We start from the raw sequence: 72,089 nt of genomic DNA on the forward strand, positions 1-72,089 counted from the left end.
GGGGTTGTTGTTTGTCAGAATAAGGGAATGTTGTCTTGATTCAAGGGAATTGTGTGCATATGATTGGTTGTCATCACATAGACATGTTTGACACTCACCTCACATACTCACGTCATGAATATTGTTGCATCAAGCAAAGTATGTCTTATGTATTCTGGATGGTCCACGTTGTGTCACTAAATGTCCGTGTGATATCACAGTCAAGTCCTATCAATGTATGCATATGTTTCACTGATCTCACACTTAGACATTTTGCCAAGCAACCTAGCCTCATCCAGCTTCCTGGTGTAGGTTTTAACCCTGCAAAAATTACCTGCATACGAATTCTTAAACAAAGAAAATAAACAATGCGAGAGCATAACCCATAAAACACATATGCACAAAGATTTTTCCCTGGATCCCAAAACTGGGACTACCAGCTTGATTTTTCATTATTTTCCTTTCAATGTTACAATACATATTTATACATGCCGAAGCATCCAATACCATGGACCGAAAACCATCGCGTCCAATACCATGGACCGAAAACCATCGCGTCCAAAAAACATGTGCGAAAATCATGCACAAAACCATAGGTGGGTCTGCCCAACCTAACATATGGTCCAAAACCAAAATTTTCCCCTTCAAACCCCCTATTAACTACGTGGAATGAATATAACACAACCCAACAATCTCCCACTTGTTGTTTTCTTTCCACGGGGGGCCACAAGAGAGCTTAGTCATTTTTTCAGCCCTAAGATTCCCATTGCTTCTCTACACCAAGAGAACTTCTCAGAGCTCACAGATTTTGTCAATGCATCTGCAGTATTCTTCAAAGTGTCCACCTTTACCAGCAACTCCTTTCTGTCTTCTATCATATCCCTCACAAAGTGATACTGAACATCAATGTGCTTTGTCTTTGAATGATAAGCAGGGTTCTTTGCCAAGAAAATTGCACTTTGGCTGTCACAGTCTATTCTTATAGCTCCCTGTACTAACCCCATACTTGAACACAATCTCTGCAACCAAACTGCTTCCTTGCTTGCATGAGTGGCTGCCATGTATTCTGCCTCTGTAGTTGATAGTGCCACTACAGATTGTTTCTTACTCATCCAACTAACTGCACCTCCAAATAGGTTAAACACATACCCACTTGTAGATCTTCTCTGATCCAGATCTCCAGCCCAGTCTACATCAACAAAGCCATGAATATCCAACACTTTGTCCAATCCTGGTCTTCCTTGGTAGCACAAACCATAATCACTAGTGCCACGCAAATACCTGAAAACCTGCTTCACTGCTGTCCAGTGCTCCTTCCCAGGTTTTGACATAAACCTGCTCAATACTCCCACTGCATGTGCAATGTCTGGTCTAGTACAGACCATTGCATACATCAGGCTACCCACTGCACTTGCATATGGAACACGGGACATGTCCTCTTCCTCTTCTTGTGTCTTGGGACACTGTTCAGCAGATAACCTCACACCTACAGGAATAGGAACCTTCACCGGTTTACTATCCTGCATATTAAACCTCTGGAGTATTGTCTCGACATACTTCCTCTGGTTTAACCAGAGCTTCCTCTTTGACCGATCTCTTTTAATTTCCATGCCCAAAATATAGTTTGCAGCACCAAGATCTTTCATGTCGAATTTTGAGGACAATTGGGTCTTCAAATCCTGGATAATTTCTTTGTCATTTCCAACCAGCAACATATCATCCACATACAAGACCAGATAAATAATACGGTCACCAATTAATTTAAAATACACACAATGATCTGCTTTGCTTCTGGTGAAGCCAAGTCCCCGTATAAATGTATCAAATTTCTGATACCACATCCTTGGTGACTGTTTTAACCCATACAGAGACTTCTTTAACTTGCATACCAGTTCTTTCTTACCCTTCACCGCAAAGCCTTCAGGTTGCTTCATGTAGATTTCCTCTTCCAAATCCCCGTGAAGAAATGTTGTCTTCACATCCATCTGTTCTACCTCAAAATCAAAAGCAGCAGCAATAGATAAAAGTAATCTAATAGAAGTTACCTTGGCAACAGGAGAAAAAATATCACCAAAATCAATTCCCAACACTTGGGAATAACCTTTTGCTACCAACCAAGCTTTGTATTTCTCCACCTTTCCTTCTGCATTTGTCTTCTTCTTGAACACCCATTTGTTGCCAATGGGTTTCCTTCCAGTCGGCAACTCCACCAGATCCCAAGCCTCATTTTTGTGCAAAGATGCCATTTCATCGACCATGGCCTCTTTCCAGAGTTTTCCATCCTCTGAATCCACTACTTCCTTCACAGTTCTAGGATCATTATCAGTAACAGACAAAGAAAAATTTGAACTGAAAGCAGATGGACTATACCTTTCTGGCTGCCTTCTTTCTCGAACTGATCTTCTCACAGCTGGAGTTTGTGGCTCTTCATCTTCTGATTCCTCCTCTGCTGCAGAGTCTGATTCTTCCTCCTTTGGCTCAAACTCTATCTTCTCAGGTTCCTTTGGTTGGACTTCATGTTGAATAACATCTTTTACCTCTCTGAACAACACATCTCGGCTGTACACAACCTTCCGTGTGACTGGGTTCCAAAGCTTATAACCCTTTAAACCATCCTTATACCCAATAAAGATGCACTTTTCAGATTTACTATCCAACTTGGTTCGTTTCTCCTTTGGAACATGTACATATGCATCACATCCAAATACCCTTAGATGTGAAAGAGAGGGTTTCTTACCAGTCCATACTTCTTGTGGAGTCTTATCCTCCAACGCTGATGAAGGTGATCTGTTGATTAGGTAACATGCAGTATCCACCGCCTCTGCCCATAATTCCTGTCCTAACCCGGCACCACTGAGCATGCTTCTTGCCCTTTCCATCAACGTTTTGTTCATTCTTTCTACGACTCCATTTTGCTGAGGTGTATATGGAGTAGTCTTCTGTCGTGCTATACCACACTTCTTACAAAATTCTTCAAATTCCTTGCTGCAAAATTCTCCACCATTATTTGTCCTCAGCACCTTTATCTTCTTCTCTGTCTGATTTTCCACCAGAGCCTTAAATTCTTTAAACCTGTCAAAGACTTCAGATTTCTTCTTAAGAAAATATATCCATGTATTCCTTGAGAAGTCATCTATGAATGATACATAGTACATAGACTTACCCAGTGATGGAACCTTCACAGGTCCAAACACATCACTGTGCACAAGCTCTAATATCTGTTTCGTCCTCTTACCACCAGAGGGGAAACTCACCTGATTCTGCTTCCCATATATACAATTTTCACAGAAATCAAAATCCAGAGAGCTATTATTCATACCTTCTACCATACCTTTACCATGAAGTATTCGAAGGCCCTTCTCTCCAATATGTCCAAGACTTTGATGCCACAACATGGTCTTCTCTCCAGAGACCACTAGATTCTCTACTCCATTTTCAGGAACCATAGAACTATTGCACCCATCAACAACAGTGCTACCTTGCAGCTTGTACAGAGTTCCAATCCGAACTCCCCGCATTAATATCAGTGCTCCTCGAACCGTCTTGCAGGTATCTTTCTCGAACACCGTCTTTACACCTGCATCATCCAACTTGCTTACAGAAATCAGATTTCTGGCCAATGCGGGAATATGTAGAACACCCGGAAGTGTTCTAACCCTTCCACCTTGCAACTTCAACTTTACTTTTCCTCGACCAATGATTCTAGCCTTCCTATCATCTCCTAAGAAGACATCACCACCATCGTATTTCTCATACTCGCAGAACCACTCTCTATGGGGAGTGAAGTGAAAGGATGCACCTGAGTCAATCAACCATGCCTCATGATCTACATGTGTACTTGAAGAAGCCAAGTACACATCCCCACCTTCATCTGAGGTGGTTTTCGCCTCTGCAGAAGGAGCATCATCAGATCCCTTTCCTTTATCAGGAGCTTTAGATTTACAATCCCTTCTGAAGTGCCCTTCCTTTCCGCATTTCCAGCACACCACCTTTGTAGGTTTTCTTGGAGATTTAGATCTCCCTCTAGATTTAGATCTCCCACTCAATGACTTATTTTTGTTTCTGTTCTGGGACCGTCCTCGTACAGACAAGGCATCACCATTTTGGTTGTCCATATTTTTCTGTCTCATCTCCTCCGTCAGCAATGCTGAGACTATTTCATCAAACTGCAAAGCAGTTGCATTGCTACCTATTGCAATAACCAGACTATCCCACGAATCTGGTAGAGAACACAACAGACTGATGCACTTATCTTTATCTGAAATTTTAATATCAACAAATAATAACTGACTTACCACAGTATTAAACGCATTCAGATGCTCTGTCATTGAGTCTCCATCTTTCATCCTCAGGTTATACAGCTTTTTCCGCAGGAATAGTTTATTCACCAGAGACTTAGATTGGTACAAAGTCCCTAACTTGACCCACAAAGCGTTTGTCGTAGCTTCCCCTGATACATTTAGCAATACTGAATCCGAGACACACAATCATATTGTGCTCTTTGCCTTCTGATCCAACTTCTTCCATTCTTCATCGGTCACTCCCGATGGTTTGAGACCCGGATCTACCGCGATCCATTGATCTTTATCCACCAACAGATCCTCCATCTTGAGTTTCCACAACTCAAAATTCTGACCATTGAACTTCTCAATCTCTATCTTTCCACTGCTCGCCATCTTCTTTCACCACCAAAATCGATCTCGCAGATCTCCCACTGAACAGGGTCTACCACAGGCCCGAGCGAAACCCCTTAGCAACAAAGGTGTTCCCTTGAAGCCAAAACAGCTCTGATACCAAATGTAGGTTTTAACCCTGTACAGAAATTACCTGCATACGGATTCTTAAACAAAGAAAATAAACAATGCGAGAGCATAACCCATAAAACACATATGCACAGAGATTTTTCCCTGGATCCCAAAACCGGGTCTACCAGCTTGATTTTTCATTATTTTCCTTTCAATGTTACAATACATATTTATACATGCCGAAGCATCCAATACCATGGATTGAAAACCATCGCGTCCAATACCATGGACCGAAAACCATCGCGTCCAAAAAACATGTGCAAAAATCATGCACAAAACCATAGGTGGGTCTGCCCAACCTAACATATGGTCCAAAACCAAAATTTTCCGGGGCGCTACCTCGGACCCCATAAAGTGGGGTTACGGGTGCCCTTCAAACCCTCTATTAACTACGTGGAAAGAATATAACACAACCCAACACCTGGGCTATGCGTTTTGCTTTTGCAGCCACTAGCTTCCCTTTCCTAATGAAACCTCACAGTGCACAGAGACACCAATTTTCCTTACCTATTGAAACCCCACAGCCCGCAGAGGACCCAGCCAACACTGCTCCCCAAAATTGTGTAGATAAGTCAGGAATCCAGCACTCCTCTCCAAAAATTCGCAGAGTAGTCCAATTGCATTACACTTGGAAATTGCGCAGATGGGCCTCATTCCGGCAGCAGTCACTGTTCGCTGAAATTGTGCAGATCTACCTCTTAGTGGCTATAGGAAAAGGTGACAGGCTGAAATCACTTCCAAGGGGTTGAGGAGAAGGACCAAGGAACTGAGTAATGGAAAATATCAGGACCGCATGCAAACTCCTTCAGATGCGTGATCATCTTGAGGGTAAGAATGGTAAGTATGGAACATATTTCAAAGTACACCTCTTAGTTGAGTTTGCAGGACTTCCTAACATTGTGACATCACCTTGTCCTCAATTACATGCATGTGTGCAAATGCAAAAAGTCACTTTATGTGTTTCTTCTACATGTCATGATTCTTTTTCACTTGTTTGACCAACTGTCATCTTCTACATTTTTATTGCTATGTCATGCTTGCGACCATGTTCTGGTCATGCATAAGGTCTTTGCTTCATGTGTACATGTTGTGTTCGCTATGTCAACATTCGTCGTGCTCACACACGAAGTGTATGCTCTGTCGTGCAAGCGTCGTCACGGCCGTTCAATGATCTATCACAAGCATCACACTTGTTGCTCACACCTTCGATCAGTCATGTTGAGCATGTGTGTCTTGATGGTTTGAGGCGTCTTGTCATCAGATTATGTGAGTGTGTGCTTGTAAGGTTGCGTATGCACAATTTCTCTCGCTCACACACTTAGTCATTTTTTGTTGAAGTTCTAACTACTAGATCACCCTCTAATAGCCAGACCTTCACCCCGTGATTGACTGTCATCCAGAACACCGCAGGAGCATCCAGCAAGCCATTCCAAGCTACGTTGCTCGCAAGATAATCAATCAACCCTCTTGCTGGTTAACTGGAGAGTTTGACCAGGCAGTCACCTCGAGAGTGAATCCCCTCAAAAATTACATAGAGTCTACAGACCTTGCCCTCTCCACGAATTGAGAAAATTGTGTATACATGTCAGAAAGTAAACCAGTTCCCATCCCTGTCTCCCTAATAAAACTAGGTAGTTTTCCCATCCAGTCACCCAGCCAGCTGGTCGGCTGCTCACCCAGAAAATTGTGCAGATTTCCTGAGCAAGCCTCCTACACGCCAGCAGTCCGCTCAGTTCAGAAACTGCGCAGAGATGATCAGTAGGTCAACCTCCCAACAACTACGTAGGTTTTCCCACTAGTAGCTCTGAGCAGTCCATTTCCAGTTACCCCCAAAAACTGCATAGTTTTTGCTACCAAGCTCCTGCAGCCCGTTGTCTGCTCCCTCCAGAAACTATGTAGATTTTTCTACCAAGGCTTCCTATAGCCCGCACTAATTCCATCTAGGAATTGCGTAGACCTATCCTCCAACCAAGCTAGACCCTGTGGACGACAATCACTGCTAATCCAGATTGCTCGTCTCCATCTCCTTGTGACTTTTGTGCATTTTTTTCCAGTAGTGCCCAGAGCCTGCATCCTAGCTCGAAACGTGTCTCGTGTAGTTTTGCAACCTTGTCCGCTCTTTCGGTCACTTGCATCCAAAAAGATCATGCATCATGGTAGGTTAGGAGATTTTTGGATTTGATGTCGTTTCATCATGAGTGACTATAGATACAGGTACATGAAGAAACATTATGTGACAATGGATGGGATGAATAAGGGGAGTACATGCAAAAGGACGTGTCTCCGTAGTGACGAAAAAATGATGCATGCGAAGAAATGTGTTTGCAAAAAGACGACATGCGAAAATGTGTTCATAGATGGAAGGACGGATTAACATGTGTTCGCGGATGGACGAACGGAAGAACATGCAATTTTCGCAAACAGACGAACATGTCAAGCATGCCAAAACACAAGAAAGGAGCAACACTCACATCAACATCAAGCGAATCCAATGACCATCGAGGACTCCGCACACATGGCCATGCAAAGGTGAAGTTGTGATACACCAAGAGGACATCCATCACTCAATAACACTACAGCTCGACATGCACACCAGCAACAACATGAACATACCAGCGTTGTGATGTTGAGTCGTGTCAAGAGTCATGTAAGGCCACATCACTACTGTGGGCCATACTATGTAAATCAATGTAGTGTAATGTGGAAGTCCAAGAGACCCACTTGTAATCTGAAGAGTCATGAAAGTCAAATAGTCATGAGGGAAGTCGAATAGTCACGGGGTTAGTGATCTAATGGTGTACCGATGTGTCTTGGAACTTTTGCTTAATTCAAAAGCTTGTTAATAGGCCATCATGTTTTCACACATGTATTGTAACTATTTGTAAGACTAATCTTTAACACTTGTAATGCATGTTGCTTTAACTTGTGTTAAAACAATTGAACTCTTTCGATTGCTCTAATACATCTATTTATGAAAATGTGTTGTATGAGTTGTTAATGTTGTCTTGCCCACGTGGGTTGCCTCACCGGACATCAGAAAAAACCTTCCCCATAAACTTGCTATAACGACCATTGCACTCTCATGGACTACTCCACTAGGTGTTGTGTGTGCTACCTTCTCTTGTGTGTTGCAACTGCCACATCTATGTGGGGTACTCATTCGGAAGTTGTGCATGTCCTATTGAGTTTTCCATCTCTAACAGAGTTGGGATTCTTCCCTTTCGACTGGAGACTCACTTTTGCCCTCTCTCTCTGCTGTGAAAGAGCCTTGACACAAGTAACACTAGCACTCACCAGGCACACGAACCTCGCTATTCTAAGGTAAAGCAAAACACTCTCACATGCTAACAAGTAAGATCTAAGGCATATCTTTAAGATAATGGCAACCACGCCATCGTATGGGATGGGACTCCCACACCAAACGATGTGAGGTCTAGTTGGGACTTCATACCGGGGAGATCCCCTGATGTTGGCAGGTCCAACACCGTCAACAGATTCTAAAGAGGAAAAGTATTAAGGCTATGTTCCATATTCTTAGCATTATTAGAACACTTCTTGAATCAACGAAAGATGTCGTTAATTTTATAAAATGAAAATATATCTGCAAAATCCCATATTTATTTACTATGTTTCATATTGATTAATTAGAATTTTAATTTTAAATAAGAATAAAAAACAAAAAATGAACATTCAACATAATCACATCTACATTTTAAATTTTATTTAACATTCTCATATTATTAAACATCTCATCTTCCTAAAAGACAATTAATTATAAGGAAAAATTGAGAAATCTAAAAATGAATATATAGGAAATAGTAAAGAATATTATTTCTTTCACTTTAAATTTATATTTAAAAGTCTTTATAATTTTATTTTATATATATTTTTAAAGGATATAATTCCACCAATGCATTTCAGAGACCCTAGGTTTGTTTTGGTAATTGACCTTCTTATGTCGAGAAATAATTTTGGATTCCATGAATGCATTTCAGAGACCTTAGGTTTGTTTAAGGGTATTTTTGGAACAAATGAATAGGGATTCCTAGGTTTTCGTGATTTAAAATGCATTGTAAAATCAAATGTATTGTAGCTTTATTCTTTCCTTCTTTTTATGCCATGAATGAATTGAATTAAGGGCTATGCCATGAATGAATTGAATTAAGGGTTTGGTCTCATGATTACAACATCCTAAGTATGGTTTATGGACATCTACTTAAAAATTTCTGTTTGTGTATTGAGTAAATGTATCATTAGGTGAATTTTGAGGTCTAAAATGGGTGTCCTAAGGAAATTATAAAATAATAGTGGAAATAATAAACTAATATTAGATTACATCATCAAATTTTAGATGGAAAAAGGAAAAAACTATTGTTTCAACTCTTATTTTCAACTTATCTCCCTATGGGTTTTCTCAAATTTCGAGTGGCAACACTCGTTGGATGCATAATTTGATTCATTGCCTAAGGAGTACCCATGTTGCATACTTTCAATGGAATCTGCTACACGAAAATGAGAAATATATGAAAAACGTGATTGCAATCATGTTTTTTCATGTATTTCTCATTTTTCATGTAGCAGGGTCCATAAAAAATATACAACATGGGTACTCCTTGAATGAGTAATTAAATTTTGCATCAATGAGTACTCCTACTCGAAATTTGAGTAAAACCTTAGGGAGATAAGTTGAAAATGCGAGTTGAAAAAGTAGTTTTATTATTTTATTATTTTTTAATCTTTTTACTTTTTTACTCCAAAAATGGTGAATCATCCCCCATGGTTGACATAATTTCCTTGAATCATGTTGGTTCTTATAAAGTTTATTTTGGTTGTACATTTTTCTTAGGAGGGCCATTTTAGACCTCAAAATTCCCCTAGTGCCCCATATAAATACAAGATTTTACACCTTAATGTTCTAAATAAACATTATATTAGCTTTGTTGTCATGAACATGAATCAAGCAACAAGGTACCTTTATCTCAGGGCTTGCATTGTGTGTTGTCCCAAATGAAGCATTTATAGGTGTTCATCCTCTCCAATGGGGCCTTTATGTATTACAACAAGAAATTTTGTGATAATTTTTCTAAGTTAAATTTCATGCTAGTTAGAGAGCTTGGTTAATAAGCTTGAAGTTCTAACAATTGACGTAACTTTTTTTTTATTTTACAAGGGTTGTTAAGTAGGAAAGAATACTTGGGTAATGCCAATGTAATCATGTTGGGGTAGTAAGAAACCTGTGTATATATCATTTTCTTTGAGATTGGAAGTGGTGTCAGAGGTTGACAAGCAATTTAGAAAACCATTTCTCTTTAAGGAGCTGAGAGTTTAAGTCTCTCCATTTCCTATTAGATTAAGACTCCTTTGATTAACACTATTGGGATTTGAAAGAGAGGCTACCTCATTAATCTTAGATGGCTAACGGTGGCCCTGAAAGTGTCCAGGGTTCAAATTCTAACTTAGAGTGTTGTAAAACAAATGTTCCATGTATATTCATGTTTTTTCTTTATTCCTTTTAATTTGTTTCCCCCATGCAACATGGTACAAGCTCGTAACTTTTCCAAAAAGTGTTGATTGAATAATGTGAAGTAGAAAATTGAAAATTATTTGCTTGAAGCGAGGAAGGTGGTTTGCAGAAAATGGGGGTGATAACCTTCTACATTGCATCTGGGAAGTTGTAAATGAGGTACACTTGTAACTGAAGACTTGTTGTACAAAGGAAAATTGATCTACATTTCACCTATTAAAACTTTCCTCCCTTGTCATGCCATGTCCACTCTGTATTCAAGTCTGAACCTAGTGCAACCATGTACAACATTGGGAGCAACTCAGTCATGTATATAAAGGTTGTAGATGGTGTAGTCAGGCTAGCAACTTTAGAGTTTTTTGTGAATCCTTTGGTTTAATGGGAAGAAGTAGAATGCTAATATTGTTACTTGTCAACTTTTATTGACATGCTAATTAATGGTCAAGTGCCCTTGCATTTGATTTGTTTGAATGGCCTTTTATAAAAAAGACATGAAAATTTCTTTTGAGATTTTAGCAAGATTTGTTCTAATAACGATTTGTGCATTTGGTGAACTTGTGATTGACACACAAATTAATGGATGAAATTGCAAGTTAGTTCAATTTTTTAATGAATGTAAACTGCCTTTATACATAATAAATTATAATCATAACCAAAATAGCTAACTGATTATGACTCCTTGGAATATTTCAAGCATAAAAGCATTCTCTTAAAATTTAATATATATCTCATGGAATTTTATTTTCCATCTTTGTGTTTTGGTGTATGAGCATTGTACTTTCCTAATTGTTTTATAGGAAATCTTGTTGGGGTAGATAGGAAGCTCTCTTGTAGCTTGGAGCAACAAGTTGTTTGTTATTCTTGTTGTGATTTGGTATCAATTCATTATTATGCACTATAGTTTGACTAAATTTTATAAGTTCATGTTATCATGAACCTATTTGTGTTCATTATGATGTCCAATGTTATCCATTATCCTAGGTTACAGACTTATCAAAGCAAGGGTAGCTTTAGCAAGAAATATGATAGGTTATAGACATAGATCTTATTAATATTAGGGATGTTAGACTACTCTTTTGGAGTAATTTTACTTTTATAACACTAGCTTTTAGCCACAATGTTTTACCAAGAAATGTAAATTTTGGTTTGCTAGGTCCTGGAGTACCTTGCACAATATCTTGATGAGCATGCATCCTCTCCAATGGGGCCTTTATGTAGTACAACAAGGTATTTTATGATAATTTTTCTGAGTTAAATTTCATTTTAGTTACAAAATTTGGTTTACAAGGTGGAATTTCTAACAACTAACAGTAGCCAATTTTTCTTCCTTAGTAGGAGGACATTGATTCATCTCATTCTTACTATGAACCACATATATCCTGATTATGACTTTAGGTACTTTGTTTATATTGTCTTTTTAAATGTCTGAATTCTTGCATTTTACAAGGGTTTCTAAGAAACAAAGGATAATTGGGTAATGCCAATGTAAGCCTGTTGGGCTAGCTACCAACCCGTGTATATATCATTTTCTTGGAGATTAGAAGTGTTGTCAAAGTTTGACAGATGGTTTAGAAAATTGTTTCTCTTTAAGGAGATGAGAGTTTGAGTCTCTCCATTTCCTATCAGATTAAGACTCTTTTGATTAACACTATTGGGATTTTGTATTGGAGATTTAAGGATGCCCTCACATCATGTATATTTTAATTGTAATTCCATAAAAAACATGTTTCCATGGAAATTTTTATTATGAAATATGTTAAAATTTGTTATTATTTAAGTAATTGATAAAGTTATTTCTTTTATTTTTTATTCTAACTCACAACATAGAAATCTAGAGCACAATCACACATTTCAAGAAGAAATAGGGAGGAATTGTACTAACAACCTCTGATTTCAAAGGTAGAAAATCACGATCTATTACTTTATTTACAAGGCATTCATGTTGCCATAATTAGACAAGGTATTTAACTTGAAAATAGGTCTCATGATTTGTAAGGCTCAAGGAAGCAGTAGAAAGATTTCATTATAGCATGGTCCTTGCCTTTTGTTGATATTTTCCTATCTTTCAACAGTTGTTAAACAAGCATTAATTAGTGCTATATGCTATTTCCTTACAAAATTTCCTTTGCAACATCTCGTGCAATTTCTGGTTAAACATATATTTGATCACTCTCACAATTTTAGCATATCCAAAACTAAATTAAATGTAAGCTTATATAATAATTATATAGTTTATGATCTCAACCTTCACATGGCTCATTACCAACCCTTAGGGAGTAATTTAGAAAGTTTATAAAGTCCACCCCTTTGTAGGGCCTTGTCTATGGTTGTTGACGGTTAGCCAACAAGTACCTACTCCCATCGAGTATAGGCCATCTATTGACCCACTTTCTTTTGTGTGCATATAGTGTCCCTGACATCTCTCTTTGTCAATCATATTATACATCGAACTCCATGGTCAATAATGGAAAGAGAAATGGAAATTCCTTCTATGTTTCCAACGAATTCATTTGTCTCATGTATAACTCTATTTAAATATTATTAAAATTCAAATTCATCCATGAATGGTAAGGTCGTTTTTTAATAACAAGTTATAAATAATTATATTAAGTTAAAATGAATAAGAGAAACCAACGGTATTACAAAAATCATTAAACAAAATTGTTAATTATTTATTTGCTAAAACATTTAAAATACTCATCACCACAAAAATCTATTCCTATTAGAAATTGTTGACACAATAAAGAGAAAAAAACATTATATGATTAAGTTGGATTAGGGCCTAACTTCTTGTCACCATTGGCTATGACATTGAAAGGTGCTTTTTCATCTTTAGCATTCTTGTCCAAATTCCCTCTATTTTTCGTTAAGTCCTTATTGTTCCTACCTTTCCTGCTTTGTTTCGATCTGGGGCTTCTAAGTTTTCATTTATTTATTTTTCTTTGACCTGATATGCACAACTTCCATTAAGATGATTTACATTTTGAGATTCCACTGATATTTGTTGTTTGAATCTAGTATTTTTTTTCTATAGGAGGGCCTTGTTCAAGTAGATTTCCTTAGAAATATATTTAAGTTATTCCTTGACACCAACCAACCAAGCTTAATTTTATTATTGCTTCTTAGTTATTCTTGGCCCTTTTGGGCAATTTATTGTTAGGTGTCCTATTTAAGAGCATGACCTACAACAAAAAGAAACACGTTCATAATTTAGTTTTTCGGTATGAGTAGTCCTCGCCTTGCAAAAGGAAATAGAGCATGCAACAATATGTTAGGAAAATAATTTAGGAATAGGTACATTGTAGGACATTGGTACCCAATTGTGTCCATTGATTCCCATGAAGCATGCCATGCGTGGTATAAAGTTGTTGAGGTAGGCACTTGGCTTGATTATGAGACTCTTCCAATGAAAGGAAACATTTCCAAGGAATGGACCACTTGAGGAATTGAGAAGTAGAGAAGGGGATGACTGAACTTATAAGGTGTGTGACTGCATGGAAAGGGGTGACCGGATTGCTCGAGATACTGGGTAGTAGAGGAGAGGAAGCCTAAACTTGGAAGGTGTGTCATTACATGGAAGAGGGTGCCTGAATTTGCTGAGGGACTCAAAAGTGGATAAGGGAAGGTTGGGAAATAAATTGGCTTCTAGTCATGAGCATAGATGATTGGAATTGAAAGCACATTGTGGGTGTACCCGAAAACAATGAGTTGGGAGTTATTCACTGAAGGAACAAGAAATGCAAGGATAGAAGCACTATACATTAGATGCAGGAAACATTACAAAGAAAAGGAATGAATCCAAGTTGGATTGAGCGTAATGGAAGCACCGAAGACTACAAAAGGTCCATTGGGAGATGGTTTTATTAATGAATTAATGTCTACCAATTGTCGAGGTAAACCACTATGCATATAATATGTGGTTTAAAAGCTGAAATGAGTTGTGTATATCAAGCTCCATAATCAACAATGCTTGGTTTGCAACATGTTTTGGTTGTATATAGTTATTGAACACTGAGGATGTCCCCTCCCAAAGTGGAGGGCACTATGACATCCCCTTGTTAATATGTCTTCATTGAAAATAATCGTAATTAACTAAAATGGATGAGAGAGGGACACATATTCCATTACTTCAGAAGGGAAATTTCTTGAGGAATTGGTTATTTTAAATATTAGTCATGGGTTTACTGCATGGTTTTAATGGGTTGACGATGTATTAAATTAAGCTGGAAAATGAAGGACAAGCCCATGTGTTTTTTAGACATAACTACAAGAAAGAAAAGGACACAAACTTAAAGGTAGCATGGGTTGCACTCTCCTGGTTGGTTGACTGGTGTGCATCCATGGAGAAAAAAGAACGGTTAGTCTATTGGGAGTAGGGCACATTGATGCGGCTAAAGGTTGTTGAAACAATTTAAACATGTCCATTTGAATGGTAAGAGGCCTCTTGAAAAGCAACACATTCCACTATGGAAATAGTGATTGTAGGAGTTCCTTGAATGAGGAGAGGAGAATGAGGAAAATTCTTCACACTATCATTGAAATGAGCTTTACCCATATTACCAACAGGAGGAAGAGAACCAAATTTGTGATTCTGAGCCATATTATCAACTGAAGAACATGATCTATGTAAATTTCCACCCCTAAAATTCCCAAATTCGCCAATACAGGATTTTGAGAGAGAGTTAGTTGAACTAGAGGAGAGGGCCACTAAGATATACATCAATGCATTGATCTATAATGATTTGGTTTATGAGCTAACTTGGTTTCCCTTGACAATATGAAAAATAAAATCATGAGTTTCATTTCATGGACAAGATGCTAATGAATTGTTTCAAATTTGTTGCAATTCCTTATGATGAGTCTAATGGAAATTTATGTGCTAAGATGTAGGAGAGCATGGAATTGTCTCACTTGGGTGGTTGAAGTTGGCTACAAGATGCATAAAATAAGCAACAAAAGGATTTAGAGAATGCAAAAATATGTTGGTAAAATATTCCAGGAATAAGGTCATTGTGGGACACTGGTACCCAATTGTGTCCATTGATTGCCACGAAGCATGCCATGATCGGTATAAATGTGTTTAGGTAGGGACTTGCTTTGGTTATGAGATTATTCTGATGTGAGGAAACTTTTCTTAGGGATGTATCGCCCTATGGATAGAGAAGTAGAGAAGGGGATGCCTAAACTTGGAAAGTGTGTGACTGTAAGGAAGGGGATGACCAGATTGCTTGAGGGACTGGAAATCAGAGAAGGGAAGGTAGGGGAATAAATTGGTTTTTGGTCATGATCATAGCTTATTGGAATAAAAAACACATTGGGGGTGTGCCCAGAAACAATGAGTCAGGAATTATTTGTCGAAGTAACAAGAAGTGCAAGGATAACAATGCTAAACATTGGAGGAAGTTAACTTACAAAGAAAAAGAACAAATAAAATTTGGATTGAGCACACTTGAAGCACGAAAGACTACAAAAGGGCCATTGGGAGATGGTTGCATTAATGAATTAATGTCTACAGAGTGGTTGGGTAAACCACTCTACATATAAGATTTGTTGTAAAAGCTGAAACGAGTTGTGTATATAAAGCCCCATAATCAACAATGCTTGATTTAAAGTATGTTTTCGTTCTTTATGGTTATTGAACACTGAGGATTGTATTCCATCCGAGGGAGGGGAGATTGTGACATGCCCTAGTTAATATTCCTTCATTACAAATAAATCGTAAGTAATTAAAATGGTTGAGAGAGAGACACAAATTCCATTGCTTCTGGATGGAAATTGATTGAGGAAATGGTTATTTAAATATTAACCATGTGTTGACTAAGTGTCATTAATGGGCTGATAGTGTATTAAATTAATTTGGAAAATGAAATACATGCCCAAGTGTCTTTTGGGCATAACTGCAAGTAAGAAAAGGAAAAAAACTTAAAGGAAACATGGGCTACATTATCCTGGGTGGTTGAATGGCATGCTCCCATGCAGAATGATGGACAATTAGTCTGTTGGGAGTAGGAGACATAGAGGTATAAAGTAGAGGAACTAGCAAGGAAACATTCAAAGCGGCTTGTTGGTTGATCATTATAGAGAGTAGGGGCTTTCATAAAGGATGAAGAACCCATTGGGGAGCTTTTGGATGGATGAAACTATCCAATAAGGAGGAGACACTCTTGTATTTTTGGGGGTTTTTGAAGCACCAAAAGTTTCCTTGGGGCTAAAGATCTGGTGTTTGACTCACTAATGAAATACTTGGAGAGTTGGTCTATGTACCCAAACAATAGCTTATCCAACTGATGAAAATTCCCTTGTAAGTGGACTCTCTTCTCTTGAAAGTGAGTTGAACTTTTTGTACTATAATATCTTGGCATGGATGTTTACATGTATGAAAATTTATTATAGGAATGAGTGGAATTTTTTGTAACTAGTGGATGAAGGTAGGGTGGCCTTATGGAATCTTGTTTCAGTTGTTTATTGGTTGAAGATTCCCCTCAAAATCACTCCACCTCAAGCTTTTGAATCTAGCTCAGGGTGACAACTACAAGTAACTATGGTTGTATCTTGTCTATGGTTGGTTGGAGAGTTGAGGTCTCAATATCAATTGTTGAGAACACTTTCATAAGATAAGTATACTCAAGCTCTTGCATTATGCATGTCATGCCCATGTTTAATGTATTGGGTTTAATGCATGTAATTTTATTGGTTCATTGTGTTGGTTTAATGCATTGATACATTGAGAAAATGCATTCATATGTAATGCTAAGCTTTATGCCACAGATGAGGAATGTTTCATCTCTAGAGGATTGATATTATGGTTTCTTATCTCTTCATGTATTTATTATTATATGTTAGCATTAGGCAGTTAATTTACTCAAGTTAATGACCTAGGAGGTCAATTTGGCATGGAAATGTCTTGTAGATGCCAAGCATATAATCTTAGGAATGGCTTAATTTTGTATTCATCCTAAATTTGTAAATTTGTCTAAATGACCTGCATAGAGACAGATGGTTGGACCTCTATAAGATTAATCATTTGATTGCACTGTTGATAGAATAGTTAAATCTATGTGTATATTTTGAGCTTCAGTTCAGTCTAATTAGTTGAGCACGAGTCATTAGAAAATCCTTACTATTGGAATGCTCTCTTTGTGTTAAAAAAAAATCAATAAGAAAATCATAATTTAATTGTGTCCTTGAATTAAATTAGGAATTAAATTGTAATTATAATTCTCATAGCAATTTGTAATAGTTAACTAAGTTAATTTGACTTAGTTGGCTCATTTAATTCGAGTTCGAGTCTATCTAGAGTCATGTAGAATGATTCCTAAATTTTAGAGGCCCAGGTTGAGTTATATTGAGTTGTAATTATTTAATTTAGTTTAACATAGTTAAATTCAGTTAAACTAGTTCCAGCTGATGGAGGAATTAGTGGGAGATCCAATAGTGGGGTGTAACCTGCAATAGTGGGGTGTAACCTGCAGTTGTAGGGTGTAACTTATAGTGACCAACCAGTAAACTAAATGTTCACTCATAATTAACTCATGCATGTCAGATCATAGAAAGACCCAGTTGAGATTAGAGTCCAGGGACAATGTACTATCAATTGTATAACCATCTAAATTGTATAGGTGGTGCATGTAATCATAGGAAGGCCTATGAGGATTGTTCAATTCATAATTGTGGAATTTCCCAATTAAATATGGGCTAATTCCCAAGGAAACTTTGTAAGGAAATAGGCACTTGGCAGGCAGCAAATTTGGCTAAATATTGGCTGGAGTTTGTTTGTGAAGTAGTGAGATAGATTGAGATTTTGTAGATATTTCTCAAGCTTGAGAAAATAATTGTAATATTCTCATATTTTATGATTAATTAAATATACAGATAGCAAGGTTTTTAGCTATGGATTTCCCCATAAAATTATTATGATATGTGTGATTGAATTCTTTCTTTTTTATGCTTCGTGATTTCATCGATCTATTTTTGTTTTTGTTGATGAGTAGAGTAGATTCAAGTCAATTGTTTTAGCATATTACAATCTAAAGTTTGAATGTAGAAGGAATTTCTACATGGTATCGAAGTTGAAACCACCATAGAAGAGGAGAATATGAGTTTGTCTTTTTCAAGGGAAATCAAATTTGCACTATCATACTTCAAATCTAGCAGGATGTCATTATATGGATTGAGACTTGGATATTCCCTTGAGGGTAGTTCGAACTATATTTCTTGGAAGGATAAGATGGAGGTAGTTTTAGAAGACAACAGGCTTAAGGAATTCATAGACAAAGATGTTCCTAAGCCAGTTGATGCTCATAATCTGAGAGAGTGGAGAAAGTGTGTGGAAAAGGCGAGAATTATTATCCTAGAAGGAGTTCAAGATCATATTATCTCTAACCTCCATGATAAGGAAACTCCACTTTCATTGTGGAAGGCCTTGATGGACCTATTTCAAAACAACAGTTATCATAGGAAGTTGGCACTGAAGGACAAATTCAGAAAGATCAATATGGAGAAGGGAAACTTAATCTCAAATTACTTGACTGAGTTCACCCAATATCGGGATGAGATTGGAAGTGTTAGTGTTATTTTTTTTGAAGACAATATGGTGAGCCTAACACTTCTAGGCCTTCCCAAGAGATGACACAATTACCAAGACTCAGTTAATGGGAAGGAGAAGCTATGAGAGTGGGAGTGGTTGTTGTTTGACTTGGTACAAAAATAGATTTGGCAAAACACCAGGGATGGATCCTCATCCAAGCATGATGACGAGGAGAATTGAGCCTTAGCTAGAAAGGTGAATAAAGGGAAGGGGAATTCATCCCATTCCCAATTAGACTCCAGTTAGGGTGTAAAGAAGAAGGACATGTCGACAATTAAATGTTTTCATTGTAACGAGCTAGGACACTATGCCACAAAGTGTCCGCACAAGAAGGCTGATAAGAAGCCCTTAGGAGGACTGATAGGTGAAGCTCTTGATTCAAAATTAAAATTGGATTTCACCCTCATCGCTTGCATGGTGACATTAGTGATGAGTAGTGTGTGGTACCTGGATAGTGGAGCCTCATTCCATATTAACAGCAACAAAGAGTTCTTCAGTGACTTGGAGGACAAGGACCTCTAGATGCACATCGAGATGGGAGATGATGGGATGCATAGTGCAATTGACAACTATACTATTACCTTTCAGAGGGAGGTTGGTTCTCTACTCACATTAAAAGATGTCATGTATGTTCCGAGTTTGAAGAATAATTTGGTTTCAGTTGCCATGTTGGATGACCGAGATTACGATATGATATTTAGCAAGGGAATGTCTTTCCTTCATCACATTGCCTCAGGACAGGTGAAGCTGATTGGGGTTCAGGGGAAGAAACTCTACAAATTTGATGTAGAATATTGCTCTTCTTTGAGCACTAAAGCAAAGAAGGTGCATAACTGATACATCAGTGAGTTGTGGCATAAAATATTGGGTCACTTGCACCACAAATCTTTGAAGATCATGCAACAAATTTCTACAGGACTTACCAAGGGTGCACTAGAGCAGAGAGATACATGCAAAGGGTGTACATTAGGGAAGTACACCAAAGCTTCCTTTCACGATAAAGACAATTAAGCACAAGTGATCCTTGATCGAGTTCACTGAGATGTGTGTGGACTATTCTCGACAACATCCACGGCCAAGCATAAATATTATGTAATATTTATTGATTATTTTTCTCATAAGTGCTGGATTTTCTTCATGCGGAAGAAAAATCAGACATTCGCTAATTTTTTTTAATCTAATCACTTGTCGAAAAAGATACTAGTAGGAAATTTAAATCTCTTAGAAGTGATAATGGTGGAGAATATGTGTCAAATGAATTCAAGAACTTGTGTGCATCAGAAGACATTCGATGGGAGTTAATAGCACATCATAAGCCATAGAAAAATGGGGTGGCTAAAAGGAAGAAAAAAATTATTGTGGGAGCGGCATGAGAGATCTTACATGATCAAGGCCTATTGTTTCACTTGTGGGTTGAACCATGCAACATAACTGTTTATTTGTAGAACAAAATCCCTCATCGAATTATCAAGATGAGTACACCAGAAGAAGCTTTTTAGGAAAGAAACTAGATATGGCACAATTCAGGATCATTGGTTCATCAGTCTATTGTCATGTTACCAAGGATGCATGGAAAAATAGAGAGCCAACAACCAAATTGGGTATATTTGTGGGGTACACTGATACACCTCACAACTATCGGGTGTACCTTCCATCCAACAGGATGACAGTGGTTTGTAGAGATGTGAAGTTCGTTAAAGAGAAGGCTGTGAGATGTTCCCTTGACAGGGAGCTTCAGTTACATGTAGATGAGGAGATTTTAGCTCCAAAAGAGGAATCTCTGGATGATGTGGAGTGGCCACATGCAAAGGAGAAGAGAGTGGAAGAACCCACTCAAGCATAGACTTCCAGAGATGGAAGTAAGTGAAATAGAGAGGCTGACAGATTGATATATGATGCTAGAAAGAATGTGGGAGCACCCACATCATGACGGAGGCAGAGGAGGTCACTAGATTGGTACACCGGCTACATGGCTCTGATGAGAGAGAGTGTAGAGATTGAGCCATCCTCATTTGAGGAAGCAATGTAGCAACCAGTGTGGGTTGATGTGATGGTTGAGGAATATGACTCCATTATTAGAAACAATGATAGGGAAGTGGTCCCAAGACCAACACACAAGTTAGTGGGGAGCTCTAGATGGATTTACAAGGTAAAGAAAGAAACAAATGGGAGTGTGGAGAAACATAAGGTTAAATTTGTGGCCAGAGTGTTCTCTTAGGTGGAGGGAATTGATTACAATGATACCTTTGCTCCAGTAGCAAGGTACTATTCAATCATATCTATTCTAGCATTATTAGTGGAGACAGGATGGAAGATACATCATATGGATGTGAAGATAACATTCCTCAGCAATATGATTTTGGAAGAGATTTATATTGAGTAGCTAGAAGGATTTGAGACCGTCAACAAAGAGTCACATGTGTGAAGACTCAAGCAAGCGTTGTATGGACTAAAAAAAGCACCTTGTGCTTGGTACACTAAAATTGACAACTATTTCACTCAGTTGGGATTCACCAAAAGTGAAGCAGATGCGAACCTTTACCATACTGTGGTTGAACGTAAATTGTTGCTTATAGTATTATATGTCGATGATTTTATTCTAACAAGTGATGAGAAGATGATAAAGATTACAAAGAGGATCATGCAAGAGAATTTGAGATGAAGGACTTGGGGTTGATGCATTACTTTCTTGGTATGGAAGTATGGCAAGGAGATGAGGAACTGTTTATCTCTTAGGGCAAGTATGCCAATAAGATACTGAAGAAGTTCCACATGGAGAGAAACAAACCCATGGAGACTCCTCTAGAAAGTAATTGGAGGAAGGAAGATGCTACTTTAGGTTAAGTAGTGGAGGCTACTATTTATATACAGCTTGTGGGTTCACTTATGTATTTGGTGAACACACTGTCGGACATGTGTTTTTGTATTTAACTAGCTTATTAAAGCCATGGTTAAGCCAACAAAACTTTATTGGAAGGCAGCTAAACATGTGTTGAGATACCTCAGAGGCACCACTCAGTTTGGTCTTTGGTACCAACAAACAAAGGGAGTAAATCTTCAAGGCTTCATAGATGCATATTGGGTAGGGAGTCCAACCGACAAGAATAGCACATCAAGGGGAATCTTCAGGATTGGGTCAACAACAGTTTCTTGGTATAGCAGGAAGCAGAGATTAGTTGCACTCAGTTCAATAGAACCAAAGTACATGGATGCTAGTCAGGCGACTTTTGAGGTTCTCTACATGAGGAAGATCCCTGTTGGGTCATTTGGTCAACAGATGGATCCTACAATGATTTACTGTGATAAATCATAGTTGTATCAAACTCTCTGAGAAATTGATTTTTCATGATCGGTCCAAGCATATCGACATCCGATATCACCATCTACAAGATTGTGTGCAGAGAAGAATCATGTTGTTGGAGTACAATCCTACTGAGGAGAAAGATGTAGATATTTTGACAAAGGCATTGTCAAAATGCAAATTCAAGTTTCACAGAGGCAAGATTGGGCTAGTATATAATCCCTTTCTTGTTGAGAGGGAGTGCTGAAAAATAATGCATCAAGAAAATCCTAATTTAATTTTATCCTTGAATTAAATTGTAATTTTAATTCTCATAGCAACTTGTGATAACTAGATAAGTTAATTTGACTTAGTAGGCTAATCTAATTCGAGTTGGGAGTCTATCTAGATTCATGTAGAGTGGTTCCTAAATTTTAGGGGCCCATGTTAGGTTATTTTGAGTTGTAATTATTTAATTTAGTTTAATTGAGTTAAATTCAGTTAAACTAGTTCCCACTGATGGAGGAATTAGTGGGAGATCCAGTAGTGGGGTGTAACCTACAATAATGGAGTGTAACATGTAGTGATAAATCAATAAATTGAAGTTTCACTCATAATCAACTCATGCATGTCAGATCAGAGAAAGACCCATTTGAGATTGGAGTTCAGAGACAATGTACTATCAATTGTATAATCATCTGAATTGTACACGTGGTGCATGCAATCAAAGGAAGGCCTATGAGGATTGGTAATTCATAATTTTGGAATTTCCCAATTAAATATGGGCTAATTCCCAAGGAAACTGTGCAAGGAAATAAGAGCTTCGAAGATAATAGATTTGGCTAAGTATGGGATGGAGCTTGTTTGTGAAGCAATGAGATAGATTGAGATTGTGCAGAGATTGCTCCATCTTGAGAAAAGCATTGTACTATTCTCATATTTTCTGATTAATGAAATATACATATAGTAGGGGTTTTTAGTTGTGGCTTTCCCCAAAAAATTATTGTGTTTTGTGTGATTGAATTCTTTCTTTTTTATGCTTCGTGATTTTATCGATCAATTATTGTTTCCGGTGATGAGTAGAGTAGTGATCCAGGTGGGTGTTGGTGGCCACCCACCTATTCCAATTGGACCCCCACCACTATCTCTTTTAGTTTTTTAGTTTCCTTAATTGTAGCATAGTTTACTATGTTTGGCAGTTTTTCAGGTCGTGAACTTCTGGAGTTGTTTTGAGGCCCTAAACGACATTTTTTTGGGAAAACTAGGGACATCAAGTTATCTAATTTGATGTTTTTGACTCGGAAGTTTTATTCCTTCGATAGATATTTCTAACGAGGGATTGTGTGCATCAAATGAAGATCGTATGCCAAAGTTACAACCCCGTGAAGTTGATGTACTAATTTACCCAAACGGGGCCCATAGTTTTTGTGCTTCATCTCATAGGATTAGGTTTTTGGATGTTTAGGGTTTTCCATTGTTTTTCAATAATAAATAGGCCTCCAAGCCTCATTGTAACAGAGTTAAGAGCAATGTACTTGCCACATCTCTTCTCATAGATAAGCTACCATTGCCTGAGCTAGTCTTATTTCCATTCTATTTGTAAGCATATTTCTGTATTTTATATTAATGAAATGAAGGGTTATTTTTGCTTCATCTCTGTATTTATGATTATATTTGTAATTTTTTGTGTTCTTGTTTAAGTTCGTATCAAGTAGATTCAAGTCAATTGTTTTAGCATATTACAATCTGTAGTTTGAATCTACAAGGAATTTCTACATTCTGTGTTCTAATAACTTGCATAACTAACCTATATATATGGTTGGTGTTTATTTATAAGCCCATGAGGATTAGAAATTATATATATATATATGTGTGTGTGTGTGTGTGTGTGTGTGTATATAAAATTGTTGATTGCAGGTCAAGTTGGGTCAATATTTTGCTAAGCTCAGAAGAGACATCATCTTGTTATATGCATATATTTAAACGCATGTGTGCAAAGGTCTAATAACCATGGCTGCATTTCGTTTAAGCATAGGTTTTCGGAAGGAAAATTGGTTAAGTGTGTGAAAATTCAGAATGGTTGGGACCTTTATACATCAGGACCTTTTCAGGTCGGGAAAACTTGTGAAAGTTGGCTAGCTAGGAGACTGAAGTAGTGGTTGGGCCTGACCTTAGTCGGGCCATATCTTCAACCAGAGCGAAGATCATGGGTTGGTACCTAGGTGAGGTTGGGGCCCTAGTAAGAGTTAGGTTTCGTGGATTCACAGATTAGCCCAAACTCTAACTACCTGGAGGAGCACATCCATCCACGTGGAGTTGTCCATGGTGGCAAGGCTGCCACATGAATTGTACCTGGTTTCCATGTGGGAAGCAGTGATAATGTGGTAGGCTTATAATGGACCTAGATTTGGATGGTTATATATTTCGATGTATAAGTTGGATTTAGACATTTTATATCGTTGAAAAGGTCTCAATGATCCATTTTATGTTATGAGGGAGTTGAAAATGATAAAAAATTCAGACCTCACTTCCATAATTGAACCATGGAGATTGGGCCAACATAGTAACTACCTGCTTCTAACCTTAGTTGAGGTTGGGGCTAGTAGGGGGTATGTTACACTTTTTTATTCTTTTTCACTCTCTTCCCTCACTCACCAACTCATTCTTCGCCAACCTTCCCTCGCGCTCTTTATATCTCCCTTAGCCACTCTATCCCTCCCTCTCTCACCCTCCCCACCTCCAAAAACCCACCTCAACCATTTTTGACACGCTCATTCTTCATCACTCCTCACTCTTTGTTTATTTCTCTCCTTATTTCTCTCTCTATCTCCCTTGAAACCTATATCCCTTGCTCTCTCATCCTCCTCACCCTGCCAAACCCATCTCAAAAATTTCCTGTGTTAAAGTCACTAGCAACACAAACGCATCCACGTTCTTAGCGCTAAAAATGTACACACATTTTTGGAACATGTGTCCATTATTGACATTAAAAATTTACATGTGATATTAATACACATGCATTTTTTTGAATTTAAATTTGTCCTGACCTGAATCCTACATGCGCAATAACTTGGTTGCTTCATATATATATTTGGGATTGCAAACTTAGTGGTTTGGGCTAAAAATACATGAAAACATCATTTTTTGAGAAAAACACATATATATCTCTATATTTGACATTATTTTTATACAAACTAAATAAATCCTTTGTTTATGAAATTGCATACCCATATATAGTCAGCTATGTAGATTCTAAAAATATAATTTTAAACAAAAATTAATAATTTTACTTTTTTTGATATATTTTTCTCCTATCACATATGAAATTCTTAAAATAGATCCTTCATCTATTTCCACTGTAAATTTTTGGGGCCTTAACCATTTGGGATTTTTTATATGGTGCACGATAGGACATTAAGATCTACAATCTTACATTCTAAGAAAAAATGAATGTTTGATAATGGTAAGACACTTTTAGGTTGCATTAACAAAAGGCCTCATTATTTCAAGCATACAATGACTTCCAAAATTTCAAAAAAATATAAAATAAAGATTATAAATTTTAGAAAAATATTAGTGCATAAGAGCATTTTGTTCTCTAAAATCCACAAGTTTTTGTAGCAATATTCCATCATTATCATAGTCAAAGGTTACAGTGATGGAAACATATGCACTATATTTTGCATGAAAAATATCATATCAATATTGAAAAGCTTAAAAATCACATAGTTCATCACAATTCCTATAAACAAAAATTATGTATTTGGAAAGCCAAATCATTTTCCTACATTTCATCTTTTTTACACTATCTTCAAATTTATTGATTAAGTACTTCTAAATATCCCTCCAAGTTAACATATTGTTGTTTTTCCAAATTTAAATTGCCACTAATGCTTCATGAGAAATCATCATTAGCTTGCACCCACATGCTTGGTAAACCTGAAGCTCAAATGAATATATACTTGTTCTTAATAATATTATTTATATTTATATAAATTTCAAATCTTCATTTTTTTATAAAAACTTTTGTACTACATGTAATTAAGACAATAAACATTTCTATTTTAGAACTAAACTTTCCCAATTTTAATTTGTTTGTGGAAAAATTAGGCATTAAATTCAATTTCCAAAAGATATTTAAAAAATAAATTTAAACAATAGAACTAAACTTCCACAATGTTAATTTGTAACAATGGAGATTCAACTTCCAAAAAATATTTAAAGAATATATTTATAACCGTAACACACATCAAAAGTCCATATTAATTTCAGAATCAACTCCGAGCTTCCTAAAAAATAATTTTTAATTTTTAATTAAAATAAAATAATTATTATTAACTCTTCCCTTTAGCTAAGGTTCAATGAATCTAATAGGTATTCCATCTTTTATGAATAACACATTCAATAACTTAACTAAAATAGATAATGTATTGATGATTTTGAGTTTGTTTTTTATTCTTTTGTTTATGGCATTTAATGATGAGATCTTTCATTAGAAGACCATGTTCAACACTGGATAAAGATTACCCTTGAATTCTTCTTCAACACATCTAATGCATTGAATCTCGAAATTGCGAAAAAATGCATTGAATCTCGAGATTGCGAAAAACGGCAAAAGCGCGATATGATAGCCTACATACAGGCCTGGAATTTGATGTCCCACAGGACATATTTGGCGTTCCAGAACGTATTTGACGGAGCAGAAAAAAATTCCACGTCAAATCCGACGTGTGGTACACCCCTGCAAACCGTCAAAATGACGTCTGTTTCAATTGTTTAAACGTAAAAATTTAGAGTACCAGTATGGGAGTATGGGAGTCTCGGACCACCGGACCAGCTGGCAGCAGTAGTACTGGTACACAACGCGTTACATAGTTTAAAATAAAAGTCTTTAAATGCATCACCATCCCACTGCGTACTACAGGGTACTTACCATTGATTATCCAGCTACAATCCGCCGCTCATAGCCGCTCAAATTTAATACGAGACTTGCAATTTGCAAATTGCAATCCACTGCAATCTGCTAGTGTGTATTCCTCGAGGCTCCAATGGATCATAAATTGGTTTGCGTCATTAGGGATATAGCTTAAAGAAGCATTTAAATTCATTTTCTATTCATTTATTTCATGCTTGGTATGTGCCTAGGCAAGTCTGGTGAAGCTCAGGTTCCAGAGATTCAGAAATTCTTTTGCTAGTTTATATATATGCGCGACACAGTACAACAATTGCGGGAGATATTTCCTCCTCATTATGAAGAAGTAGATGTGAAGGAAGGAATTTTAGGTTTCGGAGATTCGGAGGGTTCCTTGTTAAGGAGGGTTCCCTGTTAAGGATTGGCAGCGATCTTGGATGCCAATTACAGTGAGGAGTTCAGATGTGGATGTCAAGCTATAAACAAAAAATCAGCAAACAGGATAAGTACATTCTATTTTGTAAAAAGAATGCATGTCTGGACAGTGAATGTGATAAATTTAACAGGCAGAATTGTTCCATCTAAACCTAAATCAGCCATATCATCTGTCCAGAAACAAATATTAGAAAACCATTTTCTGGTAATCTTCTTTTTAAATTCCCTTACATTGTAAAATATAAATTGTATATGAGTACCCAAATGCGAGTGCTCTGTTTCCTGAACTTCATCAATCTTATCCCAAATATTAGTAAAATATAAATTGTATTTGAATACCCAAATATTAGTGCTTTGTTTCTTGAACTTCATCAATCTTATAAATTGTATTTGAGTACCCAAATGCGAGTGCTCTGTTTCCTGAACTTCATCAATCTTATCCCAAATATTAGTAAAATATAAATTGTATTTGAATGCTTTGTTTCTTCAACTTCATCAATCTTATCCCAAATATTATTAGTGTGTTGTTTTTTAGTCTTGGTTATCACATGTTGTTGTTGTCGATGTAAATGACATAAATGGGCTTTGCCCAGTGCCAACCATTTCCAATCTCCAAATAAGCTGCCATTGCGCATTTAACTGACTACAATTCTTCAAACTCTGCTCGGATCTGAATGAATCAGAGCAAATCACTGGTATATATAGATACCAATATATTCTAATGGGTAATATTCATTTTGTTTTGATATAGACCAGACACAAAATTCTGTTATGGGTATCCGCGTATTATAATTGATGACCTTTAAAGTTCCCAACTTCCCACACTCTCGTTCGCTTTAATGTAAAGTGTGGAGCTTGTGACGACACCAAGATTTTGTTATTTTTATGTGTTTTTAGTGGAGCCTACAATCTACAATGTGCTCCATGAGGTTCTTGTAGACATACTTGCAGGGTTTCATACATGGTTTAAATATATAAGAGCCGTTTTCAACAGTATTGATTATATATTTTATGTGGAGGTCTAAGTTGCATGAGTCTGGTTCAATTAATTTTAAACTAATACAATTTCTGGGAAATTCAATCCTTGGGATATTGTTAATGTTTTTGGTCCACTGATGTGTTATACAATGTCATTAATGATCTTAAACATAAATAGAGGTGGATTTATTACTATCACTGCTAGTTTAGGATGCTTTATGTTTACTTCACTTTGAATTTTAATTTTGCATGTCATTCATGGTTGTTGTTACCAACACAATTTTTCTGCAGCAATTAAAACTGGAACAATTCATTAACATGGCAAACAGAAACACGCATACCCTAACCCCTGCATGGATTCATGTGAAGCAATTCACAGTTTTTTTTCTCTGTAATAAATTGCTGGAGTTACATAGAAAATTGGAATTCGGAGAATTGATGTACAGAAGGACAGGTATCGGTGGTGTGATATGACATAATTTACTCATCTTTTTCTTTGTCATAGCCAATCTAGTATAACTTGACAAGCTGTAATAAAAAGCAAAGCCAAACCTCAATTTAGGGGGCAGATAAGGGCAAGTTGCAATTCTCACACAAGCAAACAATTATAGTCTACGATTTATTTATAATCTCACTAGATAATTTATTTATAGTCCATGGATTGTAAGTTTTTTGCAAAGATTTTATTGTTTAAATGGTCTCACCATAAATCTGAGCTACAAATTTGATAAACTACAAATCTGTAATTTCAATCTAACAAGAATCATTATAAATAACAGTCATTATCAACTTCCAATTTGATGACTTATTGTGTGTTGTGGAATAAATTTACAAAAATTGTTAAAATAGAGTTTTCCGTGACACTCACATATTTAATTAAAACGTAAAACGAAAAGTAAAAAAAAAAAAAACGAAGTCAAATTTTAATTTGACAAATTTGATAAACTACAAATCTGTAATTTCATTCTAACAAGAATCATTCTAAGTAACAGTCATTATCAGCCTCCAATTTGATGACTTACTGTGTGTTGTAGAATAAATTTACAAAAATGATTAAAATAGAGTTTTCCGTGACACTCACATATTTAATTAAAACGTAAAACAAAGGGTAAAAAAATACAAAAACATCGTTAAATTTTAATTTGACAGAAAAAAAAATTAAAATTCCAGGCCTGCCTGCATACGTTAAACAGGAGTATGTATTTAAAAATATACCAAAAAAAAATAAAAAAAAATAACTAAATCATCTTGCAGAGAAATCAGTGTACGAATTTTGAGTTATGTACGTGCGGCCAACCCTAGCTGTGATCGTAGATATTTTAGTATAACTATTATCATTTTCCTTGTGAAATTCGTCTGAGAGAATAAATATGTTATACAGAAATAGTAACAGTAATGAGTAGATCATTGTCAACGACGACAACGACGGCGGGAGCTACTATTCCTACTGTAAAAAATTTGTTCTCCTAGTCAATTCTGATAGTGTTTGTTCCCACTAATTTTAATTGATACAAATACATGTAATAAAACGAGCTGGTGTAAAAAACTTGTTCTCCTCAATTCCGATAGTGTTGGTTCCCATTAATTTTAATGGAGAGAAATATATGTAACAAAACCTAGTTTTTGTGAGATTTTTTAGAAGTTTTTTATGGTTTTTTTTAGTTTAATTTTTCTAAAATTTGATAGGAATTTATTGAAATCGCATGTTTGATAGATAACACCTGCACAATCAAAGTTATTTGCGAGTTTTTCAGGGTATTAAATCTATATATACAGTGAAAAAACCAGTTTAAATAACACAAATCAAAATTTCACCTCAATTTTTTCGACCAAATTTCAAACTAGAAAATCTAAAAAATCATACTAAAAATACTACCAAATAAAATAATATTTTATGTGACTTGATTTTTCCACCGCTGTTATAAGTTTCCACAACCATAGAATAATGAGATACATGCGTGGGAATATATTTCCTCTAAGGTTTTGTCCGAATGTTAAATTTTGTTTGTATATGTGGAGGTTTTGTCCGCTTCGAATGTTAAATTCTTTGCGTACTATAAGGTCTTAACATCAAGAGTCATGGCTGGAAGTACTAATGATACGGCCGGTGAATCATATTGGTTGTTATTAGTGTTATGCTTTAATACTCTATGTTATTTGAGTTATGTATTTGTTGGAAACAATGGTAATTCTAACCAGTATCATTAATGGAGTAGCTGGACACCTCTAGAGAATTCAGCAGGTAGCTTCTAGAATTCGGATTGGCAAATAGATAAACTTCCTAGAGAGGCCACCGACCCTCGGAACTCCAAAAGTTTCTTTGTTGTGTATAAATACCTATTCGCCATCCAATGAAGGCAAGGTGTTTTGAGTTTTGTGTGTTCAGTTCTGAGTTCTGTATGCTCTCTCATTTGGTATCAGAGCAAGCGTGAGGTTGATTTGTGAAGCTGTAAGACAGCTCAGTGTGTGCTGGTAAAGAGCCGTGAGTGTGGGCGATAGAGTTTTGTTTTCTGGATCGTCAGGTTTTGAATCACTGGCCTTCAAATTTGATTGGTGTTGAATTTCAGTTCCACTCACTCAGGTATAATGATTAAACTATTCAAAAGGAGAAGCAGAGGGAGGCTGCTGCAAGTGCCAACAAACGAGCCTCAGTAAAGAAGCAAAGTGCTGGTGCGGAGGAGTGGTTCGTTGGAGGGAGCCAAACCGCTGAGAACATCTGTTCAAGTTGGGAAAGGCCACCAATCTGCCGGGTCTGTGCAAGGTCATTGATCTCTGATTTGGTATCAACGTGCTTATCTCTCCTAATGTTGATTGTTCCAAGGTTCACTGATAAAGTTTGCTGACAATAGAATTTGGGCTGGTTATCATAGTTTTATAACATTGGAGCTTTAGTCAGTCTATGAACTAATGCGTTTTGTGACTATGGAATCTGGACTGGTTTCCTTAGTTTTATACTATTAGTTACAGGTGCCGACTGTAGTGAGTGTAATAGTGTGTTTTGTGATTATTGTAGTGGGCGTTGTACTGTTTTCTGTTTATCAGTTACTTGCGTGATCGCCTCAATTCTGTGCTTTTGTAATACATTTCAATAAACAAATGATGATGCCAACTCATTGTAGTCTTTTTTTTTTTTTTTAAAAGGAGAAAGAAAAAAAAAGGAGAGGGAGCCTACATATTATCCAATAAATTCTATGAGTTATGCTTCAGGGTTTATATTTGTAAAAATTAGTAATTTTTGGTGATTGGTAAGGTGAAAATAAGTAACAATGGCTAATATATTGGCATAATCTTATTTATCTGACTAACAAGTTAGATGGTGAAAATTATGCAAATTGGAAATTTAAGTTGCAGACTTTGATGAAAGGCAACAATACATGGGCAATTGTGTCTGGAGCTGAAGTTAAGCTAGTGTCCCCTCAAGCCACAGATGCTGCAATTCAAGATTGGGAGCGACGGGAAAACAAAGCAAAGGTGCTTCTGCGGATGACGGTTAAGGACAACATTATTCCACACATTAGAGAGTGAAAAACATCCAAGGAGACATGGGACACTCTCAAAAATTTGTATGAGACGAAGACTACAAATCGAATATTGTATTTAAAGAGTAAGCTTCTTTCAATTAAGATGGAAGAAAATGAAAGTGTTAGTGATTTTATTTCTCGAATTAAAGATATAAAGGATAATGTAGGTGACATTGGTGAATTAGTATCTAGTACAGACTTGGTTACTGTGACATTAAGTGGAATGCTTGATGAATATCAAATGTTTATAACTGGTCTTTTAGCTAGAGAGAAGGCTCCTACTTTTGATAAGTTGGTAGGTATACTTATGCAGGAAGAAGAGTAGAGAAGAAGCATTAAACATAAATCTCCTAATTCAGATTTGGCATTGATGGCCAAAGGGAAGAAGTCCTCCAAAGGTAAACAGTGGGAGAAAAATAAAGGCAAAAATCCACAGGTAAAATCATTTCAAGGTACCCCTTTACCAAGGACAAATGCCAGATCAATTAGAGATGATGTGTGTTATTACTATGGAAAACCTGGTCATTTTTGCTAAGAATTGCATAAAAAGGAGGTCTGATCAATTTAAACAAAGAAGGCATTCAGGAAATTATGGTTATAGAGATGAAGCAATTAGTCAAGATGTTAGCAATCTTAAATTGTTTGTGTCCAATGCTGCTTTATCAGCAGAAACTGATGATGATAATTCTTGGTTTATAGATTCTGGTGCATCAATCCATATGTCATGTAAAAGAGATTGGTTTGATACTTATCATGAGATTAATAATGGTGGACACATCTATTTAGGAGATAATAGATCACATGAAATTAAAGGATATGGTGATATAAGTGTTATGATGCCTAATGGACAAGAAAAACAAATTCAAAATGTGTTGTATGTTCCCCGATTAAAGAAGAACTTAATTTCAGTCTCTACTATCACAGATAAACATTTAAAAGTTGAATTCTTGAAATCACATTGTTTGGTAAAGGATGTGCAGGACAACTACAAAGTTGTTGCAAAAGGAATAAGAATTGGAGACTTATACAAGTTGGATGTAATGAAGAATGGGCATCAAGCTTTGGCATCAACAAGCATGTCAACTATAGAACTTTGGCATCAAAGGTATGGACACTTAAATCATAATGACCTAATGTTACTACAAAAGAAACTGATGGTAGAAGGTCTTCCAATTATTAAGGGTGAACACTTTGAATGTGAAGGTTATGCACTAGAAAAACAACATAGGGAAGAATTTCTTGTGCATGAAAATAGAAGAAAACGCGAAATACTTGAACTAGTGCATATTGATGTATGTGGTCCAATGCAAACTAAGTCACTTGGTGGAGCATATTGCTTTCTTATATTTATTGATGATAGCACTAGATACACTTGGGTATACTTTATAAGGAACAAAAGTGATGTGTTTGAATACTTTAAAGAATTCAAGAATATGGTTGAAAAGCAAACAGGAAAGAACATCAAAATTCTTCAATCAGATAAAGGTGGTGAATACACTTCAGGAGCTTTTATCAAATATTGCAAAAAAAATGGAATTATGCAACAATTTACAGTACCACATACACCTCAACAAAATGGAGTAGCTGAAAGAAAGAATAGAACATTAGTTGAATGTGCTCGAAGTATGATAAAAAGTAAAGGACTTTCTAATAATTTTTGGGCTGAAGCCATTAATACAACTGTATATCTTAAAAACAGAAGCCATACTAAGTATCTTGAGCACAAAAGACCATTTGAAGCATTTTATGGTTTTAAACCTAAAGGTAGTCATTTAAGGATATTTGGGTGCAAGGCCTTTGCTCATATTCCTAAAGAGGATAGAAAAAAGTTAGATGCCAAAGCCATCAAATGTATTTTTATTGGATATTGCACTGATCAAAAAGCATATAAAATGTATGATACAAGTACTCACAAGATCTTTGCAAGTAGAGATGTTATATTTCATGAGCATGTAGATAAACAAATAAAAGAAGATGAACATAATACATGACAGTCTTCTTATGAAAACTTTAAGGAAGAAGAAGAAGTTGTGGAATCAACCCAAGAAATAGAACACATGGACATTCCAAAAGACACATCAAGGGATCAATGTCCACAAAGAAGTGATAAAGTCACTCCACAGAGAAGAAAAGGAGAAGGTACTCCACAAAGTAATGAACCTCTAAGAATGTCAACATGACAGATTCAAGCCCCCATCAGGTATAAAGATTATGCTTTAATGTCTCAAGTAATGACTATTTTTGAGCCCTTAAATTATGAACAAGCCAAAAATCATAAAGAATGGATGGAAGCTATGAAAGAAGAATATTACTCTATAATGGAAAATGAAACTTGGGAATTAACAGAATTACCTGAAAATAAAGTCCCTATAGGATCAAAATGGTTGTACAAGACAAAATTTAATGCAGATGGTAGCATAGAAAAGTATAAGGCAAGATTGGTTGCAAAAGGTTATTCACAAAAAGAAGGAATAGATTATGAAGATACTTTTGCTCCGGTTGCAAAAATGAATACAATCAGAATAATGATAGCATTGGCAACTAAATATGATTGGAAGCTACATCAATTAGATGAAAAGTCAACTTTTCTAAATGGTGACTTAAAAGAAGAAATTTATCTTGTTCAACTAGAAGGATTTGTAAAGAAGGGTCAAGAACATCTTGAATGCAAGTTAAAGAAGGCCTTATATGGACTAAAACATGCCCCCAGACATTGGTATGAGAAAATCGACACATTCTTCTTTCAGCAAGGATTTAAAAAGAGTAAAAATGATCCTAATTTGTATGTCAAGACATACAGAAATGGGGATATAGCATTACTTTCTATACATGTTCATGATCTAATAATAACAGGGAGTGCTGATAAATTAATCACAAATATAAAAATGAAGTTATCACAAGAATTTGAGATGAAGGATCTTGGTGAAATGCACTATTGTCTAGGTCTTGAAGTATGGAGAAATGATGGAAGAACCTTAATCACACAAAGAAAATATACAAATGAAGTACTAAAGAGATTTCATATGAATGGATGTAAAGCAGTAAGTACTCCATTGGAACAAAATATCAAATTAAGAAGTGATGATGGAAGAAAAGAGGTGAATGGAACACTGTATAGACAATTAGTGGGAAGTCTGAATTATCTCACTACCTCCAGACCAGACATTGCTTATGCAGTAAGCATACTTAGTCAATTCATGGCTAAGCCTCATGAAAGCCATTGGATAGCTGCAAAAAGGGTCCTTCGATACTTAAAGGGAACTATCAATTTTGGTATTGAATATACTAATGCTTGTAATGTTGAATTGACAGGTCATTCTGCTTCTGACTGGGTTGGAAATCCAGATGACAAGAAATCCATCACTGGATAAATCTTCAACATAGGATCGGGAGCTATATCATGGAGCAGTGAGAAACATGCAACAGTTTCCTTATCATCAACTGAAGCAGAATATAAAGCATTATGTAGTGGCACCTGTGAAGCTATATGGCTCAAAAGAATACTTGAAGATGTTGGTGAAGGTCAACAAGAACCTAGAGTTATCAAATGTGACAATCAAATCACCATTAAACTGGGGAAAAATCCTCTATGTCATGCAAGGTCAAAGCATATAGACACACAATATCATTTTGTAAGATAAAACCTCCAATCAAAAGAAATTTCTATAATGTACTGTAATACAAATGAGAATGTAGTTGACATAATCACTAAGCCTCTTGGGAAGGAAAAATTTGAGTTTTGTAGAAGTAAGTTATGTGTTGTAGAAAATCAAGATTATATTGTAAGCCTAGCTGAGACTTAGACCAGCAGGCATGACAATTAAGAGTATGTTTACAGTGTCTTGTATATTGTGATATAGTATATAGTTGGAATTAAGGGGGAGTGGTGGAAAACAATGGTAATTCCAAGCACTGCCACTAATGCAGTAGCTGGACACCTCTAGAGAATTCAACAGGTAGCTTCTAGAATTCGGCAAACACATTGAAAAATAGATAAGCTTCCTGGAGAAGCCACTGCCACCGAACTCCATAAATTTCTTTGTTGTGTATAAATACCTATTTGCCATAATACCACAAGAGTCATGGCTAGAAGTACCAATGATACGGCCAGGGAATCATATTTGTTGTTATTGGTGTTATGCTTTAATACTCTATGTTATTTGAGTTACGTATTAACACTCTATGGAATAATCGACATTATTCTTTTTTAAGTATTCAGTCATGGTTTTGTTTTCCATCTTGAGCTAATTTGTCAATATATCTAACTATACACCAACTCTTCTTATAGAAAGATGACAATATGCAGATTAGGGTATCCTTAATTCAAGTAATTGAAGCAATTAACCCATTAATTCGCGAGATATCTTAAGTTAATGCTTTATAATACTTTTAACAATTATTTAAAATTAAAATATTTATATATAGTAATTTTCCAGGTTTATTTATTTCATTTTTATTATAAATATGATAGGTTGAGTTAATGTTTTATATATATTTAGAAATTGAAATATTTATATTTATTTAATCAATTTTATTATACTTGACATAAATATTTTGTAATGGATTTATTATCAATTTAGTTTAATTAAATGTGTGATTTAGAACTTATTATAATTTTAATTTAAGATGTATTTATTTTGGTTTCAAATCAGATATCTTTTTATTGAACCAATGCCATGGAATCAAATTGTTTTTTCTGAAAGTTATGGTTTCATCATAACTCTTTATATGCATGCACACTCATTGGATATATATCTTTCAATCAAAAAAGAAAGAACACTATTATTAGGGGGATTTTGAAGTCTAAAATAAGCCTCTTCATGAAAATAATAAAATATTAATTAAAATAATAAAATAAGAGATGAAATTTTAAATAAAAATAAAAGAAAGTATTTTTTTATTGTATATTCATCTTATTTCTTTATAGCTTTACTCAAATTTAAGTGTAGAAGCCCATTGGATCCAACGATTACTCACTCTCATACTTATGAGTAGACACACATCGTAAAAAAAAATTGAAAATACACGAAAAAAGTGTCTTAAACATGTTTCTTCATGTATTTTCAACCTTTTTTTGGATGTCCGTCTACACATAAGTATGCATAGTCGGTGTTTTTTAATGTGGTATTTAGTGATGGGGTTATACACTTGAAATTTGAGTAAATATTTAAGCAAATAAGCCAAATATAGAATAAAATAAATAATTAAAAAGAAATTTTTTAGTTTTCCCTCCAAAAATAATTTCCACTTGGAATGATATGATCATCTTAAATTCTATGGATTATTTTGAAGTTAATTTTTTTTTTTAGACTCATTTTTTACCTCAAAATTCTCCTGATATTTTTCATATTTTATATTATATCAAAATAATATATTTATTATTCTTCTAATAATAATAATAGTTTTTTTTCTAATTTTGTTCCCCATTATGGAAGAGATGTTGTAATGTCATATCCTATTATGTAAACACAAATAATAAAATAATAAAAAATAAAATAAAAATAACTATGTGTTAAAATAAAATAACTTATTGAACCATGGTATTCATGTGGAATATAACCTATTTAAATGGGGAAAGATTTTTTAAACGGGGTTATACTAGCCTAGATCCATCTTAACTCCAAGGCACTAAGAGGGATGAAATCTCTTTTTACTCTAAAAGAATTTTGCACCTCAAGAGATTTGATCTCTCTTAGCACTTGGTAGATCCAAAGTTAAGATGGATCTAGGTCGATTTTAACAATGTGAGACATATCGTATTTATCATGAATTGATGCCTTTTAGAGTTTACCAACTATTTAATTATATGGTTGCACTGGTTCATATATTTGTGTTTCACATTTTATTATATGTTTATTGGTTAAATTTAGGTACAAAATTTTGAAATATAATAGTTACAAATATGAATCATTATTGTAATTTATATGATAAAATCAATATAAGTTATTTTATATGTATTTCACATATTCATATATGGTAATACTTTTTATTTCTAATTATTTATTTATTAATTAAATCTATTAAGTTTTTATATATTTATTAATTATATGTTTTGAAATATTGTGGTTATTTTAATGCAATATGCATATTATGAATTTTTGGAAAAAAAAAAATATTTATAATTTTATTAATAACAACAATATTACATATATCTGATTGGATGTAATTGATTATTATAATTTTTATTTTTATTTTTTATTACTTTTTTAATTAAGTCCAAATAATAATAATAATAATAATAATAATTATTATTATTATTAATTTTTAATATTAAAATCATATTTTATTAAATAAATAAATAAAATAATTATTTAAAGTTTTATATAAAAAATTTAAATTATATTTAAATTTTTGTATTGTATAAAAAAAGTATATGAGAAAAAAATTAAAAATTATTATAATAGAATAATTAATAAGTTTGCATCATATATATTTAAGTATTTGATGTATAACAAAACACATATTTTATGATTATTATGATCACAATGTATAATTACAACAATAGGTGAGTTGATTTAGGGAAAAATTTTAATATAACTATCAATAATTATTAGGTGGATCATAAAGATTTAAGGTTCACAAAATATTTTAGGATATTCTTAATAGTATACACAAATTTTAATTAAATTGATTAAGTAAACAAAATGTCATATGAACAAGTGTCATATGAAATGAGTATGGTTTTTGAGCATGTGGTATTGATAAGCCATGGTATTACAACAAATTCTATTTAAGATTAAGAATCCCAATGGTAAAATTAGGGTGAATCTCCATGGTTAACAATATTGTTACATGTTTAGTTTAAATGTATAAATGTTTAATTTGTATATTAATTATTTTTATAATAATAATAATAATAATAATAATTTATCCTGGATGGAGTTTCTTTAATGTAAAAAGGGGCAAAGGGGTGTGGGGTGAGCTACCACATCTTCACTTGGCCAAGTGGCTGAGGGACATGGCAACACACCCACACAATATGTTTTTATGATAGATAGACACTCAAGAGCTTACTTGAGGTGAGATGGGAACAAGCCCCTTGATTTGAAGCCCATGAAATATCATAGCATCAAAATGCCACTGCCTCACTAGGATTGTCACGTCTTTGCTCATGCGTTGGCTGGTTTTAATTCAATTTGACCCATTGACCTCCTCCCAATGGTGATACTTTCTTTTGGAGTGGGTGTGTATTCATTCCCTTTTCCTACAACTTTCCCTTTGACTTTGATAAACACGAACTAGAGGCTCTAGCCGATCCACTTCTGTGAGCTTAAGCCAAGCCTTGTTTCTCCAATTGATGTTTAGTTTGATGGCTTTATGTTATCTAGTCTCCCTTCCTCATCTAGAGTTCCAACGATGCTTTCCAATTAACCTCCTGGATTATTAACATGGTTTAGTTGTTTCCCTTTCGTAGTTAAATTGGTGTGCATGATGTGGCTCACAACACATATTTCTTCCACTTTTCAGTGAATAATTCCTATGGTTATTAGACCACTTCAGCAATAGTTGTCCTAATTGTCTCTAGCCCACAATCTTCTCTTCAAGTGAATTATGTTTATGGATTTGAATTTCTAATTGTTACTCCTTTACCCTACATTTTTTTCAGTCACTCTCCTTGTAGTTCCTAGTCCATTCTTGAATCTTTGCATTCGTCCCTTGATCTATCATCCATAGGCTCTCATTTCCTTTCGCTGGCTTCCTTGGAAAGTTCAACATTTTCCTCCATGCTCTCCCTCACACTTAGATTGGTGTCCTATGGTAGGATAATTGTCTTTCCATCCTCTGACTATTGGTTTCATCCAAATCCCTGTTATAGAGCCCCCTCTCCTCCTTCAATGGAAATCCTCTATGATTTTACTGTTTGTACAGTCGCCTCCCTGACAATTCACTTACGTACCCTTGTTTATCCCTCCCTTATTCCGCTCCAATGAGCAGATGTCCATTCAGGGGAAACTTAATATTAGGAAAGATCATTTCTAGGACACATGCATGCCCACCATCAGATACAAGAACCAACTACCAAGTTTCAAGATCTCACCTTGGGGCTTGTCCAGGAGGAGCTTGCTCATATGGAACATGAAAGGGCATCCCAATGGCAATATCTTTTGGAAACAAAGATTATTATTGAATTATCTAATTGATTTTCATATTTTGGACACATGAAACGATGTTTCAACCACTACATGTACACCTTTGACCTATCTTAACATTTTAATTTTATCCCTGGTTGAATTCCAATAAAATATTTCAAGCACCAGGAAAACATCCCACACTATCTAGAGCACCTACATTGTCATATAAAGGACATGGATCAACACTTGGGCTGCATTGAGTAGTGTATTGGCATTTCTCCCTTGGAAAGAAACACCCTTAGTGAAATTGAAGACCCTATTCAGGCTACCACCACCGATTCTGATACCTTAGCTTATTCGTTTGCTATTCTTTGGTTTATTTTGCTTTATGGCTACAAAGTTTATCTTAATGGCCAATGTGGCCCATGTTTTAGTACATGTATCATTTATTTAAACTTTTTTCCTATTATAATTTCCTATGCCCCTCTGCAAATAGTGCACTTTTGATTATTTTCTAGTCTTCCTAGAGAAATATTGGTCTAGTGTATATAACATATCCATGTATATTCGAGTTTAAAAGGATATATAATATTTACCTCAAAAATAATAATATAATATTTTAAATAAATTTATAATATAATTGATTTTTATGATTTTTATTTTGTAAATGAGTTTCTAGAATTCTAATTTAATTATGAATAGTTATTATGTGGATGGTAGGAATTTAACCTCCATGAAATATTCTAGAATATTCATAACAATATACTCAAATCAAAGGTTGAGATTAATGTCCAAAGTAGTTATGATATTTTTCCCTTTTAATTAAATTGATTAATGTAAAAGATAATGTCATATGAACAAGTGCAATATGAAGTAAGTTATGGGTTTTTTGGGCATGTGGTATTGGCAAGCCATAGTATTGGCTCCTAGTATTGTAAGAAAACTTATTTACATATTAAAAATACCCTTGATAAAGTGGATGTTTGTTCCATGTTTTTTTGACACACACACGTATATATATATTATATTATATTAATTATTATTATCACTAATAAGAATAATAATAAATTAAAATAAAGTTATAATTTAAATATTTTTTATGATTATTATTTTTAAAATTTTTGTAACTGTACAAAATGTACCATCAAATATGTGCTTTGATGGGGGATTGATGTCTCTAAGTGTTTACCAACCATTTAATTTAAATATTTACTCTAATTATACCTATATAAAACATAATTCACTCTCCTTAGACAATACATATTTTTAAATTCTTCAATGTTAGAGCAAATAAATATAAGGTAGATTTACCAAAAGTATAGGATATCATGGTTGAAAGCCTTTGTAGAAAGAATGAATAAAAAACAATTGATATATCTCACAGAGGGGAATGTATGCATGATGTGATGCAGGAAAGTTCCCTCTGCAGATAGAGGCAACCCCTCTAGCCCTAGAGTGGTTCTAGTCACAACAAGAACAATATCAAAGCAAATTCCCTTAGATAGTTAATGTCATGAAGGCCTACCTTCAAATCCTCGTTTGATGAAGTTCTTGTTGTGTTTCTCCAGCTCTCGTTCTAATCACTTTTGTACCTGAAACAACATACAAAGAAGAAAAACAAACATAATAGAATACAACAAAAATGATCTACTTGAAGGGTCAAGGAACTTCAAGCTATCAATATGCAATTTGACATAAGATATAGGAAATAAACCATTGATTTGTATTAATATGAACTGAAGTAAAACTTACAACCATGCCTTGACGTTGTAGGTCTCCTTGAAGGGTCTTGTCAGCATGTCTCCACAAGCATTCACTCATGAATTGTCTCCCAAGAGGATGAATAACTCTCTCTCCTACGCAAAAGGAAAAATTATGATGCTAGAATACTCATACAATCAAGTCAAATCCACACAAAACTATCCTAGGCTAAGTTACATTAGAAGCTACTTCCAAACACTAGTATAACTCTCTCGCTCTATCTCCACTCTTCGCTCCCTCTTACTACACTCTATTCCCTGAACTAGTTGATCTCATCCATGAAGGAGGTATTTATAGGAGGAGGAGCCTCCATAAGAGATGAGAGAAAGAGCTTATCCCTTTGGGAGGCTGCACAAAAGGTTGAACAACCATCCTAAAGGAGAGAAGCGAGCTCATCCAATCCAACAACCAACCCTAGGACTACCCATCAACAATTTGTTAAAACACACTCGCCAAAAGTAGCTCGTTGCAAGTGAAACATAGGGACAGAGCGACGACGTCACGAGGCTTAGTACAATCTTGGAAATCTTCGCGGGTGGAATAACTGATGTCCCGCGACGACCCAAAAAAAGAGGTTAAAAAGGGTCTGCTCTAGGAGTAATGAACTGAGGAATTCTTCCTCATATGACAAGGAAGACACTGACGCATATTTTTCAACATGACACAAAGCGGATGTCAATAACATGGACGGCAGTGTCCGAGATCAGGGAATGCAGGGTCAGTGACAAATTACTGTGTAACAGATGCCCCCTAAAGCATGAAGGCCGAGAGAGTGGGAGGGGTGAAATGCTTTACGAATCCATAACTGAAACAAAACACCATCATAGAGAACCTGCAAACGCAAGTACAACTGATATCTCTGATACATAAGTACATAGTGAAAGGAAATACGTGTGCATAAGGCATGGGCGCAGCCATCCAGAAGATAAACATAAATGATATGTGGTATGGATGCAACCATCCAATCAAAAGGACCATATAAAAGACTCAGGTATGGTCGCAGCCATCCAATCAAAAGAGTCATGTATACAATCATGAACCAATCCGTGCAACCTGGACTTGTGTAATCTGAGCCCAGGGTCTTGAATCCCAACCTGATCAAGGTACAAATTCTAATATGCGAATAGATGTGTTGAAGTTGAGCATACTAGAAAATCGCTTGATTACCGGTCAATGATGTAAACCATTAACAAGCACGAGAGAGACCACTAGTAATGTCAATGGTTCTCAAGGTACTGCTAGTACAATCCACGAAGTGTGAAGAATGATTTGAAGTTGAACACCTGTGAAATCACCCAATAGAAGGCCAATAATGAAAGCTTATCGTTGAATGCGAAGAACTTGCCATTAAGGCATGCAATCTCTAAGGTACCAAAAAGGAGTCTCTAGATCAACTTCTTGGATAATGAGCTGAAGTTGACAGGAAGCGATCAGTCGAAGGAGAGCCATAATATTTCCCACGTCATCGACGCGAGACAAAGGAACAGGATGAATGTGGATGAGACAGAGAATTTGAGGAAGGTGTGTAAGGATACAAACAGTAGAAGGATTAAGCTCTTAAACATATTGGTGACACGACTTCAAAGTTTGGCAGCATTTTGGTACCAAGGGATCAAAGATCATGATGATGCAGCAAGGATCAGATGGAATGAGGGAAAATGGATAACCCAAAACCCGGAAGGCCAATGATAAAGTAAGGATATCCCAACCCGACACAAAGCAAAAAGAGTGTCGATGTTCAAGAGCGACAAGCTGCTGTAATAACTAATACAACCGATGGAATACTTCCAAAGTTCCCCCCACCATTTCTGGTGAGTACACCAATTATTTTTAATTGCAAGCTTGAAGTGGATAGCATATATGCTTGCACTCTAAGTTCATCCTTCAGACGAATTTGACCTAGTAAGTTTAACAAGCCCTAAGAAGGAGAAACTCGTGTTCGTCATGGTGACAAATCCGATGTCGTTTAATAGTTTAACGAGTCCGACGAAGGTGTAACTTGGTAGCTTTTTCATGTTTAAAGAGTTTGAAAAAGACATGTAAAATAAAACTCCACATGGTCCCTGTTCGTACATTGGTGTCTCTCGAGCTCGAAAAGGTAGAAAACAATACTTGAGAGAACCGCTTGACCATTTCATCCAAGGAATACCTTTTTCGTAAAGAGTGCCTCCCAGCCCGAAAAAGGGGTAAACTTATACTGGGCACATGAAGTTTCGCATCGATTAACGAGTTTGAAACAAGGAGGGCTCAGCCATCTTTTCATTTTTAAAGCGTCGAAAAAGAGTTGAAAGTGGACCCCCCATTTTTATTCTCGTTAATGAGTCAAAAAGGGAAAAATAATCGGCAATCTTTTCACCTTTTACGAGTCAAAAAAGTGTTTAAAGGTGACTCGTCCTAGAGGAATGAGTGGTATAAAGGGTAGCAACTGGTTCCGGCAATGGTGGAACTGCTCAAAACATGTAATGGTTAAGACGATGGCTAACAAAACCACTCATTGTTGCAGTCCCTCAGGAAAGGAAAAACAACCAAGTGAAAGCATATGATCGGCCAAACAGATAATGACGATGGAAGGAGAAAAACTAAGGCTCATCTCATGGAAGAGGCTGATAAAATGGAAATCACGAAGGTTAAAATGGAGATGGGTTCATTTTTACACAAGCTTTAACCATAACAAACTATTCTTGAATTCAGTTTCATGTTTACACAAGCTTGAAACAAAAAACTATGCTTGGATTAAGTTTCATTTTTACACAATCTTGAAATGAAAAACTATGCTTAATATAAGTTTGCATGCCCCCATCATAATGACTCAAATCGAGGTACATGCCCCCCAAGCTTCATTTCATTCAACTAGGTGGATGGAATGAAGGTTCACCTTCAAGATATTAGAAAGACTCGAATGGGATTTTACAAGATCTTAATCAAATACTCGATTTGGAAAAGGGAGTTGCTTCATTTTTTAATGAGGTTGACACAGTAAAAGAATTATCCTCAACACCCCTTGTTTCATTTTTTAATGAGGTTGACACAAGAAAAGAATTGTCTTCATCTCCTCGTTTCATTTTTTAATGAGGTTGACACAAGACCAAGAACTATCCTCATAACCCCTTGTTTCATTTTTTAATGAGGTTGACACAAGACAAGGAACTCTGCTCATATCCTTGGTTTCCTTTTTTAACGATGTTGACACAAGAAAAGAACTCTCCTCGTCACCCCTTGTTTCATTTTTTAACGAGGTTGACACAAGACTAGGAACTCTCCTCATAACTCTTGTTCATCGACTGTACGTGAACATGGCTCCCAAGAGGTCTTCACTAGATGGAAGAACCATGCTCTGAGAGGAATACATTTCATTTCATAACACAGACAGATTAGGTTCCAATTCTCCCAGTACATAATGTACTATACCATCTGTGTGATCATCAGCAGATGCGGAGACAGAACGGGTAGCCACATAATTGACCTATGGTAGGGAAGGTACTACTTGCAAATAAGAGCTGATAGGGGATGATGGTTGCAAAGGAGGCACCTGGTGACCAATGACATAAACATAGTCTCATCCAAGGATGAGATTGAAATCTAACGGACCTTAGACTACCATCACGTCTATATAGACAGAATTTCCTCCCAAAGTAATAGGGAACTATGGAAGGATCATTAAGGGTTGACTGGTTCCTTCGTTGAAAGCCAACAGATTCTGGGTGACAGGCACAAGTTGTGGGGAACCCAAAGCTTTCCAAGTAGTAGAAGACATGATGTTAACAGATGCACCTTCATATAATATAATGCCAAGTACTACCGTATTATGGGCTTGTACTGTGATTTGGAAAGACATATAAGATGGGAGGTGAAAGTGGTCAATGGACCCCAATCGAAAGAGACGACAGAACTAATTTTTGGTGGAATCATATGATTGCCTCCATGCTCTGCAGGAATAGAAGAAGGACTCTCCTGAACAATTGGGACGGGAGGGTCACTCTTCGATTCATGAGAATCTGAGGAGACAAGAAGAACATGAGAAGTAAGATCACTACGCTCTTCCGAAATAGAGTGAGCAACTAGTGGCAAAGCCGAGTCGACACTCTTTTTGACCTGTTATCACTCAGGTTGTTCCCCAAAGTTGTAAGAAAGGGAATACGGCTGAGGTAACCACAGACCAATCTTTTAGATACAGATTCTAGCCAATTTGCATCCAGAGAGGGCTCTCTCTTTATGATTTAGCATTGTTTTGAAATGTGTTAGGCTAGTTATGAAGTTCAAGGGTTTTGTTTTGGGTTTGGATGGTGGAATTCAATAGAACAATGAGGAAAACTGAATAGTTCAGTCCATTGGGCATGATGGAGTCAAAGAAGGATGGCTTTCTGGATTCGGTTTCTTAATAGAGGATGGTATCACAGAGAAAGGTAGTCAAACAAGGAGCAAAGATAGGCTAAAATCAGATGGAATGGACTCAATTGGGTGAAGGGAAATTAAGAATCCTTCAGCATATTGAAAGAGGGAAAATGGATGATTACCGTTAAGGAGTAGTTAAGAATTCCTTAGCAAATAGTCAAATATGCAAGAACAAGGAAGCAGGAGCAATTAAGAATTCACTGCTTATATTGGTTTTGAAGAAAACACAGAGAATAATAAAGATTGAAGACAGAGTGTAGTTTAAGAAAATTATGAATTAATCCTTTTCTTTACCATTCAAATTATGAAACACAGATGATATAATAAACAAGAAAACTGTAAAACATGAGATATAGGGGACTTATTGATCCGAAGTTTAATTCAAGAATTCTATGACAAGTATTCTGCATCAATTCCTCATCCAGTAGGCCAGACAACAAATGATTCCAACCGCTTTTTACTCCAAAAAATTTTCATATTAAAGTCAAAAACTATGAACACCCACCAACCCCAAATACTTCATTTGGGGGGTATTTATACAAAATATCAAAATATCTTACAAAATATCTGATAGAGATAATATCTAGCGATGACTAATCCCTTTTTTACAAAAGATAGAGACAAACAGTCTCGAAAAGAGGGAAAATATGAATCGATGTTGTACTGGCTGCTCTGTCTTCGTCGGATGTGCTGGAGGCAAGCTCTGTGAGTCGGTTTACAGCTGTCTTCGACTGATACTTTGTGCTGGCTGTTCCATCATTTCCAGACATTCTTTGACCTTGATCAGATATACTTTGACACGCTTGAGTGTCATTTATTTCCGTTTATCTTTATCATGGAAAAATAGCCCAAAATGTACATTTTACCCAAGAGAAATTTACAAAATCCCCAACATGTCTTCCCACCATTGTTGCTCTGGAAATTTATGTCTCTGAAGTTTCCTTAGGGTTTCATCAGCTTCTGTATATCTGACAAAATTAGGTTGGAGCTGAAACAGATGTTTTACCTCATGTTCAATATAAAATAAGTTCTCCAAATTATCATAAATACTTTGGCCTGTGGGGAGTGCTTTACTCCTGAAGCACTTGTTGATGAATTAACTTGATCAACAACATATGTGTTCAACTTATGTACATAATCTACGTGTTTCATAAGCCGGTCATTATTTCCTAAAAGACTTGGTAGCCCTTTATTCTACAAAACTGTAAACCTTTCCATAAAAGAATTAATTTCTACTTGCATATCCTGGCATCTTTTTTCCAAATTCTACATTGAAGTTCTCTTGGTTAGAACTCTTTTTATTTCCAAAATGGTGCTTGTCCTGTCTGGGATGCCAAGTTGTTCCAGTTTTTCTCTATTTCTGTAATTCAAAAAATGTATGAGCTGGTTGGCTTGATCAGTCATTTCTCCTAATAAAGCCCTTGATTTTTGAATTTCTCCATGTCCTACATTCACTAAGTCAACCTGCTCATAGATAGTTTGGATAGATGGCCAGACATTACTTAGGGATTGATTGATGTTGGTCCAAAAAATTACTTTGATTTCTGCCAGAGGTTTATCCAAAGTGAGATCCTTCTCTAATGTTCTCACTTTATTCTCTAATGCTTTAACCTCTCTTATTTTCTTTGCCACACTTATTTTGGATTTATCATAACTCTTTTCTATTTTTGCCAATTTTTCCTTTACTTGTTTCAGCTCTGACACTTGGAGTCTCAATTCTTCCATGGCCTTTATCAATTCTTATATGCTCATATTTGTATTGCTACCTGTAGTTGCTCCTGCTGAGGTTCATGTACATGTAGTTACTTCTGCTGTGACTGCTGGGACATTTGGGGCCAATGCTGATTCGACTGTTGAGGGGAGTGTAGTTGTGACTGTAGGAATTACCTCAGGAGGCTGGGAGGTCGACTCTCCCTGCTTCTCTTTTAATCATTTTTCTAGTGCCTGCTCTGTATCAGTTAATCTTTCATTGAGTTTCATGAGCAGGTCCATCATGTCTTCTTCTGATTTCTTCTCTATAATTTCTGCAGTCTGAGGGTGCCTTGAAGGAGGTAGCTTCAGTTGTTTCCTTAGGGAAGCAATGTCCTCTTCCTTCTTTTTTATTAGTGCCTTTACGCCTTTAGCATCTTGGGGGTCATGCCCCAGCTCCATGATGATCTCTTCTAAGGTTTTGATTCTGTTATCCTTGGTTAGAGAAGAGGCTTTCTCCCAATGTAACTGAGCTGTTGTGTTGTCTAAGGAACTTTGTAACTAGTGGGCCAACATTTCTTTGTCAGCCAGTGTAGAATAAATCATTTCTCCAGTCTGCTTGTGAAGTTCAATCTGGTCCAATGGATGAATGTCTTTGGCTAGGACCTCTAAGTTTGTTTTGATGTAATCTGCTACAGACTGGGGTTGCCGTACTTTTGTCTTAAAATAACTCATTAACATTTTGCCTTCTTTAATGTCATAGGCAGACATAAACCTTTGTTGGTTTGAAGGGGCCATCTTCAAGTATTGATTGTACATCTGAATCCTCACAAGACAATTTTTAGCTCTGATCTCTATGAAAGTCGGTTTAATGTCTGAGGGTTGTTTGCTTTGTGGGCTGGTGGATGATACCTCTACACTGTGCTGCCTTTTTAGCTCCTGTCTATGTGAACTAGTTGATGTATCCACCACTGGGGAAGTTTGTTGGCTGACTACCCTCTCACCTCTTAGACTGTCTGTAGTTTCTTCATTGATTTCCTCTTCTGACAGAGGATTCGATCTTTGTCTCTTTGCTCCTGGTTGCTCAGCAGGTCCACTGATAGGTGTGGCCTCTTCTCTGTCTCTTTTCTTGCTTTTTTTGTCATTTAGAGGAGTTTGTAATGCTGGGATTTCTATTGCTTTAGATTGGGCTGGAGGAATTTGTACTTGTTCCTGTTCTTTAGACCCCCCTGGCTGATCAGTCATTATTGGCTTCTTTGTAGTTTCTACCTCTTTGTCCTTTGAAGTCCGTGTGACTGATGTGCTGGTTTTCTATGCAAGCTGTTGAGAAGTTCCAACAGAGGATGTCCCAACTCCTGATTGTTGAGGCCACTTGAAAGTTACCTGTCCAAAAGAATCTAGGTCAAGGGTTTTTTCAAGATCTTTCATAAATTTTTCCATATTTTCTTGTTCACTAATTTCCTCTATTAATGTCCCTTCTACCCATTCTTCCTAATTTGCATACTATTCAATTTCTGGGATCCTATGTTGTACATACACTGATAGCCTGTTTCTTACCCTTCTGTCACTTATGAGACTACATGGGTCATATGGCACCCACTGAAAACTCTTCTTGAATCTAAGGTGGTCTTCTAAGATCTTTTCAGCATCTTGCCACGCATCCCTAGAATTGATGACATAAGGGCCTAACTAGTTTCTTATTCTCAGCTGAGCCTTCTTCTTTACATTACAAAAGTGGGTTAAGTCTGCATAGATGAGCTGCCTGAAATATTCTAATGCAAATAACCTCATAGGCACATATCTAGGCAACTTGAAAGGGCATAGTTCACATCCATATATTCTTATTTCTGTGTGATTCTGGTAGAGGTACCAGTCACCTATCCTGTATCGTTTGGAAAGCTACAAAATCTTCTTCAAATCACCCTTAATTCTAGGAGGAGGAGCTCCTATCAACAGAGTGGAGGCTGGGTGTACAAATAAGTCAATGAATTCACTATAGGTATAAGGGAAGTCACGATTATGGAAGACTGTGCTCCAAAAGTTTACAGACCTCTGATTTCCTTTTGAGTCCAGTTTCCTGACGGGAAATGGAATGATGTCTGGCTAATAATATAACAACAGATGGTATATAAAAGAAGTATACTTGAAAACTCCTTCTCTATCCAAATTTAGGAATTGGTCATGGATTTTGTTGGCTATAAAAGTGGCATAGCCATACATAACAGTAGGGGGTTGTCCTGGAGTAAAGATAAATAATAGAACCAGGGTGATATCATCCACATATTCACTGGATTTAAATCCCAACATCAAGAATATCATGTCAAGAATGATTTTTCCAGTCTCAGTGAACCAGGTATGTAAATAGGGAGGTGGGCCTTGGGGCTGGTAGTTTGGTTTCATGAACATTTGAGCAATACAAGTTATCTCTGAGTTAGGCATTTGAGAAGCCTGTTCAAGCAAAAATCCCATGGAAAGACGACCAAGGGGCTCAATGGAATGGAAATGTATCATCTCATTGATGGATTCAGCAGTTATGGAAAAAAGGATAGTTTGTGAAGGTGACATAACTGCTCTGTGGACTAGGTCATAGCTGGCACAGCATTGGTGAATGATATCTGGGAAAACATGGACTGATGGAAGAAAGTACATGGGAAGGTTTGACTCCCATAGTCCAAAAATGTCAGAGTTTCTTAGATGACTATCTCTAATTTGGCAGAAGGTCTGAAGATGATTCATGTCACCAGATAGGTCTTTTATTTCGAAATCTCTATCGGCCAAGGTAGATAATTGAAGTTTTTATGAGGTGCATTCATGGGTGCGACATTCAGGGCTATGGGGGCTTCCATGTTTGGTTCTTGTGTATTCAAACAGGAATTTGGTCTTTCTGTGGAGAATTGGACTAAACAGTAGGTTTAGGAGTCTTTTATGGAATAAACAGAGTGATTTTAACTCCAAGTTGGCTTTCTCAGGTAGAATTTTCAGTGGAAAAGTGAAATTGCAGGTTTGCAAGGTAAAAACAGATAAATACCTGGATTGCGGAGGTAAAACTGCAAATTTGCAGATCGAATGGCGGACTGTCGAGCAAGACACTGGAGTTTCTTGGCTGGGTGATGGGCTAACTGCTCGAACGGTCGACTAGACGTATTTTGCATGGAGCACAGTTTGCAGAAAATCGGGGTGAAAATGACATTTTATCATTTATTTAACGAAAATCGATTTGGCGGGTATTTTTGGCGTTTATTTAGTGGATGAAGTCAGCATGACGGGACATCTTGTCGCGTAGTGGAGGGTACGGGACAGTGACGTGGCAGTGACGTGGCAGATGGTCAACGGGAGGGTGGTAAGTGGTTTACCCTGGACTGCTTATGGGCTCAAGTAGTTTCGAACGGGAGGGCCACGAGCAGGGTGGGAATGTGACACGCGTCCGGGTACGAGCGGCTATACCGCCAGTCTCCCGGGTGTTAATTCTCGGCAATGGAGTAGAGTGCGATACAGATCTCAGCCGTTGGATCTGGGGCCGTTGATCTGACGGTTGACGCTCGTTGGAGGTGGTGGAGGCTTTAGGTGGTGGGACCGACACAATAAATTAAGGTTTAATAACGCATCGGGGTTAATTACAATTGGTTTGCAGGGTTGCAGGTTTGGTTATTTAATTAACCAGAGGTTAATAAATCCCAATGTTATGCGCGGTGAAGACTATGGTTTATAGTTAAACTGGGGGGAGGGATATTTAAATAATGTAGGGTTTTATATATATGTACATATTACGGGAAAGGGGAAAAGCTATAGGGATTTATATAATAAACGTTGATTTGTAAATCGTTAATATGAGATTTTTGAAATACAAGCGCTGAGTATAATGTTTTTAAGAAACTCAGGCCGAAAGGAAAAGAAGGAGCCTATACAGGGATTTTGACAATTTTTCCTAAGTGAAGTAGGAATTCACTTAGGCAAATGATGAAATGAAATGAGATGGAGTGACTTTAAGGATATTTAGGCAGATCTTAACACCATTGGGGAAATTAGTAAATGATTTCAGGGAAAAACATAAGGGGAGTTATTCATGCTTTGCTTGATCTGTATCCAAACAGTTGCCATGGTACTTGTGATAACAGTAAGATGAACAACTTGAGAGACAAAAATCAACCACAAGTATGCTTCTGCAACACCAAAACTGCCTACCCAGCCTATTGTGCATAACATTTTTTCTTCTTTTTCCATGGGTGCATTTAGACTAGCAAACCCCTTTCAACTTTTCTTTTCTTTACATGATAAGCCTATCTAAGTCTACCCTTATTTCTTCCAAGGACTCAGATTAAATAGTTGAGCTCCTTAGTTTCTCTACCTATCTACTTATCTGCCAAGATTAAACAATTTGGACAGATTTTTATTCTCTATCTATAAAATAGCTAATTCAACCATGAACTAGCCAGGATTAAACCATTTGGCCATTCATCAATTGTGGTAAAAGATTTCAACAAGCTATACCTGATGATTTATTTTTAGGAAAATGAAATAGTAGTGGCATTTGGACTTGCACACTTTCCTGGTCCTTTTTGTTTAGGGTTCATTTCTATTCAGTTTTTCTTTTGACCATTTATCTTTTCACCCTTTGATTTTTCTTTTAGGGTATACCCTTTTTACATTTTTAATTTTTTTTTTATTTATTAGAATATGGAAAACCTTTGCAATAAGAAAAAGGTATGTACATATTGCAGAGCTAATCAAGTCAATCATGAAATATGACACCTATTGATATAGGAGCATAACATTGGCTCCACTTGGGGATGGCCTTTCCTGATGAAAAGTCAAGAACAGCAAGTCAGATGGCCTTACGAACAACTCTTGCTGTGCTCTGAAATCTTTCTTTGTTGAAAGTGGAAAACTGTACAAAGGATCACGTAAAATATACACATTTTTTCTTGAGCAAAACAAAAAATGGTAAAATTCCTTCACTGCTTTTCAAAATTTTTTGCACATTCCTCATCATTCTCATTTCTGTAAAAAGCTGCAGAAACTGAACTTCCTTATGTACAAATCAGAGTAAGTATATGTTAACAAACTGGATAAACATAGTGTTTCAGCATTCGACCATTAACTGGACCTTCTTCTGTTTCTAAATCATCCAGGTTCTTCAAAAAGTAGGTATTGTTCCTCTGTGAGGCTTGGATAATAAAGGGTCCCTTCCATAGGAAGTCAAATTTCCCATGTTTTCCTTTGTCTTCTCTCCTGGAATCCCATTTTAAAACTTTGTCTCCTAAGTAAAAATCTTCTGCCTTGGTCCTTTTATAAAAAAAATTCTTGAGTTTTTCTTGTAACACTTGGGATCTTTGGTACACCTCTTCTCTGGTCTGCTGCAAATGGATGGTTTGATTTATCCTTCTTTGAATGTCATTGGGCTGCACCTAAGCTTCTTGCAGTAATTTCATTACAGGGACCCCTAATGATGAAGGAAATACAGCCTCCATACCATAGACTAATTCATAAGGGCTAGTCCTAATGGCTCTCTTGGTAGTTAATCTGTCTGCCCATAGTGCATTGGTAAGTTTCTTGTGCCAACTTTTCTTGTTTTCTTCCAACACTTTCTTGATAATATTAATCAGGCTTTTATTGGAGGGCTCAGCTAAACCATTACCCTGAGGGTAATAGGTTGTGGAATGGCCTAAGGTGATGTGGTACTTGTTACAGAAATTTATCATTTTCTTAGATTTGAAAGTAGCAGCATTGTCAGTTATGATCTTTTCAGGACATCCAAATCTAGACAAGATGTTGGTTTGTAGGAATTCTATATTCATGGTATCATTGGCTTGTCTACAGGGAATGGCTTCTATCCATTTGATGAAATAATCTGTGGCAGTGAGCATCCATTTATGTTGGCCTGAAGAGGGAGGATGGATTTCCCCAATGAAGTCCAAACCCCATTGTTGAAATGGTCTTTCCGTGGAAATTGGTCTAAGGGGTAGAGGTAGAAGTTTCCTCTTGCCTTCAAAAATTTGACATTTATGGCAAGCAGTGACAAACTTCTTGACATTAGTAAACAAGGTTGGCCAATAAAATCCTGCCCTTAGGATTTTGTTTGCAGTTGATTTCCAGTAAAGATGTCCACCACAGTCCCTTGCATGAAATTCTTTGAGTACCTTGTCAGCTTCATCCTTTATCAAACAATTTAGTAGAATACCTTCATGATTCTTCCAAAAAAGAGCACCATCTAAAATACAAAATTTTGAAGCTTTTATTTTTAAAAACATTTTCTTTGTTCTAGATAACCCTAGAGGAGTCTTCAAGTTTAATAATACATGAGTTATATCAGCATACCAAGGTGATTCTAAGAAGGCCTGGTTGATTTGTGGAGTCTCCATCTCCTGTTCATTACCCAGTTCATTGATATCCAGGGCTTGGCAATTGGTTTCAGTCATGCGTTTAACCAATCCTTGTCCTTTTGTAAGTTTTGTGAGCTTTATTTCAATATCATACTCTAATATAGTAGCAATCCATTTACCCCTCTTGCCTTCAAGCCCCTCTTGGGTCAGGATATCTTTGACAACCGCATTTGGTACATAGGCTATTATATGGGAGTATAATATGTATACTCGGAAGTCTTTAATAGCTTTCACAAGTGCATAAGCCTATTTTTCCATGATTGGGTATTTTAGCGGTGCATCTCTACGTGCTTTACTAAAGAAGGCTATGGGTTTTTCACATCCTTGATCATCTTTTTGTAGTAAAACCGCATCAATGGTGTGTTCTAATGCAAATGAAAATATTATGAAGTCTCTATCAAACTTTGGGCTTGTAAGGGCTGGTGTTCTGGTCAAAGCTATTTTAATTTCTTCAAATTCTTGTTTAGCTTCTAATGTTCATTTAACCTTGGAATCTTTTTTAACATGTTGTTTAGCAATTTGATTAATTCAGCCAAATTAGGCATGAATCTTCTTAAAAAGTTAATCTTTCCTAGGAAAGCTTGAAGTTCTTTGACATTTCTGGGGTGAGGTATTTGTAGAATGGCTTCTATTCTATCAGGATCAATTTTGATGCCATCTTGGGAGATTATATGACCTAACAGTTTGCCTTCCTCTAGACCGAACAATGACTTCTTAGGATTTAACGAAATACCATACTTTCTGCATTTTAAAAACACTTGTCTCAAATGATCTAAATGTTGCTGATCTGATTTAGAAAACACAGTAAGATCATCTAGATATATGACCAGAAAATCGTGAATTTCTTTTGCAAAAGCTATGTCCATTGCTCGTTGGAAGGTTGCCCCTGCATTCTTAAGTCCAAATGGCATTTTAACATATTTGAAAGTTCCCCATGGTGTTGTAAAAGCAGTCTTTTCCTGGTCATCAGGATGGACTAGAATCTGGTTAAAGCTTGAAAACCCATCCAAAAGTGAAATCCTAGAGGCACCTACTACCCTTTGTAAAATGTGGTCCATCTTAGGTAACGGGTAGTGGTCTTTCAAAGAAACTTTATTTACATTCCTTAAATCGACACACAATCTGATTTCTCCTGTTTTCTTCCTAGTGGGCACTAAATTAGACACCCATTCTGAAAACCTAATAGGAGCAATTATCCCAGCTTCATACATTCTTTTGATTTCTTTTTCAATTAAGGGGAGTAGTACAGGGTTAACCCTTCTGAGCTTTTGCTTGAATGGTTTTTGATTTTCCTTGAGGGGTATTGTATGTTGAATTACAGAGGTGTCATAAGATTTCAGATCTTCATAGCTCCAGGCAAAGACATCTTGGAATTCTTTGATGAGTTTAACATATTTAAGCTTTTGATGAGGGGGTAAAGTTTTGGATAATTTTATTATTTTAGGATTTTCTTCATTTCCTATGTTACCGTCTTCAATGTCTACGTTAGGAGGTTGCATCTTGGGTTTCTTTGGGATATCATTAGAATCAAAGAAATCTTCCAAAGGAGTTAATCCTGTGGGCAAATAATTGTCTTTTAAATTAATAACCTCAGATTCTACTCCGATAATCTTATCAATGTCTACTTCTCTAAGATGTTGCAACTTCTTATAGGTAAATTTGTTGGGTGAAGTATTTGAGCTGCACTTTCTGCTGAAATGTCTGTTTGAATTTTATCTATTTGATCAATCTCATTAACAGTGTCCGTGTCTATATTAGTGCTAGAAAACTCTTCGTTTAGGGTCAAGAAATTGTTAATCTGAATATCATTGTCAAACACTTGCCAATTTTTTACATTGTCAGGTATGGTTGGCCTGTGTCTAATCTCAGCTGTAAACTAATGATTGGGTTCAAATGGAAATTTAAAAGTGCTGACAAATGTTTCCAAACTATGGGCATGCAAATTATTTTTTCTTTGAATTTTGGCCAGCTGTGTTTCTAGAAATGTATTGAAGATCTCAATTGCTGCTCCTCTATAAGATCTTAATTTGGGATCATTTGTGATGAAGTTCCCTTTCATCTATTGAATGACTAAATCAGAGTCTCCCAAAACTGATACCCTGATTGCCCCTAAACTTTTGATCAATTTAAGTCCTAGCAACAGGGCTTCATATTCAGCCACATTGTTGGTGCATGTAAAATTTAATCTGTAAGCGTGCCCTTCAGCATGATCATTTTCTAGATTGTGTACCCAAATTCCTACTCCTGCCCCTAATTTATTGACTGAACCATCAAATTCTAAGTACCAAAGGATCTCATGTTCATAATTAGTATTAAGAGTCTCAGAAATTTGTTTGCTAGGGAAATGTGGCTTTTTAGTTTCATCTGGTTTCTCTTGAGTGTCTGATATATCATTGTTCTCTGAAATTTCTTGAATTTGAACACTAGACTTTTCGTTTATGATTTCTTCTTGTTCAAGTGCTAATACCTTGACATCAGTTGGAGGATTAATTTCAGCGTTGTATAGAATGAAGGAATCCATCTTAGAGTGTATGGAGTATATGGGAAAATTCTGGGGTTTCTTCTGACTACTTACCACATATTTCATTAAAGTTTCTCGGTACAATCTCTTTAGTTGACCAAATACTGACACAGTAGCATAGGACATGTCCAACTGTAAGGATCCTTGGAGCTTTGCACCCCAAGATCTAGACAACAACATGACATATTTTGGTGGAATATCAGCTACCACTATGTCCATTAAAATGGTCTTGGTGGGGTATTGAACTAATGATACACATAAATCTTTGATCAATCCTAGACATCTGACCTGGCTTGAGTCAAAAGAGAATAAATCTTTCTATGGCCTGGTAATATCTAGGTCCAACTTCTCCATTACAGATTTAGGCATTAAGTTATGAGAAGCACCGGATTCAAACATGGCATTATGAAGTATTTTATCATGATATGTTCAGACTTACATAGAAAGGAGGGACCCCTCCATCTACTGATTTTCCGTTTACCTCAGGGCCAAATATTAATTCAGGTTGGTCATCAAAGAGATTTATTGAATCTTTTTTCTCTGAAATTTTAAGTGGTATGCTAATTTGATTTCTTTATACATCATGTTTAGCCAATTCTATCAATGGAATAGCTATCTTTAATTTGCCTATTTCAGTCTCAAGATTGAAAGGTTTTTCAGTTTGAATCTTTGTATTTGGGACTGTGAGATTGTCTTTTTCTGCTGTATTTTTGGGGCTTTTCTCTTTTTCAGGAGTGGTGTTATGGGCTGAAGTTGCTTCCAAGTAAATTTCTGGAGGTTCTTCCACCTTTCCTTTTGGAGGAGTGGAAGTGGAAGGTTGTTTGTTAGGTGGTTGATCCTCTGATACGTCTTCAACTATTTGATTATTTGGGTTAGGATCTGTTCTAAGAAGGGTTTGTACAGGTGTGTTACTTATTTTAGCTTTGTTAGGTTGCTTGGTATTTTTTTGTTTATTAGCCTCAGGGACATCTATTCTTCTGTTCCTCATATTGTATTGCTTAACTTCATAAATGGTTGTATCATATCCTTCCCTAAAATCAAATGATTCATCTGGTTGAGTCTGGAATTGTTTAAGAGTGTGAGCTTCTTGGTCTTCTTGAGCCAAGAAAACTTGTTGTTCATTATTGAGGCCCATTAAGTTAATTTGAGTATCTTCTGTTGGTCGATCAGAAGTTGAGGCTTAAGCATAATTTTTTTGGAAAGGGGACCTAATGTTTTGGTCAGGCCCAGCCTTTCTAGTATTAGGATTCTGGTTTTTCCTGAAATTTGGATTTCTCCCAGTATTGCTCAGTTGACCATCCCAAGGGGATTTCCTTTCAATTGTTTTCACTCTATCACCAAGTCCATCCATTCCTTTAATAATAGCATCTAATTTCTATTCAAAGGCAGAAGGTTCTTCTTTGATAGGTATCCTCCTTTCAGCTCTGGCTCGAGCTCGTTTGGAAATCAGGTTGGCCTCAACGCTGATAGCTATACTCTTCATCTCTTCTAAGTGTCGAGGAGCTCTTTCCCTAAGCTGGTATGCCATATCAGAATCGAATGCATTAGGGAATTTGATCAGGGTCAAATCTGGAGGAGGTCTGAGATTTTGGGGAATGGCATTGTAGACATTATTGAATCTGGTGCAGTAATCTTGGAGAGTTTCTTGGGTGCCTCTCTTCAAACCTTCATATTCTGATAAAATGTGGAGAGGGTCTTTCTTCTTTTCCCATCTGTTCAAGAAGGTCTAATAAAGAGCCTGTGGTCATTTATAGTATTTGCAGGGAGGGCTTTAAACCATGTTCTGACATCTCTAATTAAACTTTGCACAAATACTTTCATTCTGACATCAGCATCATCAATCTCATAGTTTTCAAAATAATCTATCATTTTCTTGGTATGTTGTTGAGATGTGTAAGTGCCAGTACCGTCAAAATAGGTGATTTTACTTTGATAATCTTGGGGCATGGCCCCTGGATTTGCAGGTAATTTCAGGGGAGCATATCGGTTTGCCATGTTTGCAGAGATAAGTGTGACAACTGGAAGAGCAGGGATAACAATGGAAATGTGTGTTGTAGATGGAGGAGTGGGAAGGATAGTTTGAGGTGCTGATGGAGAACTTGAAGAAGTTGCAGCAATGACAGAAGGGTTTGGTGTTTTCCCAGAGGTAAGCTCAGATTGGATAGGGTTCTGCAAATGTTTGTCAAGGTGTGAACTAGGAGAATTTTCTTGGATCTCCTGGCTTCTAAGGATCTTAGGAATTAGATTAGGATTTTCAAAGATAAGTGGGGGTTTAGGATTCGGATTTGATCTAGTGTAACGGATCTTCTTTGGAGCCAGTTTCTAGGTGTATTTTTTGGTTTTTTCTTGGAATAATTTAACAATACAACTTTGACAGTCTCTTCTAGGAATTTTTAGATATTGGAACTTTGAACATTCCTAAATAATTTTGTAAAAAGGAACTGATCAAGAATTCGAAATAACTGTTCAAAACAGATAGCAGCAACAAACAAACTATTCAGGTCCCCAGTGGAGTCACCAATGATGTTATGACTCAGGTTGTTCCCCAAAGTTGTAAGAAAGGGAATACAGCTGAGGTAACCATAGACCAATCTTTTAGATACAGATTCTAGCCAATCTACATCCAGAGAGGGCTCTGTCTTTATGATTTAGCTTTGTTTTGAAATGTGTTAGGCTAGTTATGAAGTTCAAGGGTTTTTTATTTTATTTTGGATGGTGGAATTCAATAGAATAGTGAGAAAACTGAATAGTTCAGTCCATTGGGCATGATGGAGTCAAAGAAGGATGGCTTTCTGGATTCGATTTCTTAATAGAGGATGGTATCACAGAGCAAGGTAGTCAAACAGGGAGCAAAGATAGGCTGAAATCAGATGGAATGGACTCAATTGGGTGAAGGGCAGTTAAGAATCCTTCAGCATATTGAAAGAGGGAAAATGGATGATTACCGTTAAGGAGCAGTTAAGAATTCCTTAGCAAATAGTCAAATATGCAAGAACCACGAAGCAAGACCGATTAAGAATTCACTGCTTATATTAGTTATGAAGAAAACACAGAGAATAATAAAGATTGAAGACAAAGTGCAGTTTAAGCAAATTCTGAATTAATCCTTTTCTTTACCATTCAGATTATGAAACACAAATGATATAATAAACAAGAAAACTGTAAAACATGAGATATAGGGGACTTATTGATCCGGAGTTTAATTCAAGAATTCTGTGACAAGTATGCTGCATCAATTCCTCATCTAATAGGCCAGACAACAAATGGTTCCAACTGCTTTTTACTCCAAAAAAATTTCAGTATTACAGTAAAAAAACTATGAACACCCACCAACCCCAAATACTTTGTCTGGGGGGGTATTTATACAAAATATCAAAATATCTTACAAAATATCTGATAGAGATAATATCTAGTGATGACTAATCCCTTTTTTACAAAAGATAGAGACAAACAGTCTCGAAAAGAGGGAAAAGATGAATCGATGTTGTACTAGCTGCTCTGTCTTCATCAGATGTGCTGGAGGCAGGCTCTGCGAGTCGGTTTACAGCTGTCTTCGACTGATACTCTGCGCTGGCTGCTCCGTCATTGCCGGACATTCTTTGACCTTGATCAGATATACTTTGACACGCTTGAGCGTCATTTATCTCTGTTTATCTTTATCACGGAAAAATAGCCCAAAATGTACGTTTTACCCAAGAGAAATTTACAAAATCCCCAACATGTCTTCCCACCATTTTTTCTCTGGCAATTTATGTCTCTAAAGTTTCCTCAGGGTTTCATCAGCTTTTGTACATCTGACAAAATTAGGATGGATCTAAAACAGATGTTTTACCTCATGTTCAATATAAAATAAGTTCTCCAAATTATCATAGATACTTTGGCCTGTGGGGAGTGCTTTTACTCCTGAAGCACTTGTTGATGAATTAACTTGATCAACAACATATGTGTTCAACTAGTGTACATAATCTACGTGTTTCATAAGCCAGTTATTATTTCCTAAAAGACTTGGTAGCCCTTTATTCTGCAAAACTGTAAAGATTTCAATAAAAGAATTAATTTCTACTTGAATATCCTGACATCTCTTTTCCAAATTTTGCATTAAAGTTCTCTTGGTCAGAACTCTTTTGATTTCCAAAATGGTGCCTATCCTATCTGGGATGCCAAGTTGTTCCAGCTATTCTCTATTTTTGTAATTCAAAAAATGTATGAGTCGGTTGGCTTGATCAGGCATTTGTAGTAATAAAGCCCTTGATTTTTGAATTTCTCCATGTGCTACATTCACTAAGTCAACCTGCTCATAGATAGTTTGGATAGATGGCCAAACATTAATTAGGGATTGATTGATGTTGGTCCAAGGAATTCCATTGATTTTTGCCAGAGGTTTATCCAAAGTGAGATCATTCTCTAATGTTCTCACTTTATTCTCTAATGCTTTAGCCTCTCTTATTTTCTCTGCTACACTTATTTTGGATTTATCATAACTCTTTTCTATTTTTGCCAATTTTTCCTTTACTTATTTCAGCTCTGACACTTGGAGTCTCAATTCTTCCATGGCCTTTATCAATTCTTCTGTACTCATATTTGTACAGCTACCCGGAGTTGCTCCTACTGATGTTCCTGTACCTGTAGTTACTTCTGTTGTGACTGTTGGGACATTTGGGGCCAATGCTGATTCGATTGTTGAGGGGACTGTAGTTGTGACTGTAGGAATTACCTCAAGAGGCTGGGAGGTCGACTCTCCCTGCTTCTCTTTTAATGCTTTTTCTAGTGCCTGCTCTGTATCAGTTAGTGTTTCATTGAGTTTCATCAACAGGTCCATCATGTCTTCTTCTGATTTCTTCTCTATAATTTCTGCAGTCTGAGGGTGCCTTGAAGGAGGTAGTTTCAGTTGTTTCCTCAGGGCATCAATGTCCTCTTCCTTCTTTTTTATTAGTGCCTTTATGCCTTTAGTATCTTGGGGGTCATGCCCTAGCTCCATGATGATCTCTTCTAAGGTTTTGATTCTGTTATCCTTGTCCAAAGAAGAGGCTTCTCCCAATGTAACTGAGCTATTGTGTTGTCTAGGGAACTTTGTAACTGGTGGGCCAACATTGCTTTGTCAACCAGTGTAGAATAAACCATTTCTCCAGTCTGCTTGTGAAGTTCAATCTGGTCCAATGGATGAATGTCTTTGGCTAGGACCTCTAAGTTTGTTATGATGTAATTTGCTGCAGACTGGGGTTGTTGTACCTTTGGCCTAAAATAACTCATTAACATTTTGCCTTCTTTAATGTCATAGGCAGACATTAACCTTTGCTGGTTTGAAGGGGCCATCTTCAAGTATTGATTGTACATCTGATTCCTCACAGGATCATTTTTAGCTTTGATCTCTATGAAAGTCGATTTAATGTTTGAGGACTGCTTGCTTTGTGGCCTGGTGGACGATACCTCTACACTGTGTTGCCTTTCTAGCTCCTGTCTATGTGAGCTAGTTGATGTATCCACCACTGGGGAAGTCTGCTGGCTGACTACCCTCTCACCTCTTAGACTGTCTGTAGTTTCTTCATTGATTTCCTCTTCTGGCAGAGGATTCAGTCTTTGTCTCTTTGCTCTTGGTTGCTCAGTAGGTCCACTGATAGATGCGGCCTCTTCTCTATCTCCTTTCTTGTTTTTTTCCTCATTTAGAGGAGTTTGTAATGCTGGGATTTCTGCTGCTTTAGATTGGGATGGAGGAATTTGTACTTGTTCCTGTTCTTTAGAGCCCCCTAGTTGATCAGTCATTATTGGCTGCTCTGTAGTTTCTACCTCTTTTCCCTTTGAAGTCCCTGTGACTGATGTGTTGATTTTCTGTGTAGGCTGTTAAGAAGTTCCAGCAAAGGATGTCCCAACTCCTGATTGTTGAGGGCACTTGAAAGATACTTGTCCAAAAGAGTCTAGGTCAAGGGTTTTTTCAAGATCTTTCATAACTTTTTCCATATTTTCTTGTTCACTAATTTCCTCTATTAATGTCCCTTCTACCCATTCTTCTTGATTTGCATACTGTTCAATTTCTAGGATCCTTTGATGTACATACACTGATAGCCTATTTCTTACCCTTCTGTCACTTATGAAACTACATGGGTCATATGGCACCCACTGAAAACTCTTCTTGAATCTAAGGTGGTCTCCTAAGATCTTTTCAGCATCTTGCCACGCATCCCTAGAATTGATGACATAAGGGCCTAACTGGTTTCTGATTCTTAGCTGAGCCTTATTCTTTACATTACAAAGTGGGTTAAGTCTACATAGATGAGCTGCCTAAAATATTCTAATGCAAATAACCTCATAGGCACATATCTAGGCAACTTGAAAGGGCATAGTTCACATCCATATATTTTGATTTCTGTGTGATTCTGGTAGAGGTACCAGTCACCTATCCTGTACTGTTTGGAAAGCTGCAAAATCTTCTTCATATCACCAGTAATTCTAGGAGGAGGAGCTCCTATCAATAGAGTGGAGGCTGGGTGTACAAATAAGTCAATGAATCCACTATAGGTATAAGGGGAGTCACAGTTATGGAGGACTGAGCTCCAAAAGATTAAAAACCTTTGATTTCCTTTTGAGTCCAGTTTCCTGATGGGAAATGGAAAGTTGTCTAGCTGATAATATAACAACAGATGGTATATAAAAGAAGTATACTTGAAAACTCTTTCTCTATCCAAATTTAGGAATTGGTCATGGATTTTGTTGGCTATAAAAGTGGCATAGTCATACTTGACAGCAGGGGGTTGTCCTGGAGTAAAGATAGATAATAGAACCATGGTGATATCATCCACATATTCACTGGATTTAAATCCCAAGATCAAGGATATCATGTCAAGAATGAGTTTTCCAGTCTCAGTGAACCAGGTATGTAAATAGGGAGGTGGGCCTTGGGGCTGGCAGTTTGGTTTCATGAACATCTGAGAAATACGAGTTATCTCTGAGTTGGGCAATTGAGAAGCTTGTTCAAGAAAAAATCCCATGGAAAGACGAGCAAGGGGCTCAGCGGAATGGAAATGTATCATCTCATTGATGGATTCAGCAATTATGGAAAAAGGGACAATTTGTGAAGGTGACATAACTGCTCTGTGGACCATGTCATAGCTGGTACAACATTGGTGAATGATATCTGAGAAAACATGGACTGATGGAAGAAAGTACATGGGAAGGTTTGATTCCCATAGTCCAAAAATGTCAGAGTTTCTTAGATGACTATCTCTAATTTGGCAGAAGGTTTGAAGATGATTCCTGTCACCAGATAGGTCTTTTATTTGGAAATCTTTGTCAGCCAAGGGTAGATAATTCAAGTCTTTATGAGGTGCATTCATGGGTGCGACATTCAGGGCTATGGGGGCTTCCATGTTTGGTTCTTGTGTGTTCAAACAGGAATTTGGGCTTTCTGTGGAGAATTGGACTAAACAGCAAGTTTAGGAGTCTTTTATGGACTAAACAGACTGATTTCAACTCAAAGTTGGCTTTCTCAGGTAGAATTTTCAGTGGAAAAGTGAAATTGCAGGTTTGCAGGGTAAAAACGGATAAATACCTGGATTGTGGAGGTAAAACTGCGAATTTGCAGGTCGAATGGCAGATTTTCGAGCATGACACTGGAGTTTCTTGGCTAGGTGACGGGCTAACTGCTCGAACAGTCGACTGGAAGTATTTTTCATGGAGCACAGTTTGCAAAAAATCGGGGTGAAAATGACGTTTTATCGTCGATTTGGCGGGTATTTTTTGACATTTATTTAGAGGATGATGTCAACATGACGGGACATCTTGTCACGTAGTGGAGGGTACGAGACGGTGACGTGGCAGATGGTCAATGGGAGGGCGGTAAGTGGTTTACCCTGGACTGCTTATGGGCTAAAGTAGTTTTGGATGAGAGGGACGCGAGCAGCGCGGGAATGTGACACACGTCCGGGTACGGGCGGTGATACCACCAGTCTCCTGGGTGTTAATTCTCGGCAACGAAGTGGAGCGCGATACAGATCTCGGCCCTTGGATCTGGGGCCGTTGATCTGATGGTTGACGCTCGTTGGAGGTGGCGGAGGCTTTAGGTGGTGGGACCGACACAATAAATTAAGGTTTTACAATGCATCGGGGTTAATTAGAATTGGTTCGCGGGGTTGTGGGTTTGGTTATTTAGTTAAACAGAGGTTAATAAATCCCAATGTTGCGCGTGGTGAAGACTATGGTTTCTAGTTAAACCGGGGGGCGGGATATTTAAATAATGCAAGGTTTTATATATATGTACATATTATGAGAAAGGGGCAAAACTATAGGGATTTATATAATAAACATTGATTTGTAAGTCGTTAATATGAGATTTTTGAAATACAAGTGTTGAGTATAATTTTTTTAAGAAACTCAGGCCGAAAGGAAAAGAAAGAGCCTATACAGGGAATATGACAATTTTTCCTAAGTGAAGTAGGAATTCACTTAGGCAAATGACAAAATGAAATGAGATGGAGTGACTTTAATGATATTAGGCAGATCTCAACACCATTGGGGAAATTAGTAAATGATTTCAGGGAAAAACATGAGGGGAGTTAGTCGTGCTTTGCTTGATCTGTATCCAAACAGTTGCCATGGTACTTGTGATAACAGTAAGATGAACAACTTGAGAGACAAAAATCAACCACAAGTATGCTTTGCAACACCAAAATTGCCCACCCAGCCTACTGTGCCTAACATTTTTTCTTCTTTTTCCATGGGTGCATTTAGACTAGCAAACCCCTTTTAGCTTTTCTTTTCTTTACATGATAAGCCTATCTAAGTCTACCCTTATTTCTTCCAAGGGCTCAGATTGAACAGTTGAGCTCCTTAGCTTCTCTACCTATCTACTTATCTACCAAGATTAAACAGTTTGGATAGATTTTTATTCTCTATCTATAAAACAGGAAATTCAACCATGAAATGGCCAAGATTAAACCATTTGGCCATTCATCAATTGTGGTAAAAGAGTTCAACAAGTTGTACCTGATGCTTTATTTTCAGAAAAATGAAATAGTAGTGGCATTTGGACATGCACACTTTCCTAGTCCTTTTTGTTTGGGGTTCATTTCTATTCATTTTTTCTTTTGACCATTTATCCTTTTACCCTTTGATTTTTCTTTTAGGGTATACCCTCTTTACATTTTAATTTTTTTTTTATTTATTAGAATATGGAAAACCTTTGCAATAAGAAAAAGGTATGTGCATATCGCAGAGCTAATCAAGTCAGTCATGAAATATGACACCTATTGATATAGGAGCATAACATGACCAATGGTTGGTCAGGAATAGACACAAAAGAGTCTCGCTCAGGAAGCGTAGGACAGATAAGAGATGAATCCAAGTCAATATCTTTACCAACCAGGAGAGAGTTAGAAGAAAGCCTCTAATAATCAATAGGGAGTTGGGGTTGAGGAGTGGTAAAGTTTTCCAAAACTTTGGAAGCTTTATCCATAAGAGGACAAAGGTGAAGAAGATTCTCTCCTTCACATAGCCTATAGGGGAATCTAATATTCCCTTTCTCCTTACCATCTCTAGCTAAGAGTGTAGCATTGACATGATCTCCAGAGGTCAATGGGGATGGTTGATCCATATTTGGAGACCATACCTCTAAGAATCTAGGAATGGCATGACAGTGTCGGAGGAGATGGTCACCCTTACACAGCCTGCAAGGGAATTTGACCTTTCGTGGAGAATTAGAAGGTTTTTCTGCGGGAGGTGTAGTTGGAGTAACAGTCGCACGGTCGGCCTCTTGCTTAGCTGACTTCTTCTTCTTCTTCTTTGTAGCCTCCTGGTTACTAGATTTGAAACTTTCACCAGGCAAAGTAGAAGAGGAAGGTGAAGAAATAGGGGAAGAAGGCGAGGGGTCAACCTTAGAATCATCGTGACATGATTCAAATGAAGGAGATGGTGGGGCAGGAGTTGGGACACTCGGGATCACTGAGGTCGAAAATAACCAGACAAGTAAACCAATGGTTAACCCAGGGAGGGACAACGTTGCCATATAAGGAGCACCAGCGTTTCCAAAAGAAGGAAAAGGACCAGGATTCCCATCTGAAGGGAATCCTTGACTGGCAGACTCTGGAAATGTTGCCATTGGAATCGACCCTAAAGAATTACTAAGGAATATAACTTTAACTAGGAATATTTCGTGAGAAGTTAATTTTAGATCATTGAAACAAAACTTTGCCTTTTCATGTTTTAAGATTCAAGAAAATGATGAAAGGTGACTCTATCACTTCCGATTGGAAATGAACTCTAAATGATAAGTACTCGAACTATCTTTTAAGTTTAATGAGTCAAAAAGATCAAATGACTGCTCTGGAATTCTAAGCAAAAGGTTTACCAGACAAATCGTAAAACTACATATACACCTTGGTAGTAAAATGAAAGAGAAATGACCAAGGACTTCCCGTACAGCAGCTAATCTTCCCGAATGTTGTTTTCAGTGCATTATGATTCGTAAGGCAACAGACTCGGCTTCCTATGGATAACAAGATTGCAACCTAGTGGGGTCTCCCATCATATACGCGACGGTACAGGGAGCACAAGTTCGTACTAGCACTTATCGAATCACAAAAGGAGGAATCACCCAACCTTAGTGAAAACAATAGCCACTAGGTTTAAAGACGCCAGAACACGTCTCTAGCTTAGACCTCTAGATATATCAGTGTTAAGTTTCAATGCTTCCTTAGGTTAATTCAATAAGTTTTAACAGTTGATGTTGAATTAGGTTTCAATTACAAGGCCCTAACATTGTCGTCTGACAAAAAACTCCGACAGTAGCTATATGAGAAAAGAGATCATTTATTTTGAATGAAAAACTAACTAAAGAAAAGTGAGAGGCTCATTTCAAAGCAATCAAAGCAACAAGCAAGCAAATGCAAGAATGGTACTTTTGTTATTTCGCAAGCAAACCAATCAAGAGGAAATAGAAATGCTTCTATCTTTCACTAACTTGCAAGCAATCCAATTAAAAAAAATGAAAAATACATCCTTTTCTTTTCAACTTCTAAATGTCAATAATTTACTAATGCAAAAGATTGTTTCATTTCCTAATGCAAAATGAATGCGATATTTTGTTGTTTCAAATAGATGACAAGCAATCGAATGAAAAGCTCAAAACAATGCTAGTTTTAAGTCTGTTTCAAATGAAATCATTCAATAAATAAAGAGAAACATTCGCTCAGAAACTAATTAAAGACTTAAAACAAAGAATATGTTTCTCTTTGCAAAAACTTGAAAGCTTTCTAACTGAGCGGGAAGCAATGTGATCTATGCCAAAGTGATGGAAGGAAACCAAACAAAAAGGACTTGAAAGTTTTGATAACCAAATGTCACATACCAATCAGGAAGATGAAAGAATAGTCAACAAGGAAAAGCCTCAAACAAAGCAAGGGATCGCTTCAAACACAACTCAAATTTCCAAACGAACAGGCAACCCAAGAAAAAGCTAATGCTTTGGGAAACCCTAAGTTGAATAGGTCACACAGTTCAAAAGTAGAAATCTCAAGGGAATGAAACCAAGAGTCAAATATTCCAGAAAACAATAATTTGACACATAATAAATAGGTAAAAGACAAGCTTAGAAGGATAGGACACACTGGCCAATAGAAAATAGAAATTAAAAATGAAAACCTATAGAAATCTTCATGAGCGTCAAACTGACAACCTACACTGACAATGAAAATTCACACCCCCTTTAACTAGCAACTTGTGACATCATCGCAGAAGTACACCAAGAAATAGCGTCAAGCATAACTCAAAGCCCATCACGACTATGAGGTGATTTAATTGCGCCAAATAGTAGAAATCACAACTAATCAAATAGAGCAAACGCAACTATCATTGTGACTGTCATAAAATAAACGGCGACGACCACAAATAAAAATTCAGCTAAGGAAAGGCCAGACCTATCACAAGAGTAGTCAAACAACTCACAATATGGAGAATTCTACCCAAAAGGTAAAGGACACAATAAACAAGCAAAGAAAAATCAAATCAAGAGACAAAAGACACAAATCCCGAGTATGGTGCCAACTTGTGATGCAGGCAAGTTCCCTCTGCGACAGAGGCAACCCCTCTAGCCCTAGAGTGAGTCTAGTCATAGCAAGAACAATAACAAAGAAAATTGCCTTAGATAGTTAATGTCATGAAGGCCTACCTTCAAGTCCTCGTTTGATGAAGTTCTTGTTATGTTGCTCCAACCCTCGTTCTAATCAATTTTGTACCTAAAACAACATACAAAGAACATCAACAAACATAATAGAATACAACAAAAACGATCTACTTAAAGGTCAACGAACTTCAAGCTATCAATATGCAATTTGATATAAGATATAGGAAATAAACCATTGATTTGTATTAATATGAACTGAGGTAAAACTTACAACCATGCCTTGACGTTGTAGGTCTCCTTGAAGGGTCCTGTCAGTATGTCTCCGCAAGCATTCACTCATGAATTGTCTCCCAAGAGGATGAATAACTCTCTCTCCTACCCAAAAGGAAAAAATATGATGCTAGAATACTCATACAATCAAGCCAAATCCACACAAAACTATCCTAGGCTAAGTTACACTAGAAGCTACTTCCAAACTCTAGCAGAACTCTCTCACTCTATCTCCACTCTTCACTCCCTCTAACTGCACTCTTTTCCCTGAACTAGTTGATCTCAGCCATGAAGGAGGTATTTGTAGGAGGAGGAGCCTCCATTAGAGATGGGAGAAAGAGCTTATCGCTTTGGGAGGTTGCACAAAAGGTGGAACAACCATACCAAAGGAGAGAAGCGAGCTCATCCAATCCAATAACCAACCCTAGGACGCCCATCGACAACTTATTAAAACAAACTTGCCAAAAGTAGCTCATCGCGAGTGAAACACAGGGACAGAGCAACAACATCACGAGGCTTAGTTCATTCTTGGCTATCTTTGCGGGTGGAATAACTGATGTCCCATGACAACCTGAAAACAAAGGTTAAAAAGGGTCTTCTCCAGGAGTAATGAACTGGGGTATTCTTCCTGATATGACAACGAAGGCACTGACACATATTTTGCAACATGACACAAAGCAGATGTCAATAACACAGACCAGGAGTGTCTGAGATCAGGGAATGTGAGGTTGGTGACAAATTACTGTGTAACACATTAACACACACACACACACACACTTTTACATCAGGCATTACTCTATGATATAGAGTTTCTCATCTCTAATTTGTTCCTAATTTAGGAGGAGAGGTTGACATAATTTTTTGAGTGTAGTTGACAAGATGGATTCCTGAGTTCCACTCTCGAACTCCCGAATCATGAATATATTAAATTCAATTACTAAATAATGTCCCCAGCTATTGCATAACCTCATGAGAATAACACTCCCACGTCTTCAAAAAATGAGGGATCCTTCCCTAGATCCACAACTGCCAAACTATCTTGACAACCATCCATGTTGAGCCTTTTCATTGAATTGTAGTTGTTCTAAAAGACTTTGAGAGATTTAGTTTCTTCGTTGAACTCGTCATCATCAGAATTCAATGAATAATCATTTGTGGTTATGTTTGTTGATTCTTTTACCTTCCCTTTTAATAGATTGTTGACACAATTTTTGCAATTCCACATTGTATGCCCAAGTTCCTTACAATAGTAGCATTCAAGTTCACTTTTATTTTTATTTTTCTTTCTCATCCTTGTCTTTGAAAATAATTCATTTTCCATTTGAGAATTTCCTTATGTATCATTTGGTTTTAACCTCTTTTCCTTTGCCAAAAGTTCTACAATTTTCTCATCCAATGTATGTGAAGGCATTTCACTTAAGGTGAAGACAACATTGCTAGATTGAAGTTAAACTATTTAATAAGATGGTTTTTTCATATTCTTCTTCCACCTTAGTACCAACTTCGGTTAATTTTCTTAAAAGAGATTAAATTATTTACATGATTGGACATAGATGTCTCTTCATTCATTTTAAGTCTAAATAGTTGCGACTTTATGGAAAATTTTGCATTTGTAGCTTTAGCACCAAATAATTAATTCAAGTGTTACCATATTTCTTTAGATGATTTAGTGAGATTGACATGATGTAACCGTGAATCTGAAAGAGAAAGTCCGATAATGGACTTAGCTTTTTCATCTCTAAGTGTGAATGTTTGACATCTATAGGTGCTACTTTTGTACCCTTCACTATTCCCCACAAATTTTTATTCATTAATTGCATTTGTACTTTTACTTTCCATGAGTGAAAAATTATACCACTAAATTTTTCTAAAACCATGAATTCCATGATCATGGGAGAGATTTAAAACAGAAAATACATTTTTCAAATATTTAAGTTGCCTCTATGTTGACGTTGTTGGATGTCGCCAACAACTAGGGGGTCTCTCCAATGTGAAATCCCAATCAAACCTCACACCGTTTGGGATAGGAACCCCATTTGGTATGTGGGCCCAACTTCCACCGTGAATGTTTCGCTCTTGGCTACTGAATGAAAATATGCCAGGGTAATGACAAGAATGAAATACCCAGGAAATGAAGCAAAGCCAACCCAAGATTAGCAAATTGTGGAAAGAGGTACAAGCAAGTCACAACAACACTAAGAAGAAGTATGTCATGAGAAGGATTAGTGAGCCAAACCCCAATCAGACATACATGAACAAGAACATGTCAGAGGTTAGTTGCAAATTAGTTCACAATAGATCACTAACATGGTGTAGAATAAGTAAGCACAAATTTGAAAGAAAACATACATGCAACAAATACAAACCAGTCCATAACATATTGTTTGAATGAAAGCACACATACGAATACAATGAAAATACCAGATAACCAATACAGGCACCTTAAGTAAGCATAGGAATCAATTCCAAATACGAAGAACATATTATTAATGTTGTCATAAATTCAAGTACATATCTTGCAAATTGTTAAAGCCCAACAGTGGAATATTGGTTTCTCATACAATTTCCCAATACAAAACCCTAACCTCACCGCAACTCACCCTACTAGCTACAAGAGCTGAGTGCCTCTAGCTCTTAAGCACAAATTAACTATCTAATCCTAACCCCAACTCAAGTGTTAAAAGCCCCCATTAAAATTAGGCATGAGTGTGTATTTATAGAAATGAGGAGGGTGACCGTTCACCTTCCCCTATGATCCCTCATCTACCCTCATAACTCTTGAACTTCCTTACTACTCTCTCATGACCAATGACTATTACATGCTCAATTCATCTTAGCATAGTTGTTGACACCATGATGAGAACATTTACATAT

Source organism: Pinus tabuliformis, chromosome 3_1 (assembly GCF_031772625.1).
Source record: "Pinus tabuliformis cultivar Carrire ecotype Pingquan chromosome 3_1, CPIR1, whole genome shotgun sequence".
Classification (NCBI taxonomy): Eukaryota; Viridiplantae; Streptophyta; class Pinopsida; order Pinales; family Pinaceae; genus Pinus; species Pinus tabuliformis.